This window comes from Oncorhynchus kisutch, linkage group LG4 (genome assembly GCF_002021735.2).
Source record: "Oncorhynchus kisutch isolate 150728-3 linkage group LG4, Okis_V2, whole genome shotgun sequence".
In the NCBI taxonomy this organism is placed as follows: Eukaryota; Metazoa; Chordata; class Actinopteri; order Salmoniformes; family Salmonidae; genus Oncorhynchus; species Oncorhynchus kisutch.
Genome location: NC_034177.2, coordinates 33,864,448 through 33,927,385, shown reverse-complemented (window position 1 = coordinate 33,927,385; position 62,938 = coordinate 33,864,448). Strand labels below are relative to the sequence as shown.

The 62,938-nt window shown below is 42.2% G+C and overlaps 2 protein-coding genes across 4 annotated transcripts; both read right to left on the bottom strand.

The window, feature by feature from the left end:
• Positions 1-26,136: 26,136 nt before the first annotated feature.
• Positions 26,137-35,400, bottom strand: LOC109888863 (protein tyrosine phosphatase domain-containing protein 1). 2 transcript variants are annotated; one of them, XM_031822870.1, is made up of 12 exons: positions 34,754-35,400; positions 34,545-34,625; positions 34,327-34,445; positions 34,044-34,181; positions 33,622-33,893; positions 30,469-30,771; positions 27,665-27,928; positions 27,450-27,566; positions 27,099-27,200; positions 26,926-27,006; positions 26,698-26,808; positions 26,137-26,619 (listed from the first exon to the last, which is right to left on the bottom strand). In XM_031822870.1, exons 1-12 carry the CDS (start codon positions 34,927-34,929, stop codon positions 26,479-26,481), a joined length of 1,905 nt encoding a protein of 634 aa, XP_031678730.1. In that variant the 5' UTR covers positions 34,930-35,400; the 3' UTR covers positions 26,137-26,478. The 2 variants fall into 2 exon arrangements, with proteins under 2 accessions (XP_031678730.1, XP_031678729.1); XM_031822869.1 differs by having other exon boundaries at positions 26,139-26,619; positions 26,698-27,006.
• Positions 35,401-52,651: 17,251 nt separating this feature from the next.
• Positions 52,652-60,309, bottom strand: LOC109889418 (CD9 antigen-like). 2 transcript variants are annotated; one of them, XM_020480833.2, is made up of 8 exons: positions 59,773-60,309; positions 57,369-57,471; positions 56,778-56,875; positions 55,549-55,623; positions 55,327-55,428; positions 55,121-55,207; positions 54,123-54,206; positions 52,652-53,983 (listed from the first exon to the last, which is right to left on the bottom strand). In XM_020480833.2, the coding sequence occupies exons 1-8, from the start codon at positions 59,839-59,841 to the stop codon at positions 53,918-53,920; spliced, it is 684 nt and encodes a 227-aa protein (XP_020336422.1). In that variant the 5' UTR covers positions 59,842-60,309; the 3' UTR covers positions 52,652-53,917. The 2 variants fall into 2 exon arrangements, with proteins under 2 accessions (XP_020336422.1, XP_020336423.1); XM_020480834.2 differs by lacking the exon at positions 59,773-60,309 and adding an exon at positions 58,154-58,366 and having other exon boundaries at positions 52,658-53,983.
• Positions 60,310-62,938: the final 2,629 nt, after the last annotated feature.

The window sequence follows — 62,938 nt, the reverse complement described above, 5'->3', positions numbered from 1 at the left end:
TTTCTTTTTGTAGGGTACGAAAATGTGGTTTTCTGTTTGTACATTTACATTTGTGTATATGAAATTTGGCCAAAAGAATAATGAAATTAATTACATAAAAATGATTCCGCTTATTTCTATTGTATGTAAAGAATCCAAACAGTACATCTCTCCACAATAGTGTAAAATCTTCATAAATGTGTTCAATTATAAACCTACTGATGTCTTGCCACAGTTTTTTTACATGCATACAATGCCAAAAAAGATGCACAACTGTTTCTGGGTGGTCATTACAAAAGGAGCTATTTGAGTTGATGTTTTCCTTAAACTTCTTCATATAGTGGTTGGCAGGATAATATTTATGAATAATTTTAAAGGAAGCTTCCTTAATTTTGTTAACAAGTAGGTATGTGAGTGGCAACATCCAAACTTTTTTCCAACAGATATTATCAATAAATCCATTCCAATAAGGCATGACATATGGTATAGATACAACATCCTGCTGAAACAAGGATCGTATCGCTCTGTTGTTGAATGGACCAAAAGAGAAACAAATCTTTCCTACTGATGAGTCAACAGGGTCAACAGAAGGTAGGCTCTGAGGGTCAGGTCTTGACATGTTCCTGAATAACATAGCAACGACCTGAGGGAATGGCATCTAAAACAATTGCAAAATCTTTAGGTGTTACAGGGACCTTGTAAAGTGATAAGAATTCTTTATAACTGAGTAAAAGACCCTCTGCATTTACCAGTTGGCTCACCAATAGGATATTATTTCGGAACCAATATTCAAAAAATAGAGAGGTATTTTTATACAATATATCCCGATTATTCCATATATAGTATCTGTGTGGAGACAAATTGTGTTTATAAATTAAGGACCATGACAAGAAAACCTGCCGATGAAAAGCAGAAAGTTTCACTGGAACTTTGTCAATATTATAATTGCAAAACAACATGAAGTTAAGGCCACCAAAAGTAGAGAAGACATGATGAGGAATAAAATTCCAGATAGAAGTGGGTCTTCTTACGAATTGTTTCATCCAATTGATCTTAAAAGTATTATTTAAAGTAGTAAAGTCCAGAAAATTCAGTCCACCATTCTCATAAGTGTTCATTACAACAGTTTTCCTAATGTAATGGGTACGGTTTCTCCAAAGAAAGTTGAAAAGCATCTGGTCTATCTCCTTGCTTATTTTACGGTCAATATATAAAGATAGAGCACCATATGTTATTCTAGAGATACCTTCAGCCTTGGTTATTAGGACTCTACCTTTTAAAGATAAGTCCCTCTGTAGCCATTGATTTAGTTTCTTCTGGGTTGTTTTAATAAGAGGGTTACAATTTAGTAAACCTCTAGACTTCTGATCCTTTGTAATGGTTATGCCTAAATATGTAAGTTCTTCTTTTACTGGAATACCATAATATGAAGGTGTCACACAATCTTTGACAGCTATGAGTTCACATTTATTAATGTTAAGATATAGACCAGACGCTTTGGAAAAGGATTGTATCACATTGATCAATATGGGAATTTGGTTAGTGTCTTTCAGAAAAAGTGTAGTATCGTCAGCCAGCTGGCTTATAATAATTTCTTTACCAGCTATGGAAATACCTTGTACAGGACTATTATTTAAAGAATTTGCAAGAAGTTGGGTGATTAATAAAAACAGGTACGGAGAGATAGGACAACCTTGCCTAATTCCTCTCTTTAACTCAAATCTAGGTGAGGTGCCATATTTCAATTTGATAGAGCTGTTACCATTTGCATAGAGAGTCTTAATAGCCTTACAGAAGAAATCCCCAAAGCCAAGTCTCTCAAGGGAGTGGAAGAGAAACTGATGCTCTACTGTGTCAAATGCTTTATAAAAATCTAAAAATAATATGAAGCTATCCTCAGTTATTAGGTCTGAGTAGTCAAGTACGTCTAATACTAGCCTGACATTGTTAGAAATATTTCTGTTCCTCATGAAGCCAGGCTGTGTTTCATCAATGATTGCATCCAGTACTTCTTTAATTCTTTTTGCAAGTAGTGAGGCTAATATCTTATAGTCATTATTAAGAAGACAAATTGAATGCCAGTTATCAATGAGCAGCACTTCTTTTTTAGGTTTATAGGTGTCAGTGTTATTAACCCCTGACTCATTGTTTTTAATACTCTCTAAAAAGACTTCAAAAAGGAAGGGAGCTACTTGTTCAGAAAATAATTTGTAAAATTGTGATGTAATTCCATCAACACCTGGTGATTTATTGTTCTTTAGATGTTTGATAGACTCAATAATCTCTTCAACTTTGATGGGTTCATCACACTGTTTAGATTCTATATCACTGATAGAGTGAACATTTATTCAGTGAGTTAAAAAACATATCTGTGGATTCCTGACAGTACGTAGAGCTATACAATTTTCTGTAAAAATTGCTGCAGTATTTAGCGATTCATTTTTGGTCATCTGTAATAACACCATCAATGTTTAACTTATGGATAGTGTTATTTTTAGAGTGAAATTTCTCAAGTCTAAAGAAATAGGATGAATTCTGTTCTCCCTCCTCAATCAATTTTTTCCTAGATCTAATAAAGGCTCCTTCTGCTTTTAATTTATAGATATTATCCAGTTTATTTTGTAACTCAATTAGTTCCATCTTCTCCTCCCCCAAGAGGTCAGCTGGGGACCTCTGAGAAAGGGAAGTTATCTTAATGATCACCTTTTCCTCCTCAGCTCTTCTGGTCTTAGCAAGATTACTACCATATTTTCTAAGATATTTGGACACCTCAAATTGAAAGAGCTCCCAGTTCTTGCAATAAGATTTTTCTTCACAAGCCCTTTCCCAAAAGTGTGAGAGCAGATCTTTAACCTCAAATGTAACTACAGTGCCTTGCGAAAGTATTCGGCCCCCTTGAACTTTGCGACCTTTTGCCACATTTCAGGCTTCAAACATAAAGATATAAAACTGATTGTTGTCCTATGGACAGAGTCTTCCACCTCAAGTCAAAGTCCAGACCTGAATCCAGTCGAGAATCTGTGGAAAGAACTGAAAACTGCTGTTCATAAATGCTCTCCATCTAACCTCACTGAGCTCGAGCTGTTTTGCAAGGAGGAATGGGAAAAAATTTCAGTCTCTCGATGTGCAAAACTAATAGAGACATACCCCAAGCGACTTACAGCTGTAATCGCAGCAAAAGGTTGCGTTACAAAGTATTAACTTAAAGGGGCTGAATAATTTTGCACGCCCAATTTTTCGGTTTTTGATTTGTTAAAAAAGTTTGAAATATCCAATAAATGTCGTTCCACTTCATGATTGTGTCCCACTTGTTGTTGATTCTTCACAAAAAAATACAGTTTTATATCTTTATGTTTGAAGCCTGAAATGTGGCAAAAGGTCGCAAAGTTCAAGGGGGCCGAATACTTTCGCAAGGCACTGTATATCATTATTTAATAATGAGCTATTTAGCTTCCAGTAGGATGCTCTACCAAGGTTCGTATCAGGGGTAAATATTTTGATATCAATGTAAATAGCCTTATGGTCTGTGAGGGGAGTAGTACAAATAATTGTAGTAACACACTCACTATCAATACATTTGGATATAAGCCAAAAATCTATTCTGGATTGTCTGGAGCCTGTTTTGTTACTCCAAGTGAATGATCTTTCGGCCGGAAACCTCTCTCTCCATATATCAGTAAGATCAAACTTTTCCATAAAAAGTATTAAACCCAAAATCTGATTGGTTGGCCTACCTGGGGGCCATCTATCAGGACAGGGGCAAGCTAGTTAGCTAACGTTAGCATGCTAGCAAAGACGTGCAAAAAGTGAAACGCAAGTAACTCTAACATTAGCAACACACACACACAATCAAAATGTTACTTTTTATGTCACACGGGAGTCTGACAACCAAGTATCAAGTATTTAAATTAAAATAGCAAAATAATATCAGTGAATTAATTGTTTAAAACTCACTTGTCGTGGAACAAATTAGGATTTTGTTGATCCAACAATTGTGTCGAGAAAAGGACATTTGAACGCAGAAACTGAACTTATGGGTGGGGTTGTGATGCTGTTTACACTTACTGAGTAAATGTCTATTCTAATAGAGTAAAATTGTATACCTTAGCAATTAACACCAGTTATCAGCACTGATGCTAGGAGTCATTTGGCACTAAATTCAAAATGGATGTTTTTCTCACCCATCTACACACAATAACCCCATAATAATAAAGTGAAAACATGTTTTTTGAAATTGTACAGAAATATCTCATTTACATCATTATTAACACCCCTGAGTGAATACATGTTAGAATCACATTTGGCAGCGATTACAGCTGTGAGTCTTTCTGGGTAAGCCTCTAAGGGCTTTGCACACCTGGATTGTACAATATTAGCACATTAGTCTTGTAAAAATTATTCAAGATCTGTCACTGAACCAGGTTTTCCAGTGACCACCATGATTGAAAATACAATAATATAAGAGTGGTACTCAGTGATGTGTTGTGTTGGATTTGCCCCAAACATAACTTTGTATACATTTTTTTAACACATTTTTTCCAGTTTTATTTTAGTGCCTTATTGCAAACAGGATGCATGTTTTGGAATATTTGTATTCTCTACAGGCTTCCTTCTTTTCACTCTGTTATTTAGATTAGTATTGTGGAGTAACTACAATGTTGTTGATCCATCCTCAGTTTTCTCTGCCATTAAATGTATACTTCCAGATTTAGGCGATGAGGCCTTTTATCTACTTCCCCAATGTCAGATGAACTAGTGGACACCCTTTTTATGCCTCTTTCCAGTAGAAAGGAAGTTAGTTTCGTGAGCCAATGCTAACTAGCGTTAGCGCAATGACTGGAAGTCTATACAGTAGGTACAGTGCATTTGAAAAGTATTCAGACCCCTTCCCCTTTTCCACAATTTTTGCAAATTTATTAAAAATAAAAAACTTACATCACATTTACATTAGTATTCGGACCCTTTACTCAGTACTTTGTTGAAGCACCTTTGGCAGCGATTACAGCCTCAAGTCTTCTTGGATATGACGCTACAAGCTTGGCACACCTGTATTTGGAGAGTTTTTACCATTCTTCTCTGCAGATCCTCTCAAGCTCTGTGAGGTTGGATGGGGAGCGTCGCTGCACAGCTATTTTCAGGTCTGTCCAGAGATGTTCGATTTGGTTCAAGTTCAGGGTCTGGCTGGGCCACTCAAGGACATTCAGAGACTTGTCCCGAAGCCACTCATGTGTTGTCTTGGCTGTGTGCTTAGGGTCGTTGTCCTGTCAAAGCTGGGACCGAGAGACTGAAAAACAGCTTCTATCTCAAGGCCATCAGACTGTTAAATAGCCATCACTAGCACATTAGAGGCTGCTGCCCTATATAGACTTGAAATCATCACTGGCCACTTTAATAATGGAACACTAGTCACTTTAATAATGTTTACATATTTTCAATTACTCATCTCATATGTATATACTGTGTTCTATCCTATTGTACTGTATCTTAGTCTATGCTGCTCTGACATTGCTCAGCCAAATATTTATATATTCTTTATTATTCCATTTCTTTACTTCAGATTTGTGTGTATTGTTGTGAAATTGTTAGATATTACTGCAGTGTTGGAGCTAGAAACACAAGCATTTCGCTACACCCGCAATAACATCTGCTAAACACATGTATGTGACAAATACAATTTGATTTGATTTGATGTATGAGGAACTTGGTTTGTTATGGTACTTGACATCTGTGAATAGACCAGAAGAGGGCAGCAGTTACTCACAAGTCTGTCAGGTCATTCCAGTAGATCTGGGGTGTAATCATAGTTTCTAACATTCTACAATAGTTCCAAAGATTTGCCGGCACCCTAAAGCAAAATAAAGTATTAAAAAATATATTCCTACATTTGGTAGTGCAGCAGTTTTTCTCTTGTAATGTCAGTTACTGACAGTCACTCGATGTGCCCATGTCAGCTAATGTTTAGTCTAGCCAGTTACAGTATCTACACCTTTTACTGACCAGACATACAGGGCATGTGCCCAGGTGTCCTGACCTCCAGAGGGGCCCCAATGATTTTGTTAGTCACTCTCACTCATATAACATATGACCATAAGAAAATGTGTAAAATTGTAGGAAATGTGATTTTAAACTGCAAATTGTTCTGTCTGCCTCATAGCACAATGAGTAGAATTACATGAAATTAGCTTTAAAGCCACAACATTTTCTTTACACCCCATGGCACAGTGCATAGAATTGCATGTTACCAACTTTAATTTGTATACTTTAAACCTTAACATTTTCTCACCACCGTCAAGAGGAGACTACTAAAATGTTTTACCCACGAGGTGTGGGGCCCCAAAACCAAATCTCACTTAGGGCCCCCAAAAAGCTAGGGCCGGCCCTGAGTAGGCCAGTGATGGTGTCTCATATTCAATAGTATCTAAAATAGGAGTGAGGTAGTCCAGTTGACCTTTTCAGTTGTATTTAAAATACACCAGTGATATGCCTGCTTTATGTTATTCTATAAATAATCCTCACTGGTTATTAATCCTTCAAATTATATGACAAGCCTGTCTTGATGTGGTCTGAGCAGGAAGATGTGTAATATGGAACAGAAGCTGAACAGCAGAAAGTGTCTATTATTAGCTCCTCAGTTCTCAGATCTCCTTTAGATCTGGTTGATAGTGTTTTCCTACAGTATGCTAAAATAGTTTAGCAGACTATAGCACAGTCTAATCATAATTTGATACAAGTAGCTTTTGGTTTCAGGTAATTGAACCAACAAGTTTTGTTAGATTTGTTTGATTTAACAACAGAAAATAGTCCTGTTGTAACACAGTGTCGTAAGTATCATACATTCTGATATGTGTCTATATTAAGTGTGAAATTGCTTTCTGTTACTACACAATTGCAGGACAATAGGCCAACAATACTTTGCAATGATTTGTGAAAAATGTACACTGACTATGTACTGTATGTGTAACCATACAGCACTCATACAATACAACAATCTAATTACATGTATATGGAATTACCATGGTGTCTTCCTCTGTTCTTTTCTTTTATTAGTCTGTTCTCCGCCTGTCAGATTACACATCACTGTTGTATTGTATGCAGGGACGCAACTTTGGTTTTAGAAGTGTGGGGAACATAATTTGGTGGGGGGGTCTGGGGACCTCCCATTTTTGGCGGCATCTAAAGCTAATTTCTTACATTTCTAAACAATCTTAACTGACTCATGGTCCATCTAGCCGTCTCTTTTCAGAACAACATAAAGTAAACAAAAATGCCCAGTCATGAAGCTAGATAAGAGATCATTATTAAATATGTTTAAGTGATTGGTAAGACTGAGCTAAATCAATGATAATTCAATAATCAATATTGTGTTGCACCTTTAAGCAATAGCCTAACAAATAAACACCTCCCACAAATAAAGTAAAGACTTTTAATTGTCTTTATTAAGACATCCTCTATATCAAATTTCAGCTAGACCGCCCAGCCAGTTCGAGCCGCCTAAACGCTCAACCCCCACCAGTCTAATCAAATAACTCAACTCTCTCAAACACAACTTCCTTCCCATATTTTTTGTTTATGACACAAGGAAAGGTTTGGAAAACACACAGAAACAGTACACCCTCCATATAATTCATGTCATAGGCTGTAGAGCTCTGTTTACTTGCACACAATATAGCTGGGTCACCCCGTCCTGTCCCTAGGGGTCCATGGCCCTGCAGCACTCTAACTCAACACACCCCACTCAGCTTTAGGATCTTAGTGTAACATTCATTATTGGTTTCAAGTGTATTAGGCTAAGGCCAGAGTGTCAACCAACAGTACAACAGACCCCCAGGGCCAGGACTGACCATCCCAGCAGCTAGGAATTGCTTAAATAGGTATCTGCCCTGGCGTAGGCATGTTTCCAATACAAACTCCTTTTGTCGTTGTCAAGGTGTGGGTGTATGGTGCATTGGAAGTCAGGCGCAGGAGAGCAGAGATGAGTGGACAAGGCACTTTACTGAGGCAATATGAGGCAGCACTAAGTACAAAAATAACAAGGTACAAAGTACAGGCTGTCAAAAAGCACAGGTGTAAAATATAACCTGGCGAAAACCAGCCAGAAGAGTGCCAACCTGACAAATAAACAATACACACACAGACATGGGGGGAACAGAGGGTTAAATACATGACATGTAGTGAGGGAATGAATACCAGGTGTGTGGAAAAATAAGACAAAACAAATGGAAAATGAAAGGTGGATCGGCGATGGCTAGAAGACCGGTGACGTCGACTGCCGAACCCACGCCCGAACAAAGAGAGGGACCGACTTCGGCGGAAGTCGTGACAGTCGTACTATATTCCATATTTTTATTGTCTCAGCCTCCAGTATTTATGCTGCAATTGTATTGATTTATTTTATTTTTATTTCACCTTTATTTAACCAGGTAGGCCAGTTGAGAACAAGTTCTCATTTACAACTGCTACCTGGCCAAGATAAAGAGTTACACATAAACAAATGTACAGTCAATAACACAATAGAAAAATCTATGTACAGTGTGTGCAAATGTAGAAGAGTAGGGAGGTAAGGCAATAAATAGGCCATAGCGGTGAAATAATTACAATTTAGCATTAACACTGGAGTGATAGATGTGCAGATGATGAAGTGCAAGTAGAGATACCGGAGTGCAAAAGAGCAAGACGATAAGTAACAATATGGGGATGAGGTAGTTGGGTGTGCTATTTACAGATTAGCTGTGTACAGGTACAGTGATCAGTAAGCTGCTCTGACAGCTGATGCTTAACGTTAGAGGGAGATTTATGACCGCAGCAGAGAACTGGAAGGAAAGGCGGCCAAAGGAAGTGTTGGCTTTGGGGAAGACCAGTGAAATATACCTGCTGGAGCACATACTATGGGTGGGTATTGCTATGGTGACCAGTGAGCTGAGATAAGGCGGGGCTTTACCTAGCAAAGACTTATAGATTGACCTGGAGCCAGTGGGTTTGGCGACGAATATGTAGGAAGGGCTAGCCAACGAGAGCATACAGGTCGCAGTGGTGGGTAGTATATGGGGCTTTGGTGACAAAACGGATGGCACTGTGATAGACTACGTCCAGTTTGCTGAGTAGAGTGTTGGAGGCTATTTTGTAAATGACATCGGCGAAGTCAAGGATTGGCAGAATAGTCAGTTTTACGAGGGTGTGTTTGGCAGCATGAGTGAAGGAAGCTTTGTTGAGAAATAAGAAGCCAATTCTAGATTTAAATTTGGATTGGAGATACTTAATGTGAGTCTGGAAGGAGAGTTTACAGTCTAACCAGACACCTAGGTATTTGTAGATGTCCACATATTCTACGTCAGAACCGTCCAGAGTAGTGAGTCTCCTCTGAATAGTTGATGTGAAGATGTCTGTTACTTGAACTCTGTGAAACAATTATTTGGGCTGCAATTTCTGAGGCTGGTAACTCTAATGAATTTATCCTCTGCAATCAATCAATCAATTAAATGTATTTATAAAGCCCTTCTTACATCAGCTGATGTCACAAAGTGCTGTACAGAAACCAGCCTAAAATCCCAAACAGCAAGCAATGAAGGTGTAGAAGCACGGTGGCTAGGAAAAACTCCCTAGAAAGGCCAAAACCTAGGAAGAAACCTAGAGAGGAACCAGGCTATGTGGGGTGGCCAGTCCTCTTCTGGCTGTGCCGGGTGGAGATTATAACAGAACATGGCCAAGATGTTCAAATGTTCATAAATGACCAGCATGGTCGAATAATAATAAGGCAGAACAGTTGAAACTGGAGCAGCAGCACGGCCAGGTGGACTGGGGACAGCAAGGAGTCATCATGTCAGGTAGTCCTGAGGCAGGGTCCAAGGGCTCAGGTCCTCCGAGAGAGAGCGAGAAAGAAAGAGAGAATTAGAGAGAGCACACTTAAATTCACACAGGACACCGAATAGGACAGGAGAAGTACTCCAGATATAACAAACTGACCCTAGCCCCCCGACACATAAACTACTGCAGCATAAATACTGGAGGCTGAGACAGGAGGGGTCAGGAGACACTGTGGCCCCATCTGAGGACACCCCCGGACAGGGCCAAACAGGAAGGATATAACCACACCCACTTTGCCAAAGCACAGCCCCCACACCACTAGAGGGATATCTTCAACCACCAATTTACCATCCTGAGACAAGGCTGAGTATAGCCCACAAAGATCTCCGCCACAGCACAACCCAAGGGGGGGGGGGGGGGCGCCAACCCAGACAGGATGATCACATCTGTGACTCAACCCACTCAGGTGACGCACCCCTCCCAGGGACGGTATGAGAGAGCCCCAGTAAGCCAGTGACTCAGCCCCTGTAATAGGGTTAGAGGCAGAGAATCCCAGTGGAAAGAGGGGAACCAGCCAGGCAGAGACAGCAAGGGCGGTTCGTTGCTCCAGAGCCTTTCCGTCCACCTTCCCACTCCTGGGCCACACTACACTCAATCATATGACCCACTGAAGAGATGAGTCTTCAGTAAAGACTTAATGGTTGAGACCGAGTTTTCATCTCTGACATGGGTAGGCAGACCGTTCCATAAAAATGGAGCTCTATAGGAGAAAGCCCTGCCTCCAGCTGTTTGCTTAGAAATTCTAGGGACAATTAGGAGGCCTGCGTCTTGTGACCGTAGCGTACATGTAGGTATGTAAGGCAGGACCAAATCAGAGAGATAGGTAGGAGCAAGCCCATGTAATGCTTTGTAGGTTAGCAGTAAAACCTTGAAATCAGCCCTTGCTTTGACAGGAAGCCAGTGTAGGGAGGCTAGCACTGGAGTAATATGATCCAATTCTTTGGTTCTAGTCAGGATTCTAGCAGCCGTATTTAGCACTAACTGAAGTTTATTTAGTGCTTTATCCGGGTAGCCGGAAAGTAGAGCATTGCAGTAGTCTAAACTAGAAGTGACCAAAGCATGGATTAATTTTTCTGCATCATTTTTGGACAGAAAGTTTCTGATTTTTGCAATGTTACGTAGATGGAAAAAAGCTGTCTTTGAAATGGTCTTGATATGTTCTTCAAACGAGAGATCAGGGTCCAGAGTAACGCCGAGGTCCTTCACAGTTTTATTTGAGACGACTGTACAACCATTAAGATTAATTGTCAGATTCAACAGAAGATCTCTCTGTTTCTTGGGACCTAGAACAAGCATCTCGGTTTTGTCCGAGTTTAAAAGTAGAACGTTTGCAGCCATCCACTTCCTTATGTCTGAAACATATGCTTCTAGCGAGGGCAATTTTGGGGCTTCACCATGTTTCATTGAAATGTACAGCTGTGTGTCATCCGCATAGCAGTGAAAGTTAACATTATGTTTTCGAATGACATCCCCAAGAGGTAAAATATATAGTGAAAACAATAGTGGTCCTAAAACGGAACCTTGAGGAACATCGACATTTACAGTTGATTTGTCAGAGGACCATTCACAGAGACAAACTGATATCTTTCCAATATCTTTCCGACAGATAAGATCTAAACCAGGCCAGAACTTGTCCGTGTGGACCAATTTGGGTTTCCAATCTCTCCAAAAGAATGTGGTGATCGATGGTATCAAAAGCAGCACTAAGGTCTAGATGCAGAGCCTCGGTCTGATGCCATTAAAAGGTCATTTACCACCTTCACAAGTGCAGTCTCAGTGCTATGATGGGGTCTAAAACCAGACTGAAGCATTTCGTATACATTGTTTGTCTTCAGGAAGGCAGTGAGTTGCTGCGCAACAGCCTTTTCTAAAATTCTTGAGAGGGATGGAAGATTCGATATAGGCCGATAGTTTTTTATATTTTCTGGGTCAAGGTTTGGCTTTTTCAAGAGAGGCTTTATTACTGCCACTTTTAGTGAGTTTGGTACACATCCGGTGGATAGAGAGCCGTTTATTGTGTTCAACATAGGAGGGCCAAGCACAGGAAGCAGCTCTTTCAGTAGTTTAGTTGGAATAGGGTCCAGTATGCAGCTTGAAGGTTTAGAGGCCATGATTATTTTCATCATTGTGTCAAGAGATATAGTACTAAAACACTTGAGCGTCTCTCTTGATCCTAGGTCCTGGCAGAGTTGTGCAGACTCCGGACAACTGAGCTTTGAAGGAATACGCAGATTTAAAGAGGAGTCCGTAATTTGCTTTCTAATAATCATGATCTTTTCCTCAAAGAAGTTCATGAATTTATCACTGCTAAAGTGAAAGCCATCCTCTCTTGGGGAATGCTGCTTTTTAGTTAGCTTTGCGACAGTATCAAAAAGGAATTTCGGATTGTTCTTATTTTCCTCAATTAAGTTAGAAAAATAGGATGATCGAGCAGCAGTAAGGGCTCTTCGGTACTGTCTTTCCAAGCTAGTCGGAAGACTTCCAGTTTGGTGTGGTACCATTTCCGTTCCAATTTTCTGGAAGCTTGCTTCAGAGCTCGGGTATTTTCTGTGTACCAGGGAGCTAGTTTCTTATGAGAAATGCTTTTAGGTTTTAGGGGTGCAACTGCATCTAGAGTATTGCGCAAGGTTAAATTGAGTTCCTCAGTTAGGTGGTTAACTGACTTTTGTCCTCTGGCGTCTAGTGATACATATCTTGACATTTCAATAAGATGGCGCCGACAGATATGGCAGCTCTGCTTCTAGCTCTGAAGCAACTCTGCAGTATATAATTTTTCTGTGTGTTATTTCTTATATTATTAGGCCAGAATTGTTTTGTGTTATTACATACAGCTGTAAATAACTTTTGATATCAGAGCGGCGGTAACTCATGTGTTAATTTCTTTACTATCAAATGAGGAGAGACAAACTTATCACACAAGTCAGAATTATACTTAAACTAAATCATTTTTCACCCTATTAAAAAGGGAGCAGGTCAATACAACACATACATATATAGTGAATCGATTGAGTGCTCTACGTTAATGATGGTTGACGAATCACCCTCAGATAATTCGTTGAGAGCCCCGAGACAAAAGTACAAATGTCTTTTATAGCCAAGATACACCCCCTACGTGACAAACAATAGATGTATGGAATGGGTCACAAGGTTAAGATTAGTATGAAAGATGCTTATATTTCACAGCAGACAGTATGTCATTCTCTCCCTGGTACCTTATAGAACAGATACATTAACTCATGCTCTGGAATGCGGTATCACCCAAAAACTTTGTAAATCTTCCAGAGGCTCATCCTCAGTAGAAAACACACAGATGAGCATTCTAACAGCCCCTTATTCTGTTGCACAAGACAACCATTTGATGCAATAATAGCATTATAACATAATCTTGTTATATCTGTTTTGACACTCACCAGCATTACGACCAGGAATACGACTTTCCCGAATTTGATAATTATTTCGTACCCCCCCCCCCCCCATGGCAATTTAACTTATTCCAGAAGCTGCTCCAAAACCATCAGTGGAGAAGAGGTATTCGAAGTGGACTTCTAGTCTGACTCAGGAGGCATGCATCTACCGCTTCTGAGTATGTTACTCGCTAATGTTCAGTCTCTGGATAATAAAGTAGAGGAGCTCAGGACGAATCAAACAGGCAAGATGTCAGTACAGAGACAAAGTGGAGTCGCAATTCTACGGCTCAGACATGAGACATATGTGGCAGGGTCTACAGACAATCACGGACTACAAAGGGAAAACTAGCCACGTCGTGGTCACGGACACTGACGTCTTGCTTCCGGACAAGCTAAACACCATCTTTAACCGCTTTGAGGATAACACAGTGCCACCGACGTGGCCCGCTACCAAGGACTGTGGGCTCTCCTTCTCCATGGCCGAGGTGAGTAAGACATTTAAGCATGTTAACCCTCGCATGTCTGCCGGCCCAGACGGCATCCCTAGCCACATCCTCAGAGCATGCGCAGAGCAGCTGGCTGTATTGTTTACAGACATATTCAATCTCTCCCTATCCCAGGCTGTGGTCCCGACTTGCTTCAAGATGTCCACCATTGTTACTGTACCCAAGAAAGCAAAGGTAAATTACTATAGCCCCTTAGCACTCACTTCTGTCATCATGAAGTGCATTGAGAGGATAGTTAAGGATCATATCACCTTTACCTTACTTGACCCCCTAGACCCACTTCAATTTGCTTACCGCCCTAATAGATCTACAGACGATGCAATCACAATCGCACTGCACACTACCCTTTCCCATCTGGACAAGAGGAATAACTATGTTAGAATTATGTCAATTGACTCAGAATTCAACACCATAGTACCCTCCAAGCTCATCATTAAGCTTGGTGCCCTGGGTCTGAACTCCGCCCTGTGCAACTGGGTCCTGGACTGCAACTGGGTCCTGACGGGCTGCCCCCAGGTGGTGAAGGTAGGAAGCAACACCTCCACTTTGCTGATCCTCAACACTGGGGCCCCACAAGGGTCCATGCTCAGCACCTTCCTGTACTCCCTGTTCACCCATGACTACGTGGCTACGCACGCCTTCAAATCAATCATCAAGTTTTCAGATGACACAACAGTAGTAGGCCTGATTACCAACCATGAAGAGACAGCCTACAGGGAGGAGGTAAGGGCCCTGGGAGAGTGGTGCCAGGAAAATAACTTCCCACTCAATGTCAACAAAACAAAGGAGCTGATCGTGGACTTCGGGAAAAAGCAGAGGGAGCACGCCCCTATCCACATCAATGGGACCGCAGTGGAGAATGTGTAAATCTTCAAGTTTCTCGGCATACACATCACTGACGATCTGAAATGGTCCACCCACACACACAATGTGGTGAAGAAGGTGCAACAGTGCCTCTTCAAACTCAGGAGGCTGAAAGAATTTGGCTTGGCCCCTAAGACCCTCAAAAACTTTTACAAATGCACAATTGAGAGCATCCTGTCAGGCTGTATGACCACATGGTATGGAAACTGCACCGCCCACAACCCGCAGGGCTCTCTAGAGTGTGGTGCGGTCTGCCCAACGCATCACCGGGGCAAACTACCTTCCCTCCAGGACACCTACAGATCCCGATGTCGCAGGAAGGCCAAAAGATCATCAAGGACGTCAACCACCCGAGCCACGGCCTGTTCACCCCTCTATCATCCAGAAGGTGAAATTAGTACAGATGCATCAAAGCTGGGACCGAGAGACTGAAAAACAGCCATCACTAGCCAGCTTCCACCCAGTTACGCAACTCTGCACCCACATTGTGGGAGGATAACCAGCTATCCAATTAATGGCAATGCATTTCTTACCCGCTATAAATGCTAGGTTACACAGCTTCTTCTGATAACAGTCTCCAGTATCAACATTTCCAAGCAAACAAAAACGTTTTTTACACCTCCAGCAGAATAATTACATTTCTGTGTGCAGGAAATTCAGTTTCACTGACATATTTTGCATTCTATGAATGGTTTTAAACTGCATTAATTTATGTCTGAGATTAAATGAGCATGACTAGGCATTTTAACATATCGTTATCCATTCATCATCATCAATAGTGTCTCCCAAGTCTTCCTCACATTTTGGATTTACATTTTCTGTGTCACCGGGAAAAGCCTCTATCAACCCTTGATACAGTTTGTCAGACTGCCTTAAAATAGTTTCAACCTTTTGAAGCTTCTTGCTTGTACAGTGTTTTATCTGCAAAAATTTACCTCGGCTACATCACACACTGGTCTTCTCTGGCTGCCTGACCTGCTCAGATGAGGCATGACAAAGAATTCAATTGGTGTACATTTATAAATTATATTATCCATATAATCAATGGTTTAACAGATCCCAGACTGTAGCTTACACATCAGCTCAAGATGGAACTTTGTATCCATTCACTGATTGTTATAATATACTGAAAAATTCACCTGAGCTCTGTAGGCTGGTCTTTCCTGGCTGTCTGACCCTGCTGGGACAACTGTCACCATAATGGCAACTGAGATCTTTTATAGCAAAGATACACCCCTCTCAACTTTCATGATGAACCACAGATCTTAGGAACAGTTCACAAAGAAAGACTTTTACTTGAGAGAGGAGTATCCCATAGCCAGATAGCAGTAGCTATAAATTATCATTCAGTTTGGTCTCTAAGACGAGGTTCTAATCTCGTTCCTGGTATTTCATAGTACAAAAATGTTACCTCACTATCTGGAATGCTCTTTAGGCTTTATTGGCCAAAGACATCGTAAATCTCCTCTGTCAGTGCTATCTGATAGAGGCCCATCCTCAGTGGAACACTGAACACACAATAGTCGACAGATTCTATTCTGTCGAATAAAACAACCATTCTAATGCAATACAATGATTATAGTATAATCTTACAAGCACTATAACATAATCTCGCAATTTTCCACGACAACGTGCACTTTGGTCCTCACCGCACAACATACACAAAGGCTATAGAGCTTGTTCCCGGTCAGGGCTAAGCCCCAGTGGTCCCATTATAGATATCTTCTAAGTCTCCTTCCTTTCCTCATCTCCTTTCCTTGTCTTCTTCCCCACTGATTTGACCCGGCAGGGCAGGTGAAAGTCCTATGATGGGAGTGTCCAATCCATAGCCATTAGCATTGGCAAAGTCTCCATCAGCACAGTTTTACACACATCTCCAGCTGTCACTCAAACATGAGCCCCCATTAATTCATAGAGTTTCCTGGCCGCACAGAACCCTCTTTGTGCTCCTGATCCATGGGACAACAATTGCAAAGCAACTTTTTAAATTTAGTGTGAAAGCCACATGTTTTATCCTTGCTGTGAGGTCAGTATCTATCAAACACACACTACCGGTCAAAAGTTTTACAACACGTACTCATTCAAGGGTTTTTCTTTATTTTTACTATTTTCTACATTGAAGAATAATAGTGATTACATAAAACCATGAAATAACATATGGAATCATGTAGTAAACAAAAAATGTGTTTAACAAATCCAAATATATTTTATATTTGAGATTCTTCAAATAGCCACCCTTTGCCTTGATGACAGCTTTGCACACTCTTGGCATTCTCTCAACCAGCTTCATGAGGTAATCAACTGGAATGCATTTGAATTAACAGGTGTGCCATCATAAAAGTTCATTTGTGAAATTTCTTTCCTTCTTAATGTGTTTGAGCCAATCAGTTGTGTTGTGACAAGGTAGGGGGGTATACAGAAGATAGCCCTATTTGGTAAAAGACCAAGTCCATACTATGGAAAGAACAGCTCAAATAAGCAAAGAGAAATGACAGTACATCATTATTTTAAGTCATGAAGGTCAGTCAATACGGAACTTTGAACGTTTCTTCAAGTACAAAAATCATCAAGTGCGATGATGAAACTGGCTCTCATGAGGACCACCACAGGACCACCACTACCTCTGCTTTTCTACTTTTAAACTCGGACAAAACAGAGATGCTAGTTCTAGGTCCCAAGAAACAAAGAGATATTCTGTTGAATCTGACAATTAATCTTGATGGTTGTACAGTCGTCTCAAATAAAACTGTGAAGGAGCTCAGTGTTACTCTGGACCCTGATCTCTCTTTTGACGGACAGCTTTTTTCCACCTATGTAACATTGCAAAAATCAGAAACTTTCTGTCCAAAAATGATGCCGAAAAATGTATCCATTCTTTTGTCACTTCTAGGTTAGATTACTGCAATGCTCTACTTTCCGGCTACCTGGATAAAGCACTAAATAAACTTCAGTTAGTGCTAAACACGGCTGCTAGAATCTTGACTAAAACCCCAAAATGTGATCATATTACTCCAGTGCTAGTCTCTCTACACTGGCTTCCTGTTTAGGCAAGGGCTGATTTCAAGGTTTTACTGCTAACCTACAAAGGATTACATGGGCTTGCTCCTACCTATTTTTCAGATTTGGTCCTGCCGTACATACCTACATGTACGCTACGGTCACAAGACGCAGGCCTCCTTACTGTCCTTAGAATTCCTAAGCAAACAGCTGGAGGCAGGACTTTCTCCTATAGAGCTCAATTTTTATGGAATGGTCTGCCTACCCATGTGGGAGACGCAGACTCGGTCTCGACCTTTAAGTCTTTATTGAAGACTCATCTCTTCAGTAGGTCCTATGATTGAGTGTAGTCTGTCCCAGGAGTGTGAAGATGAATGGAAAGGCTCTGGAGCAACGAACCGCCCTTGCTGTCTCTGCCTGGCCGGTTCCCCTCTCTCCACTGGGATTCTCTGCCTCTAACCCTATTACAGGGGCTGAGTCACTGGCTTGCTGGTGCTCTTTCATTCATGCCGTCCCTAGGAGGGGTGTGTCACTTGAGTGGGTTGAGTCGCTGACGTGATCTTCCTGTCCGGGTTGGCGCCCCCCCTTGGGTTGTGCCATGGCGGAGATCTTTGTGGGCTATACTCGGCCTTGTCTCAGGATGGTGAGTTGGTGGGTAAAGATATCCCTCTAGTGGTGTAGGGCTGTGCTTTGGCAAACTGGGTGTGGTTATATCCTGCCTGTTTGGTCCTGTCCGGGGGCATCGTCGGACGGGGCCACAGTGTCTCCCGACCCCTCCTGTCTCAGCTTCCAGTATTTATGCTGCAGTAGTTTATGTGTCGGGGAGCTAGGGTCAGTCTGTTATGTCTGGAGTATTTCTCTTGTCTTATTCGTTGCCCTGTCTGAATTTAAGAATGCGCTCTCTAGTTCTCTCTCTCTTTCACTCTTTCTTGCTTTCTATCTCTCCCAAGGACCATGCCTCAGGACTACCTGGCATGATGACTCCTTGCTGTCCCCAGTCCACCTGGCCGTGCTGCTGCTCCAGTTTCAACTGTTCTGCCTGCGGCTATGGGACCCTGACCTGTTCACCGGACGTGCTATCTGTCCCAAACCTGCTGTTTTCAACTTTCTAGAGACAACAGGAGTGGTAGAGATACTCTTAAAGATTGGCTATGAAAAGCCAACTGACATTTACTCCTGAGGTGCTGACCTGTTGCACCCTCGACAACCACTGTGATTATTATTATTTGACCCTGCTGGTCATCTATAAACATTTGAACATCTTGGCCATGTTCTGTTATAATCTCCACCCGGCACAGCCAGAAGAGGACTGGCCACCCCTCATAGCCTGGTTCCTCTCTAGGTTTCTTCCTAGGTTTTGGCCTTTCTAGGGAGTTTTTCCTAGCCACCGTGCTTCTACACCTGCATTGCTTGCTGTTTGGGGTTTTAGGCTGGGTTTCTGTACAGCACTTTGTGACATCAGCTGATGTAAGAAGGGCTTTATAAATACAGTTAATTGATTGATTGATTGAAGAGGTTAAAACCACTCTGGGATAGGGGGGACGCTTGCGTCCCACTTGACCAATAGTCAGGGAAAATGTAGAGCGCAAATTCAAATAAAATACTATAAAAATGTAACTTTCATTAAATCACACATGTAAGATACCAAATTAAAGCTACACTCGTTGTGAATCCAGCCAACATGTCAGATTTCAAAAAGACTTTTCGGCGAAAGCATAAGATGCTATTATCTGATGATAGCACAACAGTAAACAAAGAGAGAGTAGCATATTTCAACCCTGCAGGCGCAACACAAAACGCAGAAATAAAATATAAATCATGCCTTACCTTTGACGAGCTTCTTTTGTTGGCACTCCAATATGTACCATAAACATCACAAATGGTCCTTTTGTTCGATTAATTCCGTCGATATATATCCAAAATGTCCATTTATTTGGCGCGTTTGATCCAGAAAACACAGCTTCCAACTTGCGCAACGTCATTACTACTTTTGTAATACAACTTCAGGTATTTTTAAACGTTAATAATCGATCAAATTGAATACGGGACAATCTGTGTTCAATACAGGAAGACAACAAACTCACGCTACTTTTCAAGTCATGCTCCTCTCTCAAAAAGTAGACTTCAAATGACACTCATTCAAAATGGCTGTACTTCTTCATTACACAAAGGAATAACAACCCATTTCTAAAGACTGGTGACATCCAGTGGAAGCGGTAGGAACTGCAAACAAGTCCCTTAGAAATAAAAAATAAAAATCTGAATGATTTGTCCTCGGGGTTTTGCCTGCTACATAAGTTTTGTTACACTCACAAACATGATTCAAACAGTTTTAGAAACTTCAGAGTGTTTTCTATCAAAATCTACTCATAATATGCATATCTTACATTCTGGGGATGAGTAGCAGGGAGTTGAATTTGGGCATGCTATTTATCCAAAAGTGAAAATGCTGCCCCCTATCCCGAAGAAGTTTTAATAATAGACAGGTGGAAATGTGTCCTTTGGTCTGGAGTCCAAATGTGAGATTTTTGGTTCCAATCACCGTGTCTGTGTGAGACGTGGTGTGGATGAACGGATGATCTCCGCATGTGTATTTCCCACCGTAAAGCATGGAGGAGGAGGTGTTATGGTGTGGGGATGCTTTGCTGCTGACACTGGATGTGATTTATTTAGATTTCAAGGCACACTTAACCAGCATGGCTACCACAGCATTCTGCAGTGATAGGCCATTCCATCTGGTTTGGGCTTAGTGGGACTATCGTTTGTTTTTCAACAGGACAATGACCAACACACCTCCAGGCTGTGTAAGGGCTATTTTACCAAGAAGGAGAGTGATAGAGTGCATCAGATGACCTTGCATCCACAATCACCTGACCTCAACCCAAATGAGATGGTTTGGGATGAGTCGGACCGCAGAGTGAAGGAAAAGCAGCCGAAAAGTGCTCAACATAAGTGGGAACTACTTCAAGACTGTTAGAAAAGCATTCCAGGTGAAGCTAGTTGAGAGAATGCCAAGAGTGTGCAAAGCTGTCATCAAGGCAAAGGGTGGCTATTTGAAGAATCTCAAATATAAAATATATTTTGATTTGTTTAACACTTTTTTGTTTGCTACATGATTCCATAATGTTGATGTCTTCACTATTATTCCACAATGTAGAAAAAAGTTCAAATAAAGAAAAACCTTTGAATGAGTAGGTGTTCTAAAACTGTTGACCGGTAGTGTACATAGTAAGAATAAGAATCTGAAATAATTAGGTATTGGGAGAGGACAGTACGTTATAGTGTACTCTTATCAAATCAAATGTTATTTTCCAAATACAACAGGTAGACCTTACCGTGAAATGCTTACTTACTTACAAGCCCTTAACCAGCAATGCAGTTCAAGAAATAGAGTTAAGAATATATTTACTAAATAAACTAACTCAAATTATAAAACAAGTAACACAAGACAAATACATAACAATAACGAGGCTATATACAGGGGGTACCGGTACAAAGTCAATGTGCAGGGGTACAGGTTAGTCGAGGTAATTCGTAAAGTGACTATGCATAGATAATAAACAGCAAGCAGCAGCAGTGTAAAAACAAAAAGGGGTGGGGATCAATGTAAATAGTCCGGGTGGCCATTTGATAAATTATTCAGCAGTCTTATGGCTTCGGGGTAGAAGCTGTTAAGTAGCCTTTTCATCTTAGACTTGGCGCTCCGGTACCGCTTGCCCTGCGGTAGCAGAGAGAAGAGTCCATGACTAGGGTGACTGGAGTCTTTGAAAATGTAGTATATATGTCGTGGATTTCAGGAAGCTTGGCCCCAGTAATGTACTGGGCTGTACGCACTACCCTCTGTTGCGCCTTATGGTAAGATGCCGAGCAGTTGCCATATCAGGCGGTGATGCAACCGGTCAGGATGCTCTCGATGGTGCAGCTGTAGAACCTTTTGAAGATCTGGGGACCCATGCCAAATTGTTTCATTCTCCTGAGGGGAAAAGGGTTTTGTCGTGCCCTCTTCACAACTGTCTTGGTGTGTTTGGACCATGTTAGCTCGTTGGTGATGTGGACACCAAGGAACTTGAAACTCTTGACCCACTCCACTTCAGCCCTGTCGATGGTAATGGGGGCCTGTGCAGCCTTCCTTTTCCTATAGTCCAGGATCAGCTCCGTTGTCTTGCTCACATTGAGGGAGAGGTTGTTTGCCTGGCACCACAATGCCAGGTCTCTGACGTCCCTATAGGCTGACTCATCGTTGTCGGTGATCAGGCCTACCACTATTGTGTCGTCAGCAAAGTTGTTCTTGGCTACTCAGTCGTGGGTGAACAGGGAGAACAGGAGGGATCTAAATGCACACCCCTGAGGGGCCCCAGTTTTGAGGATCAGAGTGGCAGATGTGTTGTTGCCAATCCAGTTGCAGAGGTAGGTGTTTAGTCCCAGGGTCCTTAGCTTAGTGATGAGCTTTGTGTGCAATATGGTGTTGAACGCTAAGCTTGTGTTCCTTTTGTCCAGGTGGGAAAGGGCAGTGTGGAGTGTGGATGAGATTGCCTCATCTATAGATCTGTTGGGGCGGTATGCGCATTGGAGTGGGTCTATGGTTTCCGGCATGATGGTGTTTATGTCATGACCAGCCTTTCGAAGCGCTTCATTAATACCGACGTGAGTGCTACGGGACATTAATCATATAGGCAGGTTACCAATGCTTTCTTGGGCACAGGGATTATGGTGGTCTGCTTGAAACATGAAGGTATTACAGACTTGGTCCGGGAGAGGTTGAAAATGTCAGTGAAGACACTTTCCAGTTGGTCTGCGCATGCTTTGAGTACACATCCTGGCAATCCGTCTGGCCCCGCGGCCTCATGAATGTTGACCTGTTTAAAGGTCTTGCTCACATCGGCTACGGAGAGAGTGATCACACAGTCGTCCTGAACAGCTGTTGTTCTCATGCATGCTTCAGTGTTGCTCGCCTTGTAGTGAGCATAAAAGGTATTCAGCTCATCTGGTAGACTTGCGTCACTGTGCAGCTCGTGGCAGGGTTTCCCTTTGTAGTCTGTAATATTTTTCAAGCCCTGCCACATCCGACGAGCGTCAGAGCAGTTGTAGGATTCAATCTTAGTCCTGTATTGACTTTTGCCTGTTTAATGGTTTGTCTGAGGGCATAGCGGGATTTCTTAAAACCACCCGGCTTAGTGTCCCGCTCCTTGAAAGCGGTAGCTCTAGCCTTTAGCTCGGTGAAGATGTTACCTGTTATCCATGGCTTCTGGTTGGGAAATGTACGTACAGTCACTGTGGTGACGTCGCCATCGATGCACTTATTGATGAAGCCGGTGACTGAGGTGGTATACTCCTCAATGCCATTGGATGAATCACAGACTTGCCTAGTTAAATAAAGGTTAAATGTATTTTTTTAATGAATCCTGTAACATATTCCAGTCTGTGCTAGCAAAACAGTCCTGGTGTGTAGCATCCACTTACCTTCCGTCATCCAACCCATTCTGTAATTTCAGATAGATGGATGATGGAAAGGAAAAAGAGTATCAAGATGCAGTTTTGCTCTAAGTGTTCTGTGGGTTGAACTGAAACTTGAACCATATGATAGAGTTTCTTTGCTGTCTCGTGTATCTTTCTTTCTTCGATACAAGCATCATGAAACCTCTAACACAATAAATCATTTTGACTTGGTGAAAATCAGTGTTTTAGACCTAACTTGCTTACCACTTTTTCCATGTGGTTTCTTCCTTTACAGACTCCATGAAATTATGACCTCATCCGAAATATTTGGTGAAATTATACATTTTGTGTATGGTTTCCTAAAAACAAGGGTGGCTCAAAATGCCCATTTGGCTCAATTTACCCCACTCTCCATCACAGTATGTTCTATTCTGTGTTTTTGACAAATTTGGAAGATGTTACTTACAGTATGTGCCTGGTGCATCGTAGAACTCATAAACCTTGGGCATTAACCCGAAACAAATGGTTTCTGTTGTAACAACACCTTTACTGCTAAATAATAGATTAATTGCTTTGAAGTTTTAGAACTGAGAGACATAGAACTGCCTCTGATCAGGACTTGTAGTGTTGTTGAGTGGTCGGCAGCTGGATCTCAAAAGTCTAAAGTAGCTCACTCTCCTCATCTTCACTCCTCCATCTTTACTAGTGTCAGGTTTTACATGCACAAGTACATTGAACTGTAAAAAGACAGGATAGGTGAAAGCAATGTGTGTAGATGAAGGGAAGGAGACAAGAAGAGGAAGCCAGTTTAGACTATTGGGATGATGCACCCATAGTAACAAAGGAAGATGTTGAGGGAGCTTATTGTGACCTTGGGGATGAAGAGGAGTGAGTAAGTAAGTAGTAGCACAGGTGGGAGAGGGTATATCATGTTGAAGTGCCATAATAAGTGGCTTACTCAGTCATTACCATACTGAACTGATACAAATTAAGAATGTACTCGTTCTATGTATATTGTTTGTTTTATAAAAAATATGGTCCATCAAATAACAGGTTTCCATGTCTGTAGTTCATGGTTAGGTTATAGTGCCATCGAGTGATACAGTATGTTATCACAAGAGAAACATACAGCTTTGTACTTTGAAAGGTGAGGTATTGCTCCCTCCACCGACTATCTAGTAAAAAATAACTACACTAAACAAAAGTATGTGTCCTGTTGACATGAAGAGATTCGGGAGACAGGCGCAGGAATGCGTAAAAGTTTTTTTTTATTAAGCCCCAAATTACGGCATGAAATTACGACCAAACAAACACGTAAGAAAAGCACAGGGTTGAAACCCAAATCAAAGCGCGAGGAGTACCTCAAATAAATGGGGGGGGGGGGGGGGGGGGGGGGGGGGGGGGGGGGGGTTACTGTCACGGATCCCTTTAGAACTTCCATTGCACTCATCTGGCCCCTATTCCCACTGATTGTATTTGTATATATGGACCCTTTGTTCACCATGGTGCTGCCGATTTATTGTTCCAATGTCCGTTGGTGCGTGTGATAATCATTGTGTGCTAGTGTTATTTATTCGAGGTACTCCTCACTCTTTTGTTTGGGTTTCAACCCTGTGTTTTTGTTATGTGTTTGTTTGGTCTTTGTCCCTGTGCCTTTACACAGCACGCCGTAATAATACTATTATGCATTCCTGCGCCTGTCTCCCGAATCTCTTCATACCATCGTGACAATACATAACATGCAACAACTTCAAAGATTTTATTGAGTTATTGTTCATGTAAGGAAATCAATCAATTTAAATAAATGCATTAGGCCTTAATCGATGGATTTCACAGGAATACAGATATGTATCTGTTGGTCACAGATACCTTTAAAAAAAGAAGGTAGGGGCGTGGATCAGAAAACCACCCACAATATCTGGTGTGACCACCATTTACCTCATGCAGTGCGATACATCTCCTTCGCATAGAGTTGATCAGGCTGTTGATTGTGGCCTGTGGGATGTTGTCCCACTCTTCTCCAATGGCTGTGCGAAGTTGCTGGATATTGGCGGGAACTGGAACACGCTGTCATACACGTCGATCCAGAGCATCCTAAACATGCTCAATAGTTGACATGTCTGGTGAGTATGCATGACATGGGAGAACTGGGACATTTTCAGCTTCCAGGAATTGTGTACAGATCCTTGCGACATGGGGCCGTGCATAATCATGCTAAAACATAAGACGATGGCGGTGGATGAATGGAATGACAATGGGCCTCAGGATCTCGTCAAAGTATCTCTGCATTCAAATTGCCATTGGGAAAATGCAATTGTTTTCATTTTCCGTAGCTTATGCATGCCCACACCATAACCCCTACTGCACAATGGAGCACTCTGTTCACAATGTTGACATCAGCAAACCACTCGCCCACACGAAGCCATACAAATTCTTCCATGAAGAGCACACTTGTCCAGCGTGCCAGTGGCCATTGAAGCTGAGCGTTTGCCCACTGAAGTCAATTATGATGCCGAACTGCAGTCAGGTCAAGACCCTGGACAACAAGCATGCAGATGAGCTTCCCTGAGACCATTTCTGACAGTTTGTGCAGAAATTCTTCAGTTGTGCAAACCCACAGTTTTATCAGCTGTCCGGGTGGCTGGTCTCAGACGATCCTGCAGATGAAGAGGCCGGATGTGGAAGTCCTGGGCTGGCATGGTTACACATGGTCTGCAGTTGTGAGGTCTGGTTGGACGTACTGCCAAATTCTCTAAAACAACGTTGGAGGCGGCTTATAGTAGAGAAATGAACATTCAACTCTCTGAAAAAAGATCTGGTGGACATTCTTGCAGTCAGCATGCCAATTGCACTCTCCCTCAAAACCCTTCGACATCTGTGGCATTGTGTTGTGTAACAAAACTGCACATTTTAGGGTGGCCTTTTGTTGTCCCCAGCACAAGGTGCACCTGTGTAATGATCATGATATTTAATCAGCTTCTTGATACGCCACCTGTCATGTGGATGGATTATCTTGGCAAAGGGGAAATGCTCACTAACAGGAATGTAAACAGATTTGTGCACAGAATTTGAGAGAAACAAGCATATGGAACATTTCTAGGATCTTTTATTTCAGCTCATGACACTTCACATTTATTTATATTGTTGTTCAGTTTGTATGTAAGATTTGAACAATAATACACGCCGGGATGAGGTCAATGGTACAAATATTTGTATTGTGTAATGTGCGGAGAGAATGTACTCCAATATCAGGATCGTGGCCATGCTTCATAGAATCTACACCCATCCAAGCACCACTAAAACAGTAAAGAGCTTACTGCACCTAGTCATAGAAAAGAAAACACTAGAAATTGAACAAATATTTGACCCTTCATACAAATGGTTATGAAGTTAAGTTTGTACAACCAATAAACCCATCAACCAATCAATCAATTGTTGCCTCTTCTTGAGCAGGTGTTTGTGTAGTCTGAGGTCTGTGTGAGGGAGTTATGGTTATGGAGTGTTTGTCTGTTGCTGGACTTGAGGATTCTCATCAGGACTTTATAGCTCTCCATCTCCTCCTGAGGGTGCTATTGAAAACAGAGAACAATAGTTAGACTATTTGAACTATGACTGCCACATACTCACGCACACACCCACAGACTCACCCTGGTGAGTGCTTGTATCAGGCGTCGTAGCACGGCCTCCTCTCTCTGAGGACACAGACTGGTCACCTGACCCACACAACCCAGCAAACAGGACATGGTGTGGCGCTGGGGCTGCTGGGACAACATGCACACACACACATACACAATAGTTGCTGAGGAGGTTGAAGACCCCGAAGTAAGCCATGACACGATTAAACGTGTATCAATGGTCTGACTGGTGGGTCTCACCTTCGTTAGCACACTGAGATGGTTCACGTGTTGAGATACTGAGGTCAACCTCTCTACGTCATCTGCACTCAGAACAGGCTCCTGGAGAGAGATAAAAAGAGAGTATAAAAAGCAGGAGAGTGTAAGAGAGTGAGAGTATAAAGGGAGAGAGATCTTTATCTGAGCCCTCTGACCTTGAGTTTCTCCAGCCAGGTCCACAATAGACAGCTGAGTACGTGCGGATCAGACTCTGTGACCAGTAGGGCCCAGGCACACTCACTGCTGTTCAGCTCCTCCTGTCAGTCAACACAGACAAAACAGAGTGCAGTCAGGATTCCGGTTACTGGTAGGCAGCCCATGACAGATTAAGGTATCCCATTCCGATATGTTGTAATCATAGTTATGGTAAATTCCATTTCATTTAAGTCAATTCAGGAGGGCCCAAATCTTGAGATCCGCAGAATAAGCTTCAATGTAGCTTAGTAACTTCCAGACAGTCTACACTACACCTCAACTTGTGAAAACTTGCTGTAACAGTTTATTACCTGTAGCAGTGCTGTCCTCTGTAGAACTGTCTCTCCAGGGGGGTTTAGATCTGCCATCTCCTTGGCAACTGCCCGAGCCACTGAGGCCTGTCCGGACTTACGCTGGTTTTTACGTACCTTCAGAGCACAGGAAATAGTGTATTAAGAAATGTTTTTTATGTAAAAAAAGAGACACTTTTACTAGTATGCCCCCAGTAACACAGTCTGATACTCACCTCAATGTAAGAGTTGAATTTGTGAAACGCTGGCGCCCTCTTGGCAGTGCACTTTAAACTCTTTGAAGAACAGTTACCGTTGGTTGCCCCACTGCCTGCTGGGAGGTTGAGTCTTTGTGAGTCCTCAGGACTGGAACAGAGTCCAGCTGTAGGGGTGGGCAGGACTGGACTCATAGGTCTCACGTCAGGTCTAATCTGCTCTAAACCAGACCAGTCTCGCTTACTCCTATCTAGTACAGTACAGTATGAGCCCAACTCAAGATCCTGGAAGAAAATAAAGCAATGTGGTTAATATCAAGGCTCTGAATGTTGTCAGTACCAATGCAGATTTCTCTAAACTAATGTTCAAGAATGTTCCACCTGTAACCAGTAATGCCGGGGATACACTACTCAATTTAGCCACAAATTCGCTTTTGCATAAACAAATTGTATTGAAATCCTTTGAACTTGGGCTATGATCAGTACGTCAGGGCTATGATCAGTACGTCAGGACTCACATAGTTTGAGTGGGTGACACAAGCCTACCAGACAAGCTAAATGACTTCTATGCTCGCTTCGAGGCAAGCAACACTGAACCATGCATGAGAACATCAGCTGTTCCGGACGACTGTGTGATCACGCTCTCCATAGCTGATGTGAGTAAGACCTTTAAACAGGTCAACATTCACAAGGCCACAGGGCCAGACGGATTACCAGAACATATACTTCGAACATGCGCTGACCAACTGGCAAGTGTCTTCACTGACATTTTCAACCTGTTCCTGGCTGAGTCTGTAGTACCAACATGTTTCAAGCAGACCACCATATTCCGCTTGCCCAAGAACACTAAGGTAACCTGCCTATATGACTACCGGCCCATAGCACTCACGTCTGTAGCTATGAAGTGCTTTGAAAGGCTGGTCATGGCTCACATCAACACCATTATCCCAGAAACCCTAGACCCACTTTAATTTGCATACCGCCCCAACATATCGTCCCTGTTCACTCATGACTGCATAGCCACAATTCCAACACCATCATTAAGTTTGCCGATGACACAACAGTGGTAGGCCCGACAACGATGAGACAGCCAATAGGGAGGAGACCTGGCCATGTGTTGCCAGGATAACAACCTCTCCTTCAATGTGATCAATGTGATCAAGACAAAGGAGATGATTGTGGACTACAGGAAAAGGAGGACCCAGCACGCCCCCATTCTAATTAACGGAGCTGTAGTGAAGCACGTTGAGAGCTTCAAGATCCTTGGTGTCCACATCACCAACAAACTATCATGGTCCAAACACACCAAGACAGTCGTGAAGAGGGCACAACTGATTTGGCATGGGTCCTCAGATCCTAAAAAAGTTCTACAGCTGCAACATCGAGAGCATCCTGACTGGTTGCATCACTGCCTGGTATGGCAACTGCTCAGCCTCTGACCGCAAGGCACAACAGAGGGTAGTGCGTACGGCCCAGTACACACTGGGGCCAGCTTCCTGCCATCCAGGACCTCTATAACAGGTGGTATCAGAGGAAGGCCCTAAAAATTGCTGATGACTCCAGTCATCCTAGTCATAGACTGTGCTCTCTTCTACCTCATGGCAAGCGGTACCGGAGCACCTAGTCTAGGTCCAAAAGGCTTCTTAACAGCTTCTACCCCCAAGCCATAAGACTCCTGAACAGGTAATTGAATGGCTACCCAGACTATTTGCATTGTCTACCCCCCCTCAATTTTTTCTGCTGCTGCTCTATGTTTATTATCTATGCATAGTCACTTTAAATCTACCTATATCTACATATTACCTCAATTACCTCGACTAACCTATGCCCCCGCAAATTGACTCTGTACCTGTACCCCCTGTATATCGCCTCGTTGTTGTTATTTTACTGCTGCTGTTTAATTATTATTATTATTATTTATTTATTTTACTTATCTATTTTTTACTTAATTAACTCTTATTTTTCTCTTGGTTATTAAGGGCTTGTACACCTGTGTGTTTGGTATGTGTGACAAACACAATTTCATTTGATTTGACTGAGATGATGGACAGGTTTGTGGAGCTTAGGAGAGAACACAGCTGCCTTTTCAATATTAAATTACCTCCAATTCTGTCACGCCTTGGTCTTAGTGTTTTGTGTTTTCGTTATATATTTTGGTCAGGCCAGGGTGTGACATGGGTTTACGTGTTGTGTTTCGTATTGGGGTTTTATAGGATTTGGGATTGCTAGGTTTAGGGGTGTGTCTAGTTAGGCTTGGCTGCCTGAGGCGGTTCTTGATCAGAGTCAGGTGCTTCTCGTTGCCTCTGATTGGGAACCGTATTTAGGTAGCCTGAGTTCGCTTTGTCTTTCGTGGGTGATTGTTCCTGTCTCTGTGTAGTTTCACCAGATAGGCTGTAATTAGGTTTCACGTTCCGTTTGTTGTTTTTGTATTTATTAGTTAGTTCATGTATCGTTCCGTCATTTGTTTTCATTAAAGATCATGATTAACCACCACGCTGCATTTCGGTCCTCTCTCTCAACAAACGAAGAACGCCGTTACAAATTCCCTCTATAGAATAAAAAGTGCCCACAGCTGCCCAACCATTTGCAGGTCTATATTCTGCGCATCCATCTCTTTTTTTAATGTTTCTTCACAAAATAATGTGCACATTAATAAAGTAGCTTGCTGTTTGCATGTCTGTATTTTTTTCCTACAACAACCGAGAAACATGGGGCAGGGTGAACTAGGAAATCATCCTGTAATGTGAGCACACACGTCCAGGGGTTGCTCACATTAGATTTTAGAAGATGTGTATGCCCAGTCTAACCCTGATGTTAACCCTTACCTGTTTTACAGTGATCTTGCTGAGGTCTGAGTCACTGTAGCTGCGTTTATCCAGAAGTACCTGTCTCTTCCTCTCCAGAAAGCCCTCTGGTTCGTCCCAGGAGGACACAGAACCTGACCCTCCCCAGGACCCCATATGGACCTCACGGTGCAGGGGCAGGTACTGCTTGGCCACCAGGGTCTCCCTCACAGCCCTGCCCAGGGCCCGCAGTTCTGCCCTTCTCTCCAGCTCAGCATGCACCTCCAGAGAGGCAGGCAGGCCCAACGCCAGGGCAGTAAGACGGCCACACAACAGGTACACCACCTAGATGATGATCATCATGATAACAGATAGCTTTTAGCAACAGATACAGGAACCCATGGGATACTGGAGAGAGTGGAAGATGGAGAGAGAGCAGAGTGAATGGGGAGTGATCTGTCTGTTGGACCCAAAGCCAGACCCTGACAGGGTAAATTACGCCGCCTACACATTTCTGTACTGAATGAGATATGAACACTACCTTTTAATCTTTATATTCAACACAATCACAAACGCTTTTTGGCTTTGAATAATTTTAAGCATCTTTTAGCACAGGCTTTACACCCAACAAACACTACTTTAAGCCAAGCTTTGTTGTTAACTCATATCCCAGCTATAATGCCTTGCATTATGCCTGGGAAGAAAACACTTACATTTGCCATTGGCTCATCTCACCCCAAGGCAAACATTTTGACTATATTAAACCCACACAGCTACAATTATGTAATTTCATGCTAGGTTTAGGACCTCATATCTGACTCTACATGAAACCCAGACCCTAGCAGTGGAGCAGGTCCCCACATGTCAAACCTCACTAGTATGGATGACTGTGGGAGTGCTCCTAACAGTAATGTCCCACCCACCAGCAGCCAGTGCCTAATGACAGTGACCATCGAAAGTGAAAAAGAAAGGACATGCATGTGGATGACAAGGGCATTGAAAGTGTCTGTAAGAATCATGGAGAGAAAGGTGATGTCAAAGCAGAGAATCAACCATGTCCCACTTTAAATGTGAGTGCAGGGATATTTGATATCAAAACACCTGCTATGGAAGAGAGAATTGAAACATGCAATTTTAAAACACAAGAGCAGCAGACTTTGGATGATAAAGTTGTACAGAACAATCTTAAAATTATATACTTTGGTTTAGATACAAGCATCATGTCTGTTACATTTATTGAGGGTCAATTAATGAAGACATCCTCTTCTACAAACCACTGGAAACCAGGACAACAGGAGAGGGTATTTTAAAGTACTGGACCGCTTTGTGACATCAAATGGACTTTGGTGGTCAAGATGTATTGGTATCGGTACTGATGGAGCAAAAGCCATGACAGGGAGACATAGTGGAGTGGTAACGCGCATGCAAGCAGTTGCTCCTGACGCCACTTGGGTACACTGCAGCATCCACCGAGAGGCTCTTGCTGCCAAGGGAATGCCTGACCGCTTGAAAGATGTTTTGGACACTAGAGTGAAAATGGTTAGCTTTGTTAAAGCAACTTTCGTGTTTTTTCTGCATTATGCAATGATATTGGCAGCGACCATGTAACACTTCTACAACATACAGAAGTGCGCTGGTTATCAAGGGGGAAAGTATTGACATGTTTAAAAAAAAATTGAGATACAAAGTTTTCTTTACTGACCATAATTTTCACTTGTCTGACTGCTTGCATAAGTTTCTCACACGACTGGCTTATCTGGGTGATGTTTTTTTCTCTCCTGAATGATCTGAATCTAGGATTACAGGGACTCTCCCCAACTATATTCAATGTGCGGGACAAAATTGAGGCTATGATTAAGAAGTTGGAGCTCTTCCCTGTCTGCATTAACAACAGACAGGTCTTTCCATCATTGTATTATTTTTTGTGTGAAAATTAACTCAGGCTTATGGACAATGTCAAATGTATATATAGCGATATAGCGAAGCACCCGAGTGAGCTGGGTGAGCATTTACACAGGTACTTTCTCAAAACGGATGACACAAACAACTGGATTCATTATCCCTTTCATGCCCTGCCTCCAGTCCACTTACCGATATCTGAACAAGAGAGCCTCATCAAAATTGCAACAAGCGGTTCTGTGAGAAACAAATGTAATCAGAATTTAATCTGGATAGGGCTGAGCTCAGAGTATCCTGCCTTGGCAAATCGTGCTGTTAAGACACTGATGCCCTTTGCAACCACATACCTATGTGAGAGTGGATTCTCAGCCCTCACTAGCATGAAAAGTAAATACAGGCACAGACTGTGTGAAAAATTATTTAAAACTGAGACTCTCTCTAATACAACCCAACATTGCAGAGTTATGTGCATCCTTTCAAGCACAACCTTCTCATTAATCTGTGGTGAGTTATTCACAATTTTTGATGAACAAATAAGGTTTTAAGATGGCTAAATAAAGAGCAAAATTATTGATTATTATTATATTATTTGTGTTCTTTGTCACTTCCCACGAGCCAGGTTGTGACAAACTCACACTCATTCTTATGTTTAATAATAAATGTATCATATAGTGTGTGTGTTTGGCAGGCTTACAATGATGGTAAAAAAAAAAACATTTGAGAGTGTGCTGACCCAGCTGGAGGTTGAATGTTTGAAGGGGTAATGGATGAAAAAAAACATTTGGGAACCACTGCTCTAACACAATGAATTAATTTGACTTGGTGAAAATCCTTTTTTTTTTTTTACCCAACTTGCTTTCCACTTTTTCCATGTGGTTTCTTCCTTCACAGACTCCATGAAATGATGACTTATTGCTCAATTTTGTAAAATGATTCATTTTGTATATGATTTTCTAGAAGCAAGGTTTTGCTCAACTTACCCCACTCTCCCTTACATGACACCTTACCCCACTCTACCCTACATGACAACTTACCCCACACTCCCCTACATGACACCTTACCCCACACTCCCCTACATGACACCTTTCCCCACTCTACCCTAAATGACAACTTACCCCACTCTACCCTACATGACACCTTACCCCACTCTACCCTACTAAAAAACTTACCCCACTCTACCCTACTTGACAACTTACCCCACTCTACCCTACATGACAACTTACCCCACTCTACCCTACATTACTTATTACCTAAAAGAAAGATGGTGTTGCCAAAATAATTATACAAAACAGATACCTTGGGAGTGTGCCTGAGGGTGCGGGCCTCCTGGCCATGGAGGAGGAGGGCCTGACGGTGCAGGTACTGCAGCAGGGTGAACTGGGCCCCGTGGCGCAGGCTGAGGTCAGGGAACTGGGCCAGCTGAGGGCCCAGAAGACGAGCAAAGTCAAACACCAGGCTGATCTGGTCCCGGGTCTGGATGGAACAGGGACGTTTGATACGCACGTAGTGGACAGCCTCACTGGGGCTCACACGCAGAGTGTAGACCAGGTAGCAGGCTATCAGGACACCTGTCAACAATGACAGGAGGTGTGCCAATTTTTGCAGGATTGTTTATGGACAATATGTTTCTGATTGCAGTCAATGCATATTCTAAATTAAGTGAACAATGAAGACAATTGATGTACTGAGAACCGGATTCTCCAAAAATATACACACACCTGTCCTCCCCAAGCCTGCGTGACAGTGCACCGCCACCTTCCCTTCTTTCACAGCGAAGGCTAACACCTTTACTCCATCCATCATCCCCACAAGAGACGACACACCGAAGTCCGGCATGCCAAAGTTGAAGAAGAAGACTGCACCACAAGCACACACACACACACACACACACAGAAGGAAAGACAAGAACACATATTTCATTAACGAAAGGCCACAGAGACAATCCTAAAGTAAAGTGTGTGTTGTAGATATACTCTAGGTATCAATACAGTATAGTCTTACTATTATTCTCCATAAAGGTTTGTGGGGAGTAAGTAAATCCAGTGTCTGGCTCCAGTGGAGGGCCACAGTGAGCATGCTCCCCAGGCAACTGCATGTTGATGATGGACTTGATGTTCAGCCTGGTCAGAGAGAACCGGATCAGTTAGAGGAGAAAGAGGGTGGACACGCGAACACACGTTGGCAGACATGCAGACATGCACATATACATGACTATTTACCGTTGGAACTGCTCTATGATGTTGTATTTCTTGATGAGGTGAGAGGAGGGTCGTGCCATGGCCACAATGTCATCTGTCACCCTGCGAACAGAACAGAAGTGAATATAGAACTTCCAATCATCACTCCCATCCCATGCAGATCTCTCCCTCCCCACCTCTTTCTCTTCTGTATCTCTTTCCCTCCTTCCCTCTCTCTCCCCCCTCCTCACCAGTGTGAGAAGAGTCCCTGTACAGCTTGTTGGCTGGGCCTCCAGCAGGCTGGTCCTTCATAGCGGCAGTCCCATCCTCCGCAGGCCAGTAGGCAAATGATCTTGGGTGGGATGGCCTTCACCAGATTTTCTCTGGCCTGGGAGTAGGCTGGACGAGGCACCGGCACCGTGGGCATAGTGGATAGTATGTACCGTAGTAGAGGTTGTTCACAGAGTCAGTTTAAACCTTAGAACTGAAGTCAATTGTTGAACCCTATGGAGGACAACTAGCTCCTTGGTCCAGTGGACAATATTATATGATGAAGTGCAGGGTTATAGTGTGTAGTGTACTGTGGTGGCTGGCCTTATGCAGACACCTGAAGTCATTTGTTGACTTCTAGAGGGACAAGATAGCCTCTTGGTCCAGTGGGAGGGGAGAAACAGGTGCGGTGCAAGTGCCAGGAGTAGTTCACAGACTTAGCTCAGCCTCATGCAGAGATGTAAAGTCAATATGCCCTCAAGAACAACAAGTTGCTTAATTTGGAAGTATCCTACTGTATATACAGTATGCAGGTGGCTAGGTCTAAAGTTACTGACAGAGCTCTGTAGGGTTACAGAACCGGTGAACTTCACCTATGGGACTGTGTGGTAAATGAAGAGTCCAGTAGCTGGTACAATTGGAAAAGTAAAGAAAATATAGTTAATAAATGTTGCAGATATGTCTCTCTATCACAGTATTATAAACATTCTAGTGACTAGATTGACCAGCATTGTACCAAGATAGTTGATTGCTTAAAACCCTTTAACTGACTCTTGTTTAAAACATATTTAACCTTAAATTCCTATTACTAAAACTCAAATAAGAACTTCTGATATATATATATATATTTTTTTTACACTATGATTCTTGAAAATACAATATCTTAAAAACTTTTGCGATTGTCAACAGGTAGACAAAAAAAAACGAATCTAAAAGATAGTTTGAGTGGAGTGCCCCTTTAAGTCTGAATATTGATTAATTGACCCAATGGGTCATACAATGTGCTTTAACCTATTTATGTTGCCAATTCAATCATATTTTCACCAAAATAAATGCACCCTATTCTTAGTCCAACATACGTTTCTACTGACATATCAATCGCCTGGTTGAGCACATTTATTTTTAAGCCTTTTTACATTTTAACTATTTATTTTCATATTCATACACTTCAAGGTCTCTACTAACAGAATATTGCAATATAAATATCTCAACAAATTAAATCCTGCCATTTATCCTATACCTTTGGTGACTGATTTTGAGTTTTCTTACAGCCATCTTAGTGGGCAAAGTTAGTGCCACAACACTGAACTGCAGCAACCAAAAAGGATACACATTATGTAAATTGTTACAGGAGGGCTGGGGTAGTTGACCAATCAAGTTCAAGTGAAGATATTTTGTCTCCAAAAAATAAATAATTGTCAAACATGCTCTACCAGCTGGTTGAGAATAGGGTTAAAGTAAGGTGCAATTATTTAATAAATCTAATTGGATGATAATAACAATATATTTTTGTGCAGCACCACACCATACAACTTTACTTGCATTAAAGTGCCATTAATTAATTGACTGATAATAATAATCTCTTTCTGATTCATTTTATGTACATTAATTTAAAACAATACCCTTCTCTGTATCGTGTCTTACCTTTGTGGTGACATCTCGGAGAGAGGCGAGCTCCATTTCATACACACACACACTGCTGTGTGCCGGCCCAGGATCTCTAAGCCTTATTAGCTGTCATAATAACATTAGAACAGACATTCACAAATCATACTAATCTCTGTTATATAAGATCTATACTGTACTCCTGTCCACGCCTTGCCTACATGATCCTTATCCTTCTCAGCCATCTGGACACATTTTGATTATGTCTTTAAGTGTTGCTGTGATTGTGATATTGCAACATACAGTATGTGCACAATTGGAAAGCTAAAGAAGATATTATTTCACTATTGTTGAATTGACATTAGCACAATAAAAATTATTTATTTCATCTTTCAATTAAAAGTGCATTACTATTCTGTTCCTAAATACAAGACAATTGAATAGGTCAATTCTATCCCAATAGAGACATACATAAAGATGAGTGTATACATTTTATTGAGACCACATGCAGAATGAGGCAGTGTCCATGAGAGGTCAGTTATGTATCTGTTGTGAAAAGGGTTTTCAAAACAGCCTGAAGTCCAGGGGCGCAACTTTCACTGGAGACGGTGTCCTGAAGGACCATGCGGATGCCTCAGAGCGGTCAGGTAGGCTGTTTGGCAGTTTCAGCCAGCTGAATTTAGGACCGTGGGGACACCACAGAGTGTGCAGACAGTCTGTGTGAATGCAAAGCTTCTGAAAAGGCACAGTGTTGCTGTCTGCAGCTGCTGTCTATGTGTGTGTTGCTCAGAAACTGGCTAATCTTTATTTGACTTGTGTAGCTGGCAATGTAAACGCTGTTTGACTTAACAGAAAAAAGTATTTATTTCCAGCGCTGAGCTAGTTGTGTAACTGACATGTAACGTTAGCTACAGTACTGTTTCATCCCCTCTCGACTGAACTTCTGTCTGAAGAGAATGAACTCATTTAGTGAGCTAATAGCTACCACAGCCAGTTCAGCTCTAGTCTCTAGCTATCTGCCACGTAGCTGTTTCTAACAGCTGTTGTGTGTATGAAATGTTTTGTAGCCTTTTAGTCCCATTTCAATGGAAGTAAATTAACTTGGATAGTTTTCGTCAGCTGTTGTACAATTATAGCTAGCCAGGATGGCTAACGTTAGCTAGCTAGCTCACTGATTTGAGCTATTAGTTTTGCCTCCATCACACTAGACCTGAATCAAACGATGAAACTGTAATGAAGTGCTATTTTCCTATGCAAATGACCAGCTTACTGCTATTGCATTGCTATAACTGTGACAACACATAGCAACGTATTTTCACAGTAAAACATGGAAGGGCCATACAGAATCTCTCACACACGCACTCACTGAAAAGACACACAGACTTGCCAAGACAGGAACGCACACACACGCAGCCCCTCCCCTTCTGGATGAGCTCATAAGACAAAGAACTCCGTCGAGAACCAATGGGATACTGACACCAGGCTGGAGGAGACCGTCTATCATCTGCACACAACCTATCAGAAAGCCAGGACTACTAGAATCTACCTACGTCATTTCAATGTATAAAATGAACTGTATGATTGTGACCGGCCTCTTTCTTTTTCCAATGGTTCGCATGAGAACCGGACGAAAGGAGCCGTGCACGTAATTGCCAGATATCATTACTCTTGAATAAACGGCCTTTACTATACCGTATCCACCTTGTCCAGCGTCTCGACTTGGTCTCGTTTCTCATATACCTATTCATCAACAAAACCAGCAGTAAAACGATTTGAAGACCGATATTCAGATGGTTTTTTTTACAGTGCAATGTGAGTTTTTATTTGTCAGTATAGCAATTTAACATTATTGATCTGTCAGTTTCCCTAGCTAAGTCCCTACTTTTCCCACTGACATGGTATAAAGAGCTCAATAGGCTTCACTGTCATGGTTCACAGTACATAACACTATGCTCATCATGTCTTAGGAGGATTAGATGGTGACAGTTGTCCCAGCAGGGTCAGACAGCCAGGAAAGACCAGCCTACAGAGCTCAGGTGAATTTTGCAGTATATTATAACAATCAGTGAATGGACACAAGTTCCATCTTCAGTTGATTGGTAGGGTACCGTCTGGAATCTTGGAATAATGCTAATTTAAAATACTGAACCATTGATTCTAATCTTGGATAATATAATGTATATATGTACACCACAGTGATTCTTTGTCATGCTTCATCTGAGAAGGATCAGATGGTGACAGGGGTTTCAGCAGAGTAAGGTAACCAGGGAAGTCCAGTCTGTGACGGTGCTGAGGTGAACTTTTGTAGATACTTTATTCTCTCTGTGCAGCAAACACTTGACAAGCCAGAGGATTCAAAGATTGAAACCATTTTTAGGCAGTCTGACAAACATCAAATTGATTTCCAAACTGTATCCAAGCTTGAGAGGCTTTTCCTGATGATACAAAACATGTCAAGAAAACTTTGAGGAAGACCTGGGAGACACGTTTGATGATGAGGAATGGATACAGACCCCTTGGAATTTTCCACATTTTGATAGGTTACAGCCTTATTCTAACATTTATTAAATCGTTTTTTTCCTTTCCTTTTTTTTTTTACAAATTATTGCAAATGTATAAAAATAAAAAAATAAACTGAAATATCGCATTTACATAAGTATTCAGACTCTTTACTCAGTACTTTGTTGAAGCACCTTTGTCAGCGATTACAGCCTTGAGTCTTCTTGGGTATGATGCTACAAGCTTGGCACACCTGTATTTGAGACGTTTTTCCCACTCCCGCAGATCCTCTCAAGCTGTCAGGTTGGATGGGGAGCGTTGCTGCACAGCTATTTCCAGGTCTTTACAGAGATGTTGGATTGGGTTCAAGTCCGGGGCTCTGGCTGGTCCACTCAAGGACATTCAGAAACTTGTCCCGAAGCCACAACGTCATGCGTTGTCTTGGCTGTGTGCTTAGGGTTGTTGTCCTATTGGAAGGTGAACCTTCGCCCCAGTCTGAGGTCCTGAGCCCACAGGAGCAGGTTTTCATCAAGGACCTCTGTGTACTTTGTACCTTTCATCTTTTCCTCGATCCTGACGAGTCTCCCAGTTCCTGCCGCTGAATAACATCCCCACAGCATGATGCTGCCAGCACCATGCTTCACAGGATGGTGCCCGGTTTCCTCCAGACTTGACACTTGGCATTCAGGCCAGAGAGTTCAATCTTGGTTTCATCAGAACAGAGAATCTTGTTTCTCAGTAACTGAGAGTCTTCTATCAAAGAGTATGTTATTTTATCTCAGAATGTCTACAGATTCTCCCTTCTACCTGTTTTTGTTCGCTTGGAAATGTTGATACTGGAGAATATTATCAGAAGAAACTGTGTAACCTACCAATTACAGCGGCAAGAAAGGCATTGCCATTAATTGGAAGGGTGTCACAGTTGATGGCCGAAATGTGAATTTATGTATCACTAGATTTTATTTATTACAAGGTTAAGTTTATACTGTGCAACTTTTATAAGGTCTGTGTGCCTTATATGGAATACTGTATGGCAAAAGGGGTCTGTATTGAAAACATTCAGGGTTTTTTGTCCAGCAGTCACAAATATATATATTTTTTCATGGCACACGAGACTCCTGTCTGATTTGCGCCTGTCTCAGTGGACTAATCCGTTGAGGCCGCAGGGATTTCACGATCCAAGAATATTGGGATTGTGGCTCAGATACACAAGGCACGTCTCTCTCCAGAATGCGTTCTCTCCCGCCATTTCGTTGTTTTATAACTTTATTGTGTGCACTGTTTGCTGTGTCTATCAATTTCTAATCTGCAATGTTTGTTCGGTTATGGTCATTTCTGTTAATGCATTCATTATTACAGTTATTTACCGTTCTCGTTGTCAGATTGGACATGTGTGTTGCAGAACTTACAACCTATACTACACTTGTGAGTAACAAGTTTTTGTTTATTTCACGACCTTTATGAGTTATGGCAATTTTCTGATAGTCTTTTGTTTGAAATGCTCCTGTCAACGTTGAGTAAGGATGCGCTCATGATTACGCATATAGAAGTAGGACTAGTCGACTTGGCCTGCGTGCAAATGTAGCCCTATAAATGTTCCTATTTGGGGATGTCTAATTGTCACGCCTTGGTCTAAGTGTTTTGTGTTTTCGTTTTATATTTTGGTCAGGCCAGGGTGTGACATGGGTTTACGTGTTGTGTTTCGCATTGGGGCTTTATAGGATTGGGATTGCTATGATTAGGGGTGTGTCTAGTTAGGTTTGGGCTGCCTGAGGCGGTTCTCGATCAGAGTCAGGTGTTTCTTGTTGTCTCTGAGGGTGTGGGGTTTGATTTTTGTTTTTTACAGGAGGTTCACCTGAGGGATGGAGGGGATGTTAGTAGGTTTAAGAGGGAGTGGGACAAGGGGGAGTCGGTTTGGGGTATTGGGGGGGTGCACTCATCGGGGGTAGGGATTTTGTGTGGGCACAGGGAGGTAAAAGTGGAGCATTCTTTTGTGGTAATGCAGGGGAGGGTTATAGGGGTGGATGTCACGATAAGGGATTGTAAATTTAGATTAGTGGTGGTGTATGGGCCACAGGTGGTGGCAGACAGGAGGGAGATGGTGGACTGTCTGACGCCCCTCTGTGTCACAAATAGGAAATTTGTGATAGGGGGGGATTTTAATACAGATTTAGGAATAGGGGGGGATAGCAGTGCAGGCGCCATTACCAGGCTAATGGCTTGCCATGGTCTGGTTGATGGTGGTCTGCACACTACTCCGAAAATGGCCGGTCCTACATGGCGCAACTCCAGGGGGGTTGAGCGGAGGCTCGACTATATTTTTGTACCCAGGTCTTTGGGTAAGTTGTCTGGGCGGCTGTTGCCTGTTTTCTTTTCGGATCACGACGGGGTGCTCCTGCAGGTGGGGTCGCCAGTCTGCCTCTTTGGTAGGGGGTACTGGAAGTTAGATCGGGATGTGCTGGAGGAGCAGGCTTTTGTTGACGGGTTTTATGATTTCTTTTGGAGGCTTGAAGGCCTCCGGTCCATGTGCGAGGGGGTGTTAGAGTGGTGGGAATTAGTTAAGGTGAGGATTAGGACTTTTATAATAGGGTATTGCAAGAGGAAAAAAAGGTAGGAGAGGAGGGAGGTGGATCGTATCCAAAGGTTAATTGAACTCGAGTATGAGGCAGGCAACCTCGGCGGGTCGTTTGACTGGGAGAGATCCGCTACCCTAAAGGCGCAGCTCAGGGAGTTGCAGGAGCGGAAGGCTCGAGCTTTCCTGGAGCGTGCGCATAGTGGCTTTCTAGAACACAATGAGACTTGTTCCGCTATGTTCTTTAAGTCGGTTAGGGCCAGACAGAGTAGGAAGGTAATGCATGGCATTAGGGAAGAAAATGGTAGTATAGTTAGAGAACCAGAGGATATGGTCAGGGTGACAACTGATCATTTCCAAGGTTTATTTAAGGAAAGGGAAATAGATGTAGAGCAGGGAAATGTGTTTTTAGAACACTTGTCCAGGCGGTTGCCGGAGGACATTAGAGAAGTGATGGAGGCCCAGATTTCACTAGAAGAGGTTGAGAGCGTTCTTAGGAGGATGGGAAAAGGGAAGGTGCCTGGGATGGATGGGCTGCCGGCTGAGTTTTATCTCAAGTTTTGGGGTATACTTGGACCAGTGGTCCTCGAAGTCTTGAAGGCCATCCTTGAGACGGGGGTCCCGGGGGGATCAATGGCTGTTGGTGTGCTGTCCCTTTTATATAAGAAGGGGGAAGTAACAGACCTTGGCAACTGGCGGCCATTGACCATGCTGTGCGTAGATTACAAGCTACTTGCAAAGGTTTTAGCAGACCGGTTGCGCACAGCCCTTCCCTACGTCGTTCATGAGGATCAGACGTGCGGGGTAGAGGGCCGCTCTATTAGATGGAACCTACAGTTAATCAGGGACTCCATCGCTTGGGTTGAAGATAGAGGACTGCCTTTAATGGTAGCAGCGCTAGATCAGGCGAAAGCCTTTGATCGCGTGAATAGATCCTTTTTATTCAGAGTGTTAGGTCGATTAGGATTTGGGGAGAAGTTCATAGGATGGATTCGTACATTATATGTCGGAGCGGGGTGCCGAGTTAGTGTAAATAGTCACTTGGGTGACGTTTTTGACCTCTCGTCTGGGGTCAGGCAGGGGTGCCCACTCTCGGCTCTCCTCTTTGTTCTGTACATGGAGCCTCTGGGGGCTGCCATTAGGGCAGACACAGGGGTGGAAGGCTTGTTGATCCCTGGAAGTGGTGGGCTGCGTGTTAAGATGACGCAGTACGCCGACGACACTTCCTTGCTGCTGTGCAAGGACTCGTGCCTGACAAGGTCCCTTGCCATCTTTGGGGATTTCACCCGAGCGTCGGGAGTGGTTCTGAACCATGCAAAGTCTTCCGTCAAGTTTTTCGGTAGATGGCGCGGTAGAACGGATGTGCCCGGGGGGTTATCTCTCTGTGAGGGGGCCCTGAGGATTCTCGGGGTCCATTTTGAGACCTCCGGCTCAGCGACGCTGAACTGGAACATGCGTATCGCAGTGGTACAGAGGAAGCTAGCAATGTGGAAGGCTAGGTATTTGTCTTTTATGGGCAAAGTCCTGGTCCTAAAGGTGGATGTGTTGCCGTCTCTTTTGTATTTGGCGTACATCTACCCATTGCCGGCTTGTCTGAGGAGGCCTCTAGTGAGGCTTGTGTTTCAGTTCATGTGGAGTGGCAGATGCGAGTGGGTCGCCAGGGCACGCATGATCTGTCCCATCGGGGAGGGAGGTAAGGGGGTACCACATTTCCCCCTCAAGCTGGACACAATTTTTGTTTCTTTCTTGTTAACGGAGCTTGCTCATCCAGTGATACACCCATCCGGTTACCTCCTGCGGGTGTTCTTCTCGTATCAGGCGAGAAGCGTAATGGTGTGGTCTAACACGGGTCCTCGGGCAGAACAGCTGCCGTGGCATTTTGGTCATGCGGCCAAGTGGCTGCGTGCGCACCCTGAGGTTGAAGTTGCCCGAGTAGGTTTAGATCACAGGCACCTGTACGAGGAGGCCAGAAAGGCAGGGAGTCCGGTGCCTGTAGTGGGCATCTCGGAAGTGGTCTGGGAGGGAGTGCAGGCGCGGGGTCTGGACAACAGGCTCAAGGACCTGAATTGGTTGAGCCTCCATAGGTGCTTGCCGGTACGTTCCATCATGTACCGGTATAGTTTGGTGCAATCCCCCACCTGTCCAAGATCCTCTTGTGGCAGGGAGGAGACTGTGCGCCATGTCTTTTGGGACTGTGCCTTTGCCGGAGTAGTATGGTCTAGGGCACGGGTGTTGTTAGGTTTGGTAAGGGGGGATTTTGTATTGACGTGGGACAGGTTAGAGAGAGGTGTAGGGAGAGCGAGAGGGACGGATAGGGACAGGTTTCTGCTCTGGCTTCTCATGAGTCTCTTTAAACGGGGGCTGTGGGAAGCCAGGCAGAACATGGTGAAGACAGGGAGAGATTGGGGGGTGGAAGGGATAGTGAGGAGGGTGGAAGGAGATTTGAGGGGGAGGATGAAGAGGGAGGAGAGGAAGTGGGGGCAGCATGCTGCTCGGGAGAGGTGGAAGGGGGGTTTAGGGCTGGGTGTCATTTAGATTTGTAAGGGGATAGATTAGGGACGGAGAGATAGGGAAAGGTATTTTGTAGGGTGACGGGAGGGAAGATGCTCCCCTGAGGTTTTGTTTGGGGTTTATGTTTAGTTAAATTAGTTAAATTAAAATACCATTATTTGAGTATGTATGAAAATTATGAGTTGTAAAGAATGAATGGTATTGAAGATAATAAATTATTTTTTATAAAAATAGGCTGTAATAAGTTTCACGTTCCGTTTGTTGTTTTTGTATTTATAAGTTATTTCATGTATCGCCGTTTTCTTCATTAAAGACATGAGTAACCACCACGCTGCATTTCGGTCCGACTCTCTTTCGACAAACGAAGAACGCCGTTACACTGATAGTATTTCTGATTGTCTTAACTCACCACCACCAATGAGCTGTGGAGCTTCTCAAAGTAATTTTTCTTCACCTTAAACAGCATGAAATGGAAAAATGTAATTCCCTGATCCAGTGGAAACGTCATAAAATACCTGCTGACATTTTATCCCTTGGACAAATAGTCTACAGCTGTCTGTCCTGAGCTCACTGGCCCGGGAAACTCTTGGGGACACAGAATATTTTATACAATGTTTCAAGTTTGCTAGCATGAGTTTTGGGCAACCCAGTTGATAGTTGATACAATGTTTCAAGTTCTTTGCAGACAGGCCATGCGTAGTCAATGGATATTGAATTTTATCAGGATATTTTCTACCAGGCTGCAATGTCTTTATGTAGGCTATTCTTACATAGTTGGCAATGGCAATAAAAGTTACTTTTAGATTTGTATCATTTTCATTTAGATTTAGACAGATTGTAGATTAACCACAGACAATGCTTTTGAAATACAAGACTATTATAAATTAAATGAAACTTTTCCACGAATATGTGCCTATATAAATTATAACTGGCACGCAGGTTGGTAGAAATGGTAAGATAAATTGGCTCCAAATGGAAAAGGTTGCCGACTGCTGGTGTAGCCTATTACTGGCAACTTCAGGAGCTTAAAGGCAGAATCTGTTAAGGCCAGGAGGAGCGTCGGGAACAGGTTGTTTTTTCTAGTTAAGCTATCTTGATCTCTGGCTCCCTTTTGAGACATTTGTGTGTCTTAATTATTTAATCAAACAGCGTAGTAAAAGTATCAGACAAGTTCAGTACATATAGCCTAGTTGATTTTAATAAAACACATGGGGTATACACCTGTATATGAAAGAATACACGTGTAAAAATGTGGACCAATTGATTGGTCGAAAGAAAAAACTACTCTTGGTCGACCAAGATAATTTTTTTGTCAAGGACAGCCCTAGTAGAAATGCAGGAAATTAGCTTTAAATGCCACAAAAAATGATGGAGGATCCCCAACACTTCTAAAACCAAAGTTGCGCCCCTGAGCTGAATTCACACATGATTAGGTGTGATTAGGACCATTTTCAGAGTAACTACTTTAAATACAATGTATAACCACTCTAGGGTTAGGGTAAGGGACATACAGAACATGACCAAAGTATGTGAACACTTGCTCGTCGAACATCTCATTCCAAAATCATGGGCATTAATATGCAGTTGGTCCCACCTTTGCTGCCTTAACAGCCTCAACTCTTCTGGGAACGCTTTCCACTAGATGTTGCTGCGGGGACTTGCTTCAATTCAGCTACAAGAGCATTAGTGAGGTCGGGCAGTGATGTTGGGCGATTAGCCCTGACTCACAGTCGGTGTTCCAATCCAGCCCAAAGGTGTTCGATGGGGTTGAGGTCAGGGCTATGTGCAGGCCAGTCAAGTTCTTCCACACCGATCTCGACAAACCATTTATTTATGGAACTTGCTTTGTGCACGTAACTCATAACTGTTTTCACAAAGTTGGAAGCACAGAATTGTTTAAAATGTCCTTGTATGCTGTAGCGTTAAGATTTCCCTTCACTGGAACTAAAGGGACCTAGCCCTAACCATGAAAAACAGCCCCTGACCATTATTCCTCCTCCACTAAACTTTACAGTTGGCACTATGCATTGGGGCAGGTAGTGATCTCCTGTCAACCGCCAAACCCAGATTTGTTTGTCGGACTGCCAGATTGTGAAAAGTGATTCATCACTCTAGAGACCGCATTTCACTGCACCCAGAGTCCAATGGCGGCGAGCTTAAGACCACTCCAGCCAACGTTTGGCATTGTGCATTATGAGCTTGTGTACTGCTGCTCAGCCTTGGAACTGAGCTCTTCAGTAAGGCCATTATACTGCCAATGTTTTTAACTATGGAGATTGCATGGCTGTGTACTCGATCTTATACACCTGTCAGCAACGGGTGTGGCTGAAATAGCCAAATACACAAATTTGAAGGGGTGTCCACATACTTTTGTATATATATAATAGTTTTATTTGTTATTATTTATTTATTTTTGATAGACAGTTTCATTCAGTACATTTATGTTGTTCAGTTGTCTGTGTGATAAACAGTGGGCAGAGAGCAATTCCAATTAGACATACAAATGTTAACGCTTGGTCAATTTGTAATGAAACAAATAATTTTCTAAAGAGTACTCATAATAATAAGTGTTTTGTGCCATTATAGGATGAGTATTGTTTTATATAAAGGTGTGATTGTTAGTATAGCTTTTTTTAAATTAAAACAACAACAATACAATAAAAAAAACAATACAAATGTCTGCTTAATACAAATGGCCGCTCCCATCAGTGGGTGCTCTGATCAGTGGGTGCACTCGCTCCAACTCACCCCGAAATCGGCATTCTACCACATCCCTCCATTCTACCATGGTGTCTCACTAGGAACTTGAACCTTCATCTGCAATATCTCTGCCGAAATTGCCCCCGAAAAGCACAATGATATTTTCCTGTTGACAGACTGTGGTCCTTCAAATTCCCCAACAACACAATTTACAGGTCCAACCGAGCCCCAATATTATGCATTGATAGAAAGTACTTAAGTAAAAGTCGTTTTTGGGGGTATCTGTACTTTATTTGATTATTTATATTTTTTCACAACTTTTACTTTTACTTCATTACATTCCTAAAGAAAAATATGTATATTTTAGTCTATACAGGATAATGACTCTAAGCACACAGCCAAGAAAACACAGAAGTGGCTTCGGGACAAGTCTCTGACTGTTCTTGAGTGACCCAGCCAGAGCCCAGACTTGAAACCGATCTAACAAACCCTGGAGAGACCTGAAAATAGCTGTGCAGAGACACTCCCCATCAAACCTGACAGAGCTTGAGAGGATCTGCAGAGAAGAATTAGAGAAACTCCCCAAATACTGTACAGGTGTGCCAAGCTTGTAGCATCATAACCAAGAAGACTCAAGATTGAAATCTCTGCCAAAGGACCTTCAAAAAAGTCCTGAGTAACGGGTCTGGATACTTATGTAAATGTGATATTTCCGTTTTTTTTTATACATTAGCAAAAATGTATAGAAAACTGTTTCTGCTTTGTCATTATGCGGTATTGTGTGTACATTGATGAGGATTATTATTTTTTTAATCCATTTTAGAATAAGGCTGTAATGTAACAAAATGTGGGGTTTGAAAAAGTCAAGGGGTTTGAATACTTTCCGAATGCGCTGTATATTGGTCATTTTAATTAAGTCATTTATGATTTTTAATTGGTGGCAGACAAACAAATTCCTTTCTTTTTTAAAGTAATTGCCTCTTCCATTTTTTGTGGCAGAGTTGCATTGAGTTGGTTATAATTTTGTTTTGAGCATAGGTTTACATCTCCATACACCTTAATCAATTGCCTGTGTGATAATTTTACCATCGTTGTTTACAATGTCATTCATAAATATGATACCTTGATTATACATTGTCTCCAAGGAAAATTGGTTGATCCTCTATCAGTACATTAGAGTTTAGCCATATTATTTTCTGTAATATACAGTGGGGCAAAAAAATATTTAGTCATCCACAAATTGTGCAAGTTCTCCCACTTAAAAAGATGAGAGAGGCCTGTAATTTTCATCATAGGTACACTTCAACTATGACAGACAAAATGAGAAAAAAAATCCAGAAAATCCCATTGTAGGATTTTTTATGAATTTATTTGCAAATTATGGTGGAAAATAAGTATTTGGTCACCTACAAACAAGCAAGATTTCTGGCTCTCACAGACCTGTAACTTCTTCTTTAAGAGGCTCCTCTGTCCTCCACTCGTTACCTGTATTAATGGCACCTGTTTGAACTTGTTATCAGTATAAAAGACAGGCCTCTCTCATCTTTTTAAGTGGGAGAACTTGCACAATTGGTGGCTGACTAAATACTTTTATGCCCCACTGTATATTACAGAAAATAATATGGCGAAACTCTAATGGGTAAGTTCCTCCCACAGTTCTCAGATACAACCAAACCTCTGAGAGACTTACTAGCCAAAGAGAATGACTGGTCATGGAGTCACATGCAACAGGTAGCGTTTGACAAAATCAATCTATCAATCTATCAATCAATCTGGCCTCACAGAGAGTGCTGGCCCAGTACCGTCCCCACGCTAAGACAAAAGTATCAGCAGATGCATCATCCTTTGGGCTATGGGCGGTCCTCACACAGATGCAGGACAACATGGAGTGGCGTCCAATAGCATACATCTCCCGAAGCTTATCCGACACAGAGCAAAGATATGCTCAAGTGGAGAAGGAGGCGTTGGCTATCACATGGGCATGTGAAAGGCTCAGCCAATACCTTATTGGCCTGCAGTTTACAGCAGAGACTGACCACAAACCACTGTTGGCTCTGTTAGGGATAAAAGCACTGGACGACTTGCCTCCCAGAGTTCTGCGCTTCCGCCTCAGATTACTGAGGTTCACCTACAAGATGGTGTATGTGCCAGGGAAGGCACTGATCACAGCAGATGCACTCTCCAGGGCCCCAATTAAACAGCCATTATCAGAGGAGGAGCAATGTCTATAGGGTGAGGTACAGGTGTCCATTAATGCAATAACGGACAGTCTACCTGCATCTCAGACCAAACTGCAGCAGATTGCAGAGGAGCAACAACGAGACCACATCTGCCAACAGATAGTACAGCAGTGCAAAAAGGGATGGCCCAGGCAGGAGGAACTGCCTCAACTGCTGAAGCCCTATTGGGTGCACCAAAGGGACTTTGACTGTAATGGAGACCTTCTCATGAAAGGACAACGGATAGTTATCCCAGAGACTCTACAACCAGAAATGCTAGACAGAGTGCATGATGGACACATGGGGATAACCAAATGCAGACTGAGGGCTCAACAGGCTTGGTCGGAGTACTCAGATTGCCAAGCTAGTGGCCCAGTGTGAGGTCTGTACAAAATGTCAACCTTGTCATCCGGAGCCAATGATGGCAACGGAGCTGCCAAAACGGCCATGGCAAAAGGTAGGGGCGGATATGTTCTATTGGAAAAATGACACTTATCTGCTAGTGGTAGATTACTACTCAAGATACATTGAAATAGCAAAGACACCCATAACCACATCAGCTGGTGTTATCAATGGATTAAAGTCATTTTATCCAGGCAAGGGGTCGCTGAGGTCCTGGTTACAGATAACGCTCCCCAGTTCTCTGCGAGCTCCTTTTCTGCTTTTGCCGCAGAATATGACTTCATACATGTGACCAGTAGCCCCTACCATGCACAGAGTAATGGTGAGGCAGAGAGAGCTGTGAAAACAGTCAAGGGACTGCTGAAAAAGAACAAGGATCCATACAGGGCTCTGTTAGCTTACAGAGTTACACCACTGCATCATGGGCCGTCGCCTGCCGTGCTTCTGATGGGCAGGAGGCTGCATTCCCCATTGCCTGTCTCGCCGGCTCAGCTTAAACCCCGATGGCCTAACAGGAAGGCCTAACAAACCCTGGAGAGACCTGAGGGACAAACGTCTGAAACAAACAAACTGGAGACTTTAATCGGCGGACACCGTGCTAAGGAGAGGCCAGAGCTGACCGAAGGTCAACGGGTGTGGATTACAAACTCAAAGACACCAGCAATAGTGCTGAGGAAAGCGGATGCCCCACGCTCCTATGTGGTGGACACAGGCTCAGAAGAGGTACGAAGGAACAAAACACACCTCAGAGCTCTTCCAGATCTACCAGCCACACAGACCGAGGCCACAGAAAATACACAAAAAGAGGGTGAAGGAGAGAGAATGCTCACAGAGCCACAAGTGCGCCCAAAAAGGGATGTGAAGCCACCAGAGTGGCTGAAAGACTATGTTACGTGAAGAGAAAACATACTGTGGGGGACCATACCCAGCAAAAAGAGACTGTACCTAAGTTAATGTTCATACTATGTGATTTAATGCTTTCATACTGTTTCAGGATGGGAAGTAGCATGTTAGAGAATAATACTGGTTTCCAAATTGCATTTCAGTTATGCTTCAGTGGTTATGCATGTTGAGTTCTTGTTCATGGGAGAGGAGAAGATGTAGTAGGATGTCCCTTGGGGGTATCCGTACCTATGTAGGACATGCGAGGGTTAGGTTAATAAACAGGCTGGAGCTAGAACCTCGTTGTCGCGCGTCTTTATTTTAGATCATACTACACAGGGTGCGATCATTTCAATCAGTGACCTTGAAGTAGTTGTTCCCCTTGCTCTGCAAGGGCCGCGGCTTTTGTGGAGCGATGGGTAACGATGCTTCGAGGGTTACCGTTATCTATGTGTGCAGAGGGTCCCTGGTTCGAGCTTAGGTAGGGGTGAGGAGAGGGACAGAAATTATACTGTTACATCTGGGGTGTGAAAACTTATACAAATGACATATTTCTGTATTTAATTTTCAATACATTTGCAAACATTTCTAAAAACATGTTTTCACTTTGTCATTATGGTGTAGTGTGTGTTGATGAGTGTTCCAGTCACAGGCAGCAGAGAACTGGAACGAAAGGCCAAATGAGGTGTTGGCTTTAGGGATGATCAGTGAGATACACCTGCTGGAGCGCGTGCTACGGGTGGGTGTTGCCATCGTGACCAGTGAACTGAGATAATGCGGAGCTTTACCTAGCATGGACTTGTAGATGACCTGGAGCCAGTGGGTCTGGCGACGAATATGTAGCGAGGGCCAGCCGACTAGAGCATACAGGTCGCAGTGGTGGGTGGTATAAGGTTTTTTATGTAACGTCGTAAAAATATAAAAAGATGTTAAGATGCCATTTATGTTGATTTATAATGTTTTGATTTTTTTTAAAGCAAAGAAAATGTGTAAAAGTTGGCTCTTCAAAAAGCCACCATTTTCATAGAATGACACTAATAATAACAGGTCTACATTCGGTTACAGTTTTTCTCAATTGCTAAAACACTAAAACCCATTGGCTGAACAAAGTTCTCAGTTGCCTGGACTCATTTAGCTAATTATGCAGTCTGTTGTCAATACCTTAAACCATTTCAAATGGTAAAACACAATTTGCAGATCTCAGACTTTTCAGCAAAACTCTAAACACATTCTCAAAACACATTCTGCACTCTAATGCACATGTCATCCATACTGGTAAACACAAGTGGCAACAATCAAATACAAATAGAGAACATATGTCATTGATTGAACACAACCACTCAAAATTGATTCAACCTGTTTCAAATGATGCGACACAACCAATATAAGCCAGTTCAGAAAGCAAACAGGTTGTTGAAGGTGGGAAGGAGAAAGTCTGAGAATGGATACTGTAGTACAGTGCATTGTAGGCTGTATACTGTACAATGGACAAATTGTATGGCCCTGAACATTGTGCTTTCGATTTATTAACAGTACTGACTGCTCAATAGATTGACTGGTTGCAGGTTCATATCAACAAAGAACAAGAATTACAGTATCACAGAGACAAAGGACAAGTTTGTGAGATGCAGGGTACAGTACTGTAAAAATAGGGGTACAAGGAGGAGGAAGAACAGAAAACAAAATTGCAAAGAGCAAAGCAGAGTAGTAATTTCTGATACATTTTTAGATTAAAAATGTACTTCTCCCTGAGAATTGTATGTTTTGAACAATGTGTTTTCTATTTTTCGGTGTATTGTTTACTGACTGCTTGAGAGTGTATATAATTTTGATCACTTTGTTTATTGATTTGAGAGCAGTGTTTGATTTTGAACACAGGTAAAACTGTTTTGAGGCGAATGTTTCATTTTGCAAGAGGAGTCAGAGGTTATGTAAATAGTGCTTGAAGATTAGGTTTTGTATTTAATGTTTTCAGGAAATGGAGCAAGGTTTCAGAAATTGTGTTTTAGCAATTGAGAAAAACTGTAACATTCCCTAAATACAGCTTAAATTTGACCTTTATGATGACTTCAAGGTCTTTGCTGTGTAGAGGTAGAGAGAGAGAGAGAGGTAGAGAGAGAGAGAGAGAGAGAGAGGTAGAGAGAGAGCGAAGTAGAGAGCGAGGTAGAGAGAGAGAGAGAGAGAGAGAGGTAGAGAGAGAGAGAGAGGTAGAGAGAGAGGTAGAGAGAGAGAGAGAGAGAGGTAGAGAGAGAGGTAGAGAGAGAGAGAGAGGTAGAGAGAGAAAGAGGTAGAGAGAGAGAGAGAGGTAGAGAGATAGGTAGAGAGAGAGGTAGAGAGAGAAAGGTAGAGAGAGGTAGAGAGAGACAGAGACATCTTTTTTTTTTCAGGTTGTTCTTTTCCACAGTGGCAGGAAGCTGTGGAGGCTGACAGATGTTTTCCTCTCTTACTCATTACATACACACAGGATGAAGATCAGAATACACACAGAATGAAGATCAGATGTTACATTTTATTTGGCTAATTTGTTTTGTGTAAGATGGCAAGGGTGTTATAAAAGTTTCTTATCTAGAAGAGACCTAGATATGCTGTAAAACTGACTACAACTCACCTAGATAAAAACAGTCAGAGACTTCAAGGCATTTTCATATTGGGTCGAGAAAGAGACGTAGAGGATGAGTTGTACTCAACCAGGAAAGACTGGCATGCATCATCATGGTGGTTTAGGAGGGTCAACCTGTGCACTGGGCAGATTCACTGTGTTCAAGAGGAACAACCTGAGAAAAGCACTGTGCAGATTAGCTAATCTAGATCACTTCATGACATTAGATCTTTTTCAGAGCTGATCTGATTGGTCAAAAAGCAAATTAGTGATAAAAAGATCAGAATTGTGCAAACACAGCCAAGGTGATTTGTGCAGCGCTGTGATTACATGCTGACCAAACCGGCTCAACATTGATTTTGTCTATCCCTAACAGACGTGTTAAAATACCAAAACCAACTGTCGACCAACTATAGTAATTATGGGACATGTCGAAACACACATGAAACATTCATAGACATTTAGCTAGATTGCTGTTTCTGAAATGCATATGGTATTTTTATTAGCTGGACCTTTGTAGAATTTTTACCCATTTTGAGTCATACAAAGTCGTGTGTTCTCTACTTTGACAATTAATCCACTCATATAAAGGAAAACCTAGTTAGTTCTTAGTTAGTTTTCTTTGATTAATCTCTCCTCATTCATAGTCCTTCTTCTTCTGTGGATTTTATATGGCGGTTGGCAACCAACTTCAATGTGCATTACTGCCACCAACTGGACTGGAGTGTGGACCTCATCTTTCAATCACCCACGTGGGTTAGTATGCTCGTAAAAACTAATGAATAGATGGGAGAGGCGGATCTTGCAGCATCAAGCATCTAAAATAGAACCAAGTTCTATTTTAGTGCCTGGATACACAGACGCCAGTTGATACGTGCAAGCAGTTTGGATGAAATTACTGAATAACATGCATGTTTATATTTATTTTGCAACCCTTGGCACTTAATGCCAGGTGAACCAGGTGTAGCAGATCCTTGTTACAGAGGTTAGCGGCTCTAACTAAATGGCAGTTGGTTGGCCAGTGGACCTGAACGGCTGCTAGCGCTCAGGCCGACCGTTCTCAACACACAGCCTCTCTATTGGTTGACAGAATTCATGTGACTAGGAATGACATCATGCAACATTAACGGCCACCGTCATGGTAACGATGACATCCTCAGACAATCTCCCGTGACTTCCTGATGGCACAGCAGAGCAGCATGCTGAAGATCATCCCAAACATCTGTGGAATATAATAGAAAATGCAGAGTAAATGAAGAGTTCTTTACTGTAGGGAAGTCTCTCTGTCAACCTATCTATCTGTAATGGAGCGTAGTTGGATAAAATGGTCTTCCGTTGTACTGTGTGTGTGTGTGTCTCACCATGATGACTCCAGTGGCGATGCCCACTCCTCCTATGATGTGCAGCTTGGAGTCAAACAATTCATCTATAGCATCAGGACAGCTCTGCAACACACACACACACAATAAAGAGCGAATGCCCCTAAAAAGCAACTTTTCATTTTGAAAATGTGGCATCTTATGTGAGTCAAAAACATTTATTGAGTGACAAAATTTACTACAAAGTTTAAAAGTAATAATTTGGGTCAGTCTTGTCCAAAACTGAAAATGTGAAAGATGATAGGAAAAAATGTCTGTCACAGAATGAAGGGTATTGTAACAGATTTCCTTGGGTTAAGTTTATTTTAATCCTGCCAACAGCTGGCCCAATGCCCTTGCTCAATATGATTTGACATTATCCCTATGGGGCTAGTTAGGGACCATCAGTCAAATACACAATGTACATAGGACAATGTCAATAGCTCCAAATGTCTATATTTTAAAAACCTCAAACCAACTATAAATGTAAAACATGCATTTACAAATATTGAAAGCATTTATTGAGACAACTAAAATACTGTCCCATTTACATTGTGTAATTTATTGACGGTCTCTAACTAGCCTCAGAGATAGGCTACCCAATGTCAAACCAACTTTACCACGGTCACACACCAACCGGCTGAAGCTAATTGGCAAAAGAACTTGGCTAGCACGAGCTACGGCGACTTCAAGATGCAAGAACTGTTAAGACTGCTTCAAGTTATCTAGAAGGGTGAGTGACTGTAACTGTGTACTGTTTTGGCAGAGTGACTGTACAAACACTTGCCACGTGTGATCACATACACAAGAGATGCCTGCATTAAACCACCCCCTCAAGACAACTCTCGTTTTGCTTCAGTAATAGCCGCTGCATTTATTAATGACCAAGCTCAAAAACGAGGCCAAATCAGGAGGGGCTGTAAAGATACAGAAGGAGGGACTGTAGAGATACAGAAAAAGGAACACCTGAACACAAACACAATCACAGAGCAGGGGGTTACCTTGGTGATGAGGCTATCCAGCCCGTCTCTTGGGGGACAGGTGTCTTTGGCAGAGTCCACAACGGAACCTGTACCACAGCAGTCCAACTGTAACAAATAAGGTTGAATTGTAATTTAGGTGTCCATCTGTTTTTATCTGGAAATATGTATTGTCTCTGCTCCCAACACCCCAAACATGGCTGCACACCAATTAAACACATGATTACCCCAGTCTGTATGAGACGGAGTGTCTCCCTCAGTGTGTCCTGTCGAGTGTTCTGGTAGTTCTGATATGTCTCCATGTAGAATTGAGTGATGTCATCAACCACCTGTAGGGGAAGGGTTGCAATGTGACACAAAGAAAGGAAAGGCATTTAATGTAACACAGATAATAGCAGGGGAAGGGCTTTAATGTAACACAGAAAAGGGGATGTAATATGTTTTGGGACCTTGCTTTGGTTGGAAAAACACCAGATTCCAGCGGCGACCTCAATGGCAAATATGATGAGGAGGAAGAAGAAGAACTGCAAGAGACCAATATGCACATGAACCGCTGTGTATTTCATTTGACAAGTGCCCTTTGACACAAAGCACTCCCCGGTCAGAAGGGACTTAGGACACACACACACGAGAGAGAGAGAAATCGAGAGAGACAGAGAGATACAGAGAGAGAGGGACCAACCTGGTCTCAGTGCAGTATGTAAATCAGAGACACTCCATTTAGTATGATATGTTGCGTATCGTATGTAATAATTTGTGGATGTCCATCACCCATTTCGTATGAAATGTTACAAATTACAATTCGTATTATATGTTACGAAATTGTAAAACGTACAATATGTTACGAATTTGCTAAACTTATGAAATGTTACAAATTCTAGCTAGGTTGCTAAAGTTAGCTAGTGGCTATCATTAGCTAAGCTAGGGGTTAGAGGTGAGGGTAAGGGTTAGCTAAAAATGATTACGGGTAGGGTTAGGGGAAGGGTTAGATAACATGCTAAGTAGTTGCAAAGTATCTAAAAATGTATAAGTAGTTGAAAATTCCTCATTAGCTAAAATGCTAAAGTTGTCCATGAGGAGATTCAAACTCGCAACCTTTGGGTTGCTAGACGTTTGCTTTATACTGCCACCCATCCACCCCAACCAACAACCCTACTTTCGTTTTTTCCTTAAGTAACCACCTGTCTTATGTAACCATACCAACCGTAACGTATCATACTAATTTTAGTGTCCCGTTTTAAATGTACTATTTTACGCATAGTCTATGAGGACAGACGGACGGACGGACGGACGGACGGACGGACGGACGGACGGACGGACGGACGGACGATAGATAGATAGATAGATAGATAGATAGATAGATAGATAGATAGATAGATAGATAGATAGATAGATAGATAGATAGATAGATAGATAGATAGATAGATAGATAGATAGATAGATAGATAGATAGATAGATAGATAGATAGATAGATAGATAGATAGATAGATAGATAGATAGATAGATAGATAGATAGATAGATAGATAGATAGATAGATACTGAGTTCTGGCCTTGAATCTGTTCTGTAAACAGTTTTATACTGAAACAAAGTGTTACATAGTATCTGACTACCAGCCCCATAACAGACCAACTGAATACCAAAGGGAAAGAAAAAGAGGAGAGGAGGTATAACTCACCAGCCCCAGCATACAGGGAGACTCCTGAATCGCACCACAGCATCCCAGGAACCCCACCACCATCATCAACAACCCTGCTATTATCAGGATATACACACCTACACACGCACACGCAACCACCAACAACATCAGAGACTCTGCAGAGATATTTGATTATGTACTGAGAAAAAATATATAAACAAAACATGTAAAGTGTTGGTCCCATGTTTCCTGAGCTGAATATAAAACAAATCCCATACATTTTCCATATGCACAAAAAGCTTATTCTCTCTATGTTTTTGCACAAATTTGTTTACATCCCTGTTAGTGCGCATTTTTCCTTTGCCATGATAAGTGTGGCATATCAAGAGGAGTATTTTTGTCTGTAATAAACTCATTCTGTTTGGCTGGGCCTGGGTACCCCATGGCTGCACCCCTGCCCAGTCATGTGAAATCCATAGATTCGGGCCTAATGAATTTATTTCAATTGACTAATTTCCTTATATGAACTGTATCTCATTAAAATCTTTCAAAATGTTGCATGTTGCATTTATATTTGTGTTCAGTATATGTGTGAGTGCATGCGTGCTTGCATGTGAGTGTTTGCATTACCTGTGAAGAAGACATAGGGAGATTCTGTTCCTTCAAACAGTCCTCTGGTCTTTGGGTCAAACCTCAACCACAACCCTATAGCCAGCACTCCTGTACCTGCAAGCTACCACATACAGACACAAAATATTAGATATCATACACACACACCTATCCCAGGGCATGGAGAACCAGGTGACAGAGCAGGTAGGGACATGTTGAGAAACAGGGTTATGTCAGGTTATGCATGTGTGTGACTTGGGGGTAAGCTAACACACAGAGGAAAGAAGAAGAGGAGGTCATCGGCCTGATTCCTTCATACAGTATAAATTCTGCTACAGACTTACCACCAGAGCCGCCACCACAGACACAGACACAGACACACATTCCTCAAACCGCCTCCTCAGTCTAATTAATTATTAACTTTAGCAAAGAACCTTGATGTAGAATGGTGTTCTGCTCCATGGTGTGTGTGTGTGTGTGTGTGTGTGTGTGTGTGTGTGTGTGTGTGTGTGTGTGTGTGTGTGTGTGTGTGTGTGTGTGTGTGTGTGTGTGTGTGTGTGTGTGTGTGTGTGTGTGTGTGTGTGTGTGTGTGTGTGTGTGTTCTGCAGTGGGGACAACATGTCTGATCAGACCAAACCTAACGAGGCCAGATAAGCTCAGTGAGTCGGGGTAGATTACTCATGCCTTGTTCTCAGTTCGGGAAAAATGGCCTAGTTAAAGAGGAAGGGAACATTCACCACACACACACACACACACACACACAAACGCACTCACACACGCACACAATCTAACTAAAGTAGACCTACCCAGAAGAAGAAGTTGAAGATAAACATGAGGTACTTCACACACCTGATCCTTCCAAACACTTCCATGTTTCTAACGTGATCTCTGTGTGTAACAGAGCAATAACTAACTCATTAACACTTCTCTCCTATTTCCCTAGACAGTATCGCAGAGCGTGACAGGGATAAAGCAAGAGGAGAGATGAAGAGAGCATAGAGTGATACAAAGAGAAAGCAGTAGGGAGTAACTGTCACGCCCTGGAGTCACCTGATCAGTAAGGTAGAGGAGGTGGGCTGGGGGAGGGAGTTCTACTCTGTGAATGATTGAATTGGTTTACTCTGTGAATGATTGAGTTGGTCTATTCTGTAAGTGATTGAGTTAATTTGTTTAATCTAATCATGCTGCTCGCACTACACAACTACACTACTGCTAATACACCCTCACCAGCTGCAGAATCTAACACACACACACCCATAGATACTGTAGCTACCTACAATCATGGACATATGTTCTGAATCATGCAACAAGGGGAGCTCTGTTCTTTCATCTGCATTGGGGCTATACGCGTCACACGCCGTCACACACCCCACCAAGACACAACACAAAATACAACACACAAACACACAATATCACACACACATACAAACACTGAGTTATTGAAATGCTGTGCACACTGGGTCACTCGGCCACCAGGGATTATTTGGCCAGTGTGTGTTTGTGTGTGAGATTATTTCATTGTTCACCAACAAGAGGCCACTTCTTAGTCCAGTCATGGCCAGCTAAATCACTGTTCCACTTTCCCCAAGCAGATACTGACAACCCCCCTCAGACAGATACACACATGCACACACACAAACACACACACTAACTGAAAACGGTAAATGATATGTCATTTTTTGTATTACCAACAGTAAAATACTCTGAAATGGTTTAAATAATGTAAATTATGGTGCATTGTGGGGAAAGTTTGTGGGCAGGGAAAGAATTGCTGTATTTCGAATGGTACTGTAATTACACCCCACATAATACAGTACCGTATCATATTTTTTGGACTACCCAAAACCTTTTTCCCACGAGTGGGAGCATGGTATTGTTGTATCTGGCTTATTAACACTTTTTGTAAACACTTTACCTAACAGCCAACCTGCTTGCACCAATCCTTTGTAATTACAGTAAAATACTGTGAAATACAAGCTCCTCCCCTCAATGAATTTAATTAATTCATCCATTCATATATTAATTTATTCCGATTACGGTAGTATTTACTTTTACAGTATAATAGTTTCAGTACTTGCTTTGAAACCGTATTTATAATTACAGTAGGTGTACTGTAATATGAAATACAGAATTATACTTGCCACAAACTGCCTGTAAGCTACTGTCAAATTATCGCCAACCCCTTTACAATGCACATATAACTTTAATTGAAGATGAAAGAAACCTGGAGAGGAACCAGACAGATTCACTGGGGAATCTTCCTCCTCTGGCTCTACACTACCTCTACCCTACATGTGTGGAATAAACCCTTACAAAGAGGCTGTAATTTATATGAATCTAAACCTTCTGTTGTCTGCCAGCCAAAACAACACACACACACACACACACACACACAGTCCCTTTAATAGCATAAGTAGTGACTCACCCAGAAGATGAGGTTGAAAGCGAACATCAGGTATTTGACGCACATTTCTCCTCCTGATAGAGCGGCCATAGCGACTACAGTGGCACAGTTCTCCTCTACTCTCCCTATAGTTTAAACTGTTTTTAATGACGAACCCACCAAACGACAATTGTAGGATTACTAGCCTACTAATAATAATTATGGAGTACACAAAGAGGAATTCGTTCTCCGCTCACTCTTTCTCTGCCGCTGCTCTGCCGCTTCTCGTGCACGTGTAGCGGTCGACCCCCAAGAGAGAGAGACCAAACGGCTGTCGGTCTGTCATGTCCTGTTCTCTCTCTGAATGTCTCTCACTCTATCGTTTCTTCATTTAACGTAACACCACAACCTGTATTTAAAAAGCCACATAATATGACAGACGTAAACTATATTATGAACAGATTCGGCTATTAACAGAAGAAGTTAGAAACTCTATGCTTGAATGTATGAACATTCTGTAGCCTATTTAATATCAATCAGTATTGGGATTCCCCAGCCACCGTTGCATTACGTAATGTATAGGCAATGAAATAACGTAATCTCTCTAGACAACGACAGAGCGCGTGATAGTAATGAAATAGATAATCTAGTTTTATAAATAAATAGACAACATAGGGCTAAATTAACAAAGGAATGAATGGACAGCGAGCACTGATACTGGTGGGCTGGCATCGTCCCGAAAGAGAATTCTCCATCACACATTATCACAAACAAACAAACATGTATGTGATAGCCTACTTCTTTGGTTGTTGTTAAAGGGCCAGCGTCCCCTTCTGTCGCTTTCTCTTGTAGCCTCAGTCAGAGGAGGAAGGGAAGGACCACCATACTCAGTGAATTTCAGAAATATTACAAATAAATAAACGTCAAAATGTTATTTTTTAGATAAAACCATACTAAATATATTCAAGTCCCAAAATATCTGATTAAAACACACTGTTTTGCAATGAAGATCTACAGTATTCTCTACAGCATCCTCTAGCATCAAGGTGTAGCCAGAAGAGAGCTATTTTCTGTCCTCCTCTGGCTACATTGGCTTCAATACAAAACCAAGGAGATTCATGCTCCTTTCCCCTTCCATAGACCTACATGGTAATTAGGACGACTTCCAGAGGACATCCTCCAACCAATCAAAGCTTTTGCATTATGAACTAACATGTTGTCCATCCAATCAAAGGATCAGAGTATGAACCAAGTAGTACGCAATCTTGGTTGGTAACAATATTGGATAGATTGAGATTTTGATAGTGAATAGTGATAGGTGGCCATTTTTAGGATATTATTCCATTTAAATTAGTTGCTTCAAACTACAGGAGATGGAATGTTAGAGGATATATTGTTTTCTTGGTTACAGAACTACATTTTTGTGTAGAGTTCGTCTAATTTACTTCAAATTGCATTGCTAACTTCAGTAGCAAGTAGATAGCTAATTACCAGAGTGCAGTTTTCTAACAACGATGTAGTGGATGTTTTGTTGAAGAACCCCTTTCATTGCCCATATCAGAGTCACGCTTCTGGGAAAAAGCTGCATAGATCATGTAATGGACAAAAGTCTGAGTGTTCAAACTGTGCAACACAACAAAAAAGGAAATGGAAATGGAAATGGATGTTCTCAAACAGCATAACAATACTACCACATTTTTGGGCATGCAAGAGTTGGCTTTTACCTAAGGGCACAATGAGAGGGAAAGTTTGGCTAGCAAGGGCAACTAGTTACATAGAGCTTGCAGAGGTAATTGCACATTACGATGCTTTACTTGTTGAGCATATGGATGTTTCTACTGTCTTCTCTGGGATGTCAATTCTCTGGGATGTCAATTCAGAATGATTTGATAGCTTCCAGTGCTTCATCCATTTAAAGTGATATTGAATGAGAGGTTGATGCAATGCTTTTTTCGCACAGTGCGTGCTCAAGTGCGCTTTCCACTTTAATCCAGTAGTTATTTAGGAAAGGTGATGATACTGTAACCAGGGTTGGTAGGTTACTTTCTAAATGTAATCCGTTACAGTTACTATTTACCTGTCCAAAATTGTAATCAGTAACGTTTCTTTTGGATTACCCAAACTCAGTAACGTAATCTGATTACATTCAGATTACTTTTCCCTTTAGAGGCATTGGAAGAAGACAACCATTTATGTTGCCAATAGAACGACATCTATTGCACCCTATATGGGTGTTACATTTTACTTTATGGGTTGGTTATGTAGGCTTCTTCTAACCAATCGCTGTGTACTACATATAATAATACAACTAAATTATATCTTTACATTAGTAACTAAATTATATCAGAATTTCAGTGATTCCAATAAATGTTAATCCCCTTGATCTTCAAGAATAGGACTTGGAAATATGGAAGTATAGATTAGCCAAATTGTTTTACCTGAGCAGGATCCTAAAAGTAAGGACTTATTAGCCAGCCCTACTCTGTTGTTTATGATTTTGTTGTTTGAGGGCTGATTGGGCTCATTGATTCGTGTTGATAAATAAATGCTGCGCTCATGGAATGACTTGCTTTGAGCACTACTGTACATGTAATAGATGAATGCAAAATGCTACATTTGTTATAGGCCTATAGGCCTATTATAGGCCTATTGTTTACCTTTTTGTTGGTGACACTTTGATATCTTGATAATATGCAGCTGTTTAAAGGGCAAATCCACAGATGAAACAATAACAAAACGGGCACCCCGCCTCTGTTTTGTTAAAAAGCTGAGGGATGGGCCTGGAGATATGTAACCGCTCTCAGATTAATAGACAGAGCTATGGACTGACCATCCCATGATATAATTTTTTTTGTTTTAACCATGTTATGAGGCTATACAATGTTTGTTTACATTTATGATGTTTATAAACATTGGAGAAAAACAAGCTTATATTTTGGGTTCTCATGGAGTTGTGACAGTTGAGCTAATTCTAATTATATTCTAATTATATTCTTCAAGAATCAATGGATATACAGTGCCTTGCGAAAGTATTCGCCCCCCTTGAACTTTGCGACCTTTTGCCACATTTCAGGCTTCAAACATAAAGATATAAAACTGTAATTTTTGGGAAGAATCAACAAAAAGTGGGACACAATCATGAAGTGGAATGACATTTATTGGATATTTCAAACTTTTTTAACAAATCAAAAACAGAAAAATTGGGCGT

Coding starts and splice junctions, on each gene's coding strand:
- LOC109888863 (XM_031822869.1), bottom strand. CDS start 34,929: ATGCCCACGGTGCCGGTGCCTCGTCCAGCCTACTCCCAGGCCAGAGAA. Junction 34,626..34,753: donor CAGGGACTCTTCTCACACTG/GTGAGGAGGGGG, acceptor TTCTGTTCGCAG/GGTGACAGATGACATTGTGG. Junction 27,201..27,449: donor AGAGGACAGCACTGCTACAG/GTAATAAACTGT, acceptor GTTGACTGACAG/GAGGAGCTGAACAGCAGTGA.
- LOC109889418 (XM_020480833.2), bottom strand. CDS start 59,841: ATGGCCGCTCTATCAGGAGGAGAAATGTGCGTCAAATACCTGATGTTC. Junction 55,208..55,326: donor TCCGTCTCATACAGACTGGG/GTAATCATGTGT, acceptor TATTTGTTACAG/TTGGACTGCTGTGGTACAGG. Junction 54,207..55,120: donor TGGATAGCCTCATCACCAAG/GTAACCCCCTGC, acceptor TGTGTGTTGCAG/AGCTGTCCTGATGCTATAGA.